The 72089-nt window shown below is 39.6% G+C and overlaps 1 protein-coding gene and 1 long non-coding RNA gene across 2 annotated transcripts; one reads left to right on the top strand and one right to left on the bottom strand.

Annotated features, from left to right (window-relative positions):
- Positions 1-37406: 37406 nt before the first annotated feature.
- LOC148217207 (uncharacterized) lies at positions 37407-44812 on the bottom strand. Its single transcript, XR_015795787.1, has 3 exons — positions 44688-44812; positions 41049-44622; positions 37407-40629 (listed from the first exon to the last, which is right to left on the bottom strand). It is a non-coding gene; the product is annotated as an uncharacterized LOC148217207 (long non-coding RNA).
- Positions 44407-55144, top strand: LOC103066672 (proepiregulin). The gene is made up of 5 exons (XM_007427608.4): positions 44407-45163; positions 51192-51278; positions 52481-52598; positions 53589-53738; positions 54543-55144. Exons 1-5 carry the CDS (start codon positions 45115-45117, stop codon positions 54634-54636), a joined length of 498 nt encoding a protein of 165 aa, XP_007427670.1. The 5' UTR covers positions 44407-45114; the 3' UTR covers positions 54637-55144.
- Positions 55145-72089: the final 16945 nt, after the last annotated feature.

Raw genomic sequence — 72089 nt, forward strand, 5'->3', positions numbered from 1 at the left:
AAGGAGACAGGGTTCTTGTAGCTATTAGTTTGGCTACTTCTGTGTTAGGTCTGTGCCCTTCCTGGCTGGTCAAGGCTGCCTGAGAGAGGACATGTGATTGGGTCTGGGCAGTGATTAATTCTTCCTTGAGGGAGGGGGTGGTCCCGCTGGCTCCTAAGGAGGTGGTTGTATGCCCTCTCCTCAAGAGGCCATCACTTGACCCAACTAGTCTGGACAGTTTTGGTCCAGTCTCCAACCTCCCCTTTTTCAGGAAGCTTGTGGAGAAAGTGGTTCACGGCAGCTTCAAAGGACCTGGATGAAGTGGATTATCTGGACCCCTTTCAGTCAGGGTTCAGGCTGGGTTATGGGACTGAGAGTAATGGAAGGCTTGAGTGAGGAAGATACTGGGATGGAGGATCAAGGTGATCAGGAGGGAGGGGGAACATTCCAGAGCAAGCGCTTTCTCAGTCTGTAGCAAGAGCATGGGAAGAGAGAGAGGATGAGGCTAGCTCCTCCCAAGAGTCTCATGGGGTATATCCACTAGTTGCTTTAGCATAGGTTTAGTTTGGTGAGATTCTGTCTATTAGGTGCAAGCTAATAAAGGAACAGTACTGGACTGGATTGCCTTGTTGTTGTTCTTGGGCTGAACCTGACACTGAGACAGCATTGACTGCACTCTTGAATGACCTCTGGCAGGAGCAGGAAGGGGGTAGTGCATCCAACCCTGCTTTTCTTGACCTCTCAGCAGCCTTCGATACCATCAATCATGGCATCCTTCTGGACCAGCTTCAGGAGTTCGGGGTGGGTGGCACTGTGTTGCACTGGTTCTCCTTCCTCTGGGGTCAGTTCCAGTCAGCGTTGATGGAGGGGGGAAGAGGTCCAGCCTGCATCCCCTACTTTATGGGGTGCCTCAGAGCTTGGTCTTCTCTCCCCTCTTATTTAACAACTACATGAGGCCACTGTGTGAGGTGATCCGACAGTTTGGGGTGAGGTATCATCATGCTGATGATACCCAGCTTTATATCTCTACCCTGGGCTGAGTGATGTTGTAGATGTCCTGTCCCAGTGCCTGGAGGCTAGGGGCCTGGATGGGACTCAGTGGGCTTTGGCTCAACCCAAGCAAGACTGAGGGGATTTAGGTATTTGGGCCTTCTGGTGATAAGGTTTTTCCACCTTTGGTCCTGGATGGGGTAGCACTGCCCCAGACAGACCTGGTGTGCAATCTAGGGGTTTTCTTGGACTCACAGCTCCTGTTAAAAGAGCAGGTGGTAGCTGTGGCTAGGAGGGCCTTCGGGCTATGCGCCAGTTGTACCCATTCCTGGACTGGGAGGCTTTGCTCATAGTCACTTATACCCTCATGACCTCCCTTCTGGATTACTGCAATGTGCTCTACATGGGGCTGCCCTTGAAGAGCATTCGGAAGCCTTTCATGGCTTGGGACTGGATTAACTTAGAGACCAGCTTCTCCCAATTGTTTCTACCTGTCCAATTCGGTCCGGCAGGTTGGGGATGCTATGGGTCCCATCAGCCAAGGAACGTCAGCTGGCAGGGACTAGGAGGCATACCTTCTCTGCTGTAGCCCTTGCCCACTGGAACGTTCTCCCTCCAGAGATTAGGATGGCCCTGACCCTGTTGGGCTTTCGTAAGGCCTTGAAGTTGAGTTATGTGCCCAAATAAGTTAAGGGCCCTGTTTCCTGGCTATATTAACATCTATGGTTATACTCTTTCTCAGCTGCTATATTTATTTATTGTATTATGTTTGTACTTGGTTTTAATTGATTTTATGATTGTTCGCCATCCAGAGTCACTTGTTTGAGATGGGTGGCCATAGAAATTGAATAAATAAATAAATAGATATCAGAATTTATCCTGACATTCTGCCTTGACTAATGTGTGACCATCTGAGCATGTGCGTTAACATGCACAAATACATTTGAGATTAGAGGGCTAATTAGTTTCAACATAAAGTAATAAACCATTTATAACTCAGTTTATATCAGTAGATTCAGGGTGGGATTATAATAAAGCAATAATCAAGCTGCTTCTATTGTTTTATTTTATTGTTGACATAGAAATGAAAGCAAGCTTACTTTCAGGGAAGAGCATTCCATAACCAGTAGACCACAGCTGAGTATGATTCTTTTACTCAGAAGAGGCTGCTCCCAGTGTGGAAAATAGCGGAGGGCTCCTTCAGCAGGCTTCAAGGTTTAGGCAGAGGTATATGGCAAATGCACTTCCTTGACTATCTAAGTATCAAATTGTTTTGGACTTAGAGTCTGGGGCCATTGCCCCATTGGTGCTTTAAAGCATCTTTATAGTGTCACCCAGACATTAGGCTGTATGTCATTTCAATATTTTCATTGCTGTTATTTTGGTGCAACAAAGGTTGCATGATTCTAGAAGACTCAATATGTGCTAGTTGGGAAATCACATGGGTTCAAAATCATATTTCTTCCATTAGAGTTTTCTTGTATTTTCAGAAAATATTTCTTCCATTTTCTTGTGATTACAGAGGCTGAAATCAATGTTATATTCTTGCCAGTATCTTATATATTCAGAATGATTTCTGTTGGCTAGAATGTCATTCCATTCACACTGTATTGACTTCTGCAGGTGTAGAAAGACCAAATCTTCCCACAAAGACTGCTATGAAGAAACAACACCATGAAGCTCTTCTGATTAATTAGCTGATGACTAAGACAAAGAAACAGATGAATACTTGTTGACAGCAGTGTTTTACAGATGAGTGGCTCATTGAATTCTTCTTATCCACCTTAAATTACTTCTGTGGAGTATGCTGCAGAAAGATCTTATTATATGCTGAGTGAGACCTTTGGTCTTATAGTTGAATATTTTCTACTCGGACTGCCAGATGCTCCAATAGAGCACAAGTGTGGCATGCAGAAGGTCCAGTGTTTAAGCACCCCTATGTGCACACACTAAGTACTTTCTCAACTCAAGACTTCAAAATAATTCAAACTAGTATAAATGATAGCAGGGAAGGAAAAATGGATCAACCAAACAGCTCCACATCTCATCTACAATACGAGGAGGCATGCATTTGTTATATATATATAGGTTCTTCAAAGCAAAGCTCTGGCAGAAATCAAGACATTTCAGAGCAGCTTTTTGCCTGGTAGAAGACAGGAGGAATGAAGACAAGTCATAAGGTGAAGTCATAATTTTGCTCCAGGAAAAAAAAAAGTTGAATTATTAAGAAAAGCAGTTGAGTGGAAAATAGATTTGTCTCTCATCAGCTAAGATGCATGCCCACTCATCAGCATCCTCTAAGCTGAAGGAACAAAAGTGGGAATAGACATGACTGAACATCCACACAGCAGAGCAGCTTCCTAATCACACAGCTAGCAGACCAAACACAAAGGGCACACTCCATGGATTTTTTATCCTCCACCGTTACCTAGCCTTAAGCCTCAGGACATAGGTTCTGGACATCTAAAGTCCCAAGTGTGCAGCCTCATGACATGAAGAGAACAAAAACTTACGGGTTGTAGATTTAGTAGTTACTTGGCTAACAGTCAGCCTCTTGCAGGATGTTGAATGTTCCATTCAAGCCCACTTCCCTTGGTTCATTCAACATTCCCTTTCCACTTATCAATGGCCTGTTTGGAACTGGACAGGAGAAAGTATATTATGTCAACCCTATTTTTTTTTACCAGCACTGGGAAAAATAGCACTGTTAAGAAAAAGCATCCAAGTCCCACTGCCATGTGTTGAATCCTTTGCATTTTCCACTGCAAATGTTATCTTAAACACTGCAGGAGCTACTGGTAAGGGAGAATGTACTGGTAACAGTGAGAGCCAGAGCCCATGCAGTAGCTTCCTGTCCCTTGAAGCATATTTCCATTATTTTAAGATATAAATGTGGCAGAGACCCTTGGAGGCAGGTGGGGAGCTGACTAGCAAGTAACAGAAAGCAAACACTGGGCTCTCCAAAATAGGGAATCGGCTGAAGTTCATCCTCTCCAGTCTCTTGAGCATTCAGGGACAGGGGTGGACAACAAAAACACTCCTGAAGCCTCAGCAATTCAAACTAAGAACTCAAAGTAACATTCAGAATAAAATGTCTAACCTGAGAAGTAAAGTGATCTGGGAGCAGCAACCTGAGACTTGTCCTCCTGCTCTCTCACACACACAGCCTCAATAAGCCTTCCAGCCTTGGCCATGAGTACGTATATAAGCAACTCCTTGCTTGAGAAATCTCTGGTCCTTCCTTCCCTCTGAGAAAGGCTTTCCAGCAGGAGGAACCAGCTCCCTTCTCTGCTTGGACAATGTGCTGAGTCCTGGCCAGACAATATACAAAGGTGGGGAGTTGGTTTATACAGGCCTGATAAGGGTAAACCAGCAGCTGCTTTCTCTGCAGGCTTCTCTTGGTTGTCTTCTGGCATCTGCCATCTCCCTCAATCTTCTTCTCCAATTCCCCACACCTGCCCTTTCTTCAGAACAGCCTTTGTGCTCTGCAGACATTCATGTTCTGCAACTGTGGCTTACTCCAAAGGAGGCTGGTGTTTTCCCTTCACCACAATGTACATGGGGGTCTTCTGGGCAGGGTCAAAAAAGTCAAAATGGTAGCCACACTTATGTGATAGAAACATTGCAACTTTTTATGAGTGTGATGTGTCCTTCTCAGTGGGAAGTGATGGTGGGAAAAGGATGACCTATTCTAAGACGTACAAAGGCATAGGATTTTGATCACATGGTTGTGGCTACCATGTTACTTTTTTGACCCCAACTCAAATGTCCCTGGCTTTGTAGAAGCTAATTTTCAGTCTAAAACATCCCAATAAAATTGATTTATATATAATAACTATAGAGCATATTTATCATCTTTAAATATAGACCATATGTTACATACACAATAAGCTCCATTAATAACCATGTGCCAAGTGTTGAAATCATACCAAACATGATGCCAACAGAGTAGAAACAGTAACTTTTTTGTCAAATCTGCTAGCTCTTCCTTCAGAAAATCAAAATAAAGTAGGAAAACATGCAGAACGTGGTTTCTGGTTTTTTTCCCCAAAATCTTAATAATAGTGCTGTCCTGGGTCATGTGATTGGGAAAGAAGAGGGAAGGGTGCTTAGAGTGGAGTAGTGGACAGCATTTGACCCATTGTTCCGCTGCCTCTCCCTTAGGGATGCATTGAGGATTTTTTTTTTCTGATTTTTTTTTCTCTGCAGCCCCAGCTGAACCTGGCCCATTTTTTAAAACGTGGTCTTTATTTTGCCAACTTCTCTTCCAACACCAAAATTGGTTCCATTCTGTTTTGGTAATTTATCCTGCGGATGGGCAGACAAAGTCCCAACCCTCTTCAGACCATTTACAGTGGTACCTCTACTTACGAACGCCCCTACTTACGAATTTTTTGAGATACAACCAGCTCCAGCCCCAAAAATTTACCTCTACTTATGAACTCTGCCTCTACTTACGAACCAGATCCATGGCCATTTTCCCTGCTGCCACGCGGTCGCGGCTTCCTGTGGGCGAGATCGCGGTAGCAAGAAGACGTTCGGTGAGGCTTGTGGTGTGTTTTGTGGCTTTTGGAAGGTTTTTGTGGCGTTTGGAAGGTTTTTGAGGTTTAAAAATAAAATGCATATGTTTCAGAACTGTTTAGCCGTATTTACATTGAACCTTATGGGGGAAATTTACCTCGGGGTGCGACCAAATTCGGAGGGCGGATTAGCCATATTTACATTGTACCTTATGGGGAAATTTGCCTCATGGTGCGACCAAATTCGGAGGGCGGAACAGATTAACCGTATTTACATTGAACCTTATGGGAAACTTTGCCTCGACTTGAGACCAACTCGAGTTGCAACCAGAGTCACGGAACAGATTAAGTTCGTAACTAGAGGTACCACTGTATTTCCAACATTCCATTGGGCTGGAAGAGTAAAAACAATCAAATGGCTTGCTCAATCAGAAGGAGCAATGTTTCTTGCTTCAGCAATTGTTGCAATACCTTTTATGGGTATAATATATCCTGCCTCACCTTTTTTGTACCCTGCCAGCAGAATTGGAGCCCTTCTTGCATCACTGAAATCCCTTACCAATCGCTCTTGCTGGACCTACCTAGGAGTAGCAGGAACTGAGGGCCAAACTAGACTTGATGCAATTTGCCTGACATATCCAGGTTTGAGGAGTCTATTCTTTTCATTTAAAGGAGCATCCTGGAGAACAGAGCATCCTCTTCCCACTGAGAAGAGCAGAGAGGTAGACGGAATGTATAATGCTGTGTAGAGAGTAAGGCAATTGAAGAACTCTCACCAGTAGTATAGCATAAAAAATTCTCTCTCAGAATTCAGAATTACAAAAATAGGGGGTATTATAAATTTTATTATGTTAAAAAAAAAAGTTAAAATACAGAAAAATCAAGAAAAAGGAAGGGGAAAAAAGAAAAAAATTGGGGGAAGGAGGGGGGCATAAGAAAGAAAGAGTAGCTTCCAACTTTCCTTGGTACAGGTATACTGTAGATACAGAGTATATTCACCTCTTACTCTAATATCTAAAAGTTTACATGATAAAAAATAGTTTTTAATGTAATATTCAAGAAGATTCCTAAAATCAATTTATTTGGAAAGTACATATAATTTGTACAAGATATTTCTATAAGCATAACATCAATCAGCAAATCCCCAAATAAAAGTTGGATTTTTAGAATTCAGAATTATAAAAATAGTTGACCAGCATCAGCATCTCACAATATCCCAGGATCAGTCTGCAAATTAAATTTGATAATACAGTAAAGGATAGGTGCCATTCCTGCTTCACCTTTTGCTGTTCATTTTGGGAAGATCCCCTTTTTTACTCTTCTCTAACCCTTCCTTGGCTCAGTCTGTCCTTTGTGAGCCCCTGATCGCTTGCATCAGAATGTTCTTGGGTGTAGTTTACTAAGAACCCTTGAAAGATATGGAAGTTTGCTTCCTCGAATTAGATGACTAATAGGAAAGACTGAACAAGTTGGGAAGAGGATATATTTAGACCAAAAGATAAGAAACAGAGAGCACTAAACTTGTAACTGTGGTGATAGCAGTGGTCATAAATTTCAGTTTATTGCACTGTAAACTGACAGACTAAGCCAAGTACTTGAACAGTCATTAGTGTAATTTTGGAAACCCTGCTAAATCACGCGAATTGCTGCTTCAGTTGGTTAGACAACCAAAATATATTAAGGAGACACATGGAGTGATAGTAATTACAGTACTGGATTGGATATAAGACCCAGGAAACAAACATGTAAAAGGTAGGCTTTCTAAATTATGTTAAGCCTCTGGTTGACAATGAAAGCATCTCTACATGAATCCAACTGAATAACACAGTCAGCAAAATTTCAGTTCAGAAAGCATAGAACTCCACTCACTCTTTTCAGTCAAGCAATTTCTGCATAGCTCCCAACAAATAACTAGTCAAATCTAGTTAATCTACCCCCATTCTGCTCACTCTCCTAAACAATAAATTTAGATGTGTGACAAATTCCTAATTGGTTTTTTGGTTTGGCTTGGAAGGCTGAAGTTGGGTGGTTAGTGAACTTTTCGTAGGCAGGTGTTATTTCTTTTCCATGAATGCAGCTTTACCTGATCCTATGGACAGATGAGCCAACTGTGACTTAGTTCAACTTCAGCTCAGGAAAAAACTGAACTACTTTCCTCCAAACTGAGAAGTAGTTCAGCTTCTTTTCAAGCCAAAACCGAATAGCTCCCATTTCCTGAAAAGCCCCAAATCCCTTCCCTCCCACTGATTAAGCTTTCTTGTCCTTCAACTTATGACTTCCTCCTTAAAGGAAGTCTCACTGGCTAAGTTAGTGGGTATTCAGTGATGGCTTGGAGCCTGCTAGACAAAACTAGCAGAAGAACATGAACATTTCTTCATTTCATATGCCATTTAGAAAAACACATTTTTTTCCTAAAGTCAATTATTATCATCTTGCTAACATGGCATAACCTAACAAAATAGCCTTTTATTAAATGGAGCAAATAATTCTAGGAAGTATCTCTTGTTGAAATGAGTAGCACTTATCTCAGATTACAAATGTTTGGCAAATAATTTATTTCTAAACTTTCAAGAATTGACTTTATGTTGATATTGGCCCAACTCATCCCAGCGTGTTCCTGATTCTCAAGCTCTGTTTGGGAAACCTGGTCTCCACCCCCCACCCCCATTATCTAGCATGGGGCATGGGAGGGGGAATAAATAAGAGGCTGTAACTTTCATGGCTTCATCAGAATGGGATGAAAATTGAAAAGATGTTAGAGCATTATATGTGGAGGAAGCATGCCAACCTTAATAGGAGTTAATATAGTGGCTTTTGAGGAACACATTTTCTTGTCTTTCTATATTAGCAGAATACAAATAAAGGTTTAACTGATCAAAACAAGTTATTTTTGGTCATATTTAGATTTTTAAAATGGAACCTCTAAAAATAAGAACTTTCAATATCCATGAAATATATGATTCATCCCTAGTAAAGCTTATTTGAAAACTTCATCCCATTCTGCTGAAAATAATCTTAAGATATCCAGCTATTTGGCTTTTTTTCCTTCCATATTAGTTTATATAAAAATCATATCCATCCATATGTATGAAAAAAAGTACTACCTTGTTTATTCAGTGGCCATGTTTGGATATTATACCCGATAAATATATGCTACCATATATTAGGCCAAAATAACTGAGAAAAAGCTTCATGGATTGTGTTGCTTGAGCCATGATAATCTGCACTTAAACTGTTGGTTTTTCTTCTGAGCCAAAAACTACAACGCAAAATTCAGAATATATATAAACCAAGCAATATTTGGGCTCAAAGCTATTAAGCTGATTCACCACAGACCAGATGAAGTTCTTCGACATCTCTATTTCCAACAATGAAACTTTTGTTTTTCAATCAGCGAAGATCTAAAAAATAGCCATTTTTATATAATTCCATGTGATATAAAAATACAACCTTATCTGCTTTAAGTACTACTTTGCTATGTGCATAATTTAAAATTAACATTAACAATAACATTAAACTAATAGCTAATGATAGCCTATGGTTATTTGAAATACCATATTCTCCTTTATAGCCAGTATACTACTGGGAGAGACCCTTTTCTTTTTCATGGGACCATGTTCAATGGGACTGCAAGAGTACACTTTGTTGGTGGCTGATTCCAAGATTCCAGCTGAACTCTACCTTCGGTCAATAGGAGAAATATTTTATTCAGGTAGGCTTTTGGCAAGTGTGTTGAGTTTGCTGCCAAGTTTTGGTTGGGTGGGTGCTGCTTTAGTCATTGGTTTCTAATGGTGCTTTAAAACTATTTTTAATCATTTATTTTCTATTTCATTTTTTATCATTAGCAACCTTGAATGCCATTCTTTAGTAGAGAGGTAGAATATAGGTGTAATAATTCATGATAATAATAGCAATAATAATCAGGCTTTGAAAGTACTCTTCTCTTCAGTTACACTTTGACCCTCTGGCATGGCCTTAGTAAGATTGTAGTCTTACTTGCTTCATGCTTTCCAGGCACTATTTCAACAGAATGGTATATGTTTGTATCTTTCTTTGATTTGTGACAGAAAGGTAGGCAACCTTTGTACCCTCAATACTTTACATTCCTTCCTGAGGGCATTTGAGTTTCTCATTCCTTTACAGTTGACATACTATATAATGATCATAGTTTCCTCTTGATAGTTGCCCATGAAACTCATAAAATTGCCTTGAGATTATTTTGCACAATGCTGGAGAGGTTTAAGAAACAACTTGCCAGTGGAAAATATATTTGTTTTTAAAAGCCAATCAAATATACAGGGAACTGATCATGCTATCTGTACAATTATACTATTTTTAGTTTAATAATTCAATGCATTCTATTTAAATAATGTTGATTAACTTGTAGATCCATTTTTTGTTTTATGATCCAAAGCTTGAGCAAAATTCACTCAGCAACATTCCAACAGAGTTTCAGTACATCTAGAAACCATATCCTGTCCTGATTAGAATGTGAAAGTGCTGATCTTCTATATTTAGACAATTCAGTACACAAATGAAAGGTACACTTCTCTTTGCCTCCTTTCACACAAATATATAGAATCCTTTTTCTATGTCCCTTGTATCAAATCCATAGAAACAAAATAAACAAAGCCTAAGCAAATGTCCAAATAGTGCTAACATTAAATACAGCATCTTACTATAGCATCTGACAAAAACCTGAATACATGGACAATAACTTAAGAGACTGTTCAAGTCCCAGAAGTTATCATGAACAGATATATAATCTGGTAACATTATGATACTGTCCAAAATATTTTACTCTCTACTTTCTCTAAGTCCTGCTTAAGCCTTTCACGCCATCGGTTGGATCTAGACCACTGATGGCCAGTTTTTATTTTTGGTTTTTTGGTAAGAATCCTAAAAATCAGGTAAAATGTACATATACAATTTCACTCACTCCTATACTGTACATACACAGTTCCATGCCAACCCATCTTCTAGTGCTTTAGCGTGCTTATATCGCAAGCTATTCTGTTGAATAGCAACATTTGCCAAGATAAGTAGGCAGGTTTGTAGGTCTGACTTTGGCCCAGCCCAACCCTGCAGGTTCCCAGTAAAACAAACAAATTCAAAGTAAATATGTTTCTCCCATTGATGACCAAGAGGTGTTCCTGGCCCAGAATGATACACAGCCAAATGGAATGTGCTCAGATTTCTATTATTATAATGAAAAATGCCCTGGCAGTGAATTTGTAGTTACAGGTTAATAATTCATTCCATTCAGCAAGTGAGAGCCTTGATAATATAACTTTTTAAAAAATGTAACTAAAAAGTTATTTACCCCCAGTCAGAAGTGACTAGTTACCAGTAAACTTTCAGAGGTATTTGTGTGGGTGAGTGTATTCGTTAAAGTCCCCCTAGTATGTCTCTTTTCCCTGCCTAAAGTAAGTAAATCCTACTTTAGCCCCAGTTAACTTGCCGGCTCGAGTATCTGTTTTGAACATCCAACAGATTTGTTTCTTCCTGTAGTCTAATTGGTGACTGGTATTTTCAGCTCACGTACTGGCTTCTCCTGCACTGTGAGGTACAGATTCAAAATTTCCTGGCATACAAGCAGAATGCAGAGCATATTACTGGAGTAAAAAATGCCATATTTGCTAAATAGGCATTTTATGTAAATTTAGCGTATCCCCAGAGCCTGTCAGATCACTAGATTTCCTTCATTTAAATGTGTGGTGGACACTGAAAGTCAGTTGTTGTGTTTACTATGTATTTACTGCCTTTGGCATTTGTTTGTTTGTTTGGGGTGCCTGTTCAGCAGGTCTGAAATTCTGCTTTCAGAATGTGACCTTCAGCAAAAGGGTTTGAAGAAGTTCGTAGGCTTACACTTTTTTTGATTGCTTTTAAAATAATGACCAAAAAAGAAAAAAAGAAAAAGAACAAAACACAAAAATAATTATAAGAGAAATACATGCTTTGTCAAAGAAAAGAAAAAACACATAGAAAGTGCTTTTTTTTAAAAAAAATGGAAAAATACAACAAAGGAAAAAAAATCATTTTGACAGTAAATAGTTGCAATTCTATTTATACCTATCTAATGCTAATAATATTCAAATGCATATATATTTCTAATACACTTATATAACTATCGTGTTTTCCTAACCTACTGTATTTTGTATAAATGAGTCCCATTATACTTGTCCAGACAAAGTCTATGTCTATAGGCAATCAGCTCATAGGTGGCAAGTGCCACCTATGTTTGTTTGTTTGGGGTGCCTGTTCAGCAGGTCTTCAATCCATTAAGTGAAAGGGGCCATGCTTTTATCTTTCCAGTGATGCAATATCAGTCTTTTGGCCATAGCAAGGGCATGGAGAATCCATTTATGTTGTCTGGTTGTCAAATTCCATGTACTAGGTATGTAGTTCAAGAGAATATTATCCTCTGAAAATTTTAGCTTGTTACACAATTGTATGTATATAATCCACTACTTTCTCCCAAAACTTAGTAATTGTAGGACATCATAAAAACATGTGTTTTAAAAAAGCATTATCCTTATTACATCTCCAACAAAATGCTGTTTTTGACAGTCCTTTTCTATGCAAACGTAATGGAATCCAATAAATTCTAAATATTATTTTCTGTTGTATAAGTCATAATTTGAGGTCCATTGACACTTCTGCTATAGAGGTTAAGACACTCTTCCATTGTCTAGGCAATATAGGAACCTCTAATTCTTTATTCCACCCATTTCTTAGCATCTGCATATCAAATTGATTTATTGATAACAAATATTTATAAAAACTAATAGGTTTTTTTAGTTTTAAAGGATTTAACAAGTTGTTCTAGTATCTCAGGTATCTCAGTCGCTGAAAATGCTGCTGGTCCAAACAATGTTGTTAACAGATGTTGTAGCTGTAAATACTGCCATTGGGTTACATCTGGTAGATGATATTTATCTCTTAACAGAGCATATGTTAAAAATTCATCTTCATCATCTATCAGTTGGTCCAAAGTGAATATGCCCACTTCCATCCAGTTTTTCCATATCACCATCTCTTTCCTAATTTCTAAAGCTGGGTTTCCCCATAAAGTCAGTTTAGCATGGGAAAAAGGGTCAAATATTTTTTTTTATTAGATATTACATTCCATAACTTTCTAACTGATGTAGTTGTTTACAGAGATATAGAGTTTTAATATATTTAGATCCTAATACTGATCATCCAACCAAAGGTACTATATATGTATATTCCAACATTGCCCAAATTGGAAAATTAACACCAATTATTGGCTTCCAATATTTAATACTTGACAATAAGTAAGCATGATGAAATAACTCCAGGTTCAGAAAACTGGATCCTCCTTCATTAACTGGTAATTGCATTTTCTGTAAAGATATTCTTGGAATCGAAGAACCCCATAACATTTTTCTAAACAAGGAATTTATCTTCTGAAAATATTTTCCAGATATACAGTATGAGTTGGAATTCCTCTCAGAATATAAATTAATCTGGGAATAATGTTCATTCTGAGAGTGTTCACCTTTCCCCAGAGGGTGAGGTTTAATGACTCCCATCTTTTGCTATCTGAAGAAACCTCTCTATATATTTTATTTATATTACATACTGCTAACATCTATCGGTTTAAACCGAGGCAATATGACAAGAGGCAATATGAATTCATCTAAAAAAACTGTCAGTTGAAGGAAGAAAATTTTGAAAATGGGAAGCATAATCAACCAATAGAATAATAATGTTCTCAGGCCTACAACATGGGCATCCAGCTGTTCTTAAGACCAGGGTTCCTCAACCTTGGCGACTTGAAGATGTGTGGACTTCAACTCCACACATCTTCAAGACGCCAAGGTTGAGGAACCCTGCTTAAGACCACTTGAGAGAATAGACATGGGGGAGGAAACTGTTCCCATTCATAAAATGGTTATGAGGATAGATGTGATCTTTTACCAAAGTTTGTAGCTTTATCTCTTGTCACCTTTATTGGCTTCAGTTCTTCAGATTTTCTGCATAAAAAAGTCTGTTCAGGAATATGTATGTGCTCTGTGATTGCAGCAGTAAAGGCAAATGCCTTTCCCATTCTGCAACCTTCATCTTCTTGTCCCCCGCATGTAAACCAGCTACAAGTGTAGCCTGTTTAAGAAATCCCTGTCTGGACTTCAACTCCTTCCTTCACTTGGGCTACAGCAATTGATTGATCTTCTGGTTGAACCAGAAAGTCCCCGATTGGTATTTTCTGCTCCTTCTTTAACCTTCCTGGACTAGTGGACGGAAGGGAGGGAGGGAGGAAGGAAGGAAGGAAGGAATTACATTTTTCTTGTCACTTGGGCTAGAAGGGGAAACTGGCAGAAGTCTTGTCGATTTCACCTAGTTAAAAACAAAATACACAAAGTCAGGTCCATGATTGCAATGACCATAAATGAATTTGTAAGAAAACACAAAAAGTCTAATTTTTCACTGTTCCAGTGATTAACTACTTAAAAAAAATAGGCAATTGATTCCAATGAATTTCCCACTACAGGGCACAATAACCAACCAGAGTGGAGGAATTTACTTACAGGCAATTAAGGCACAACATACCAACTGGAAATCATGGCTTTGAATCAGCACAAAATGGAAAAACCAAATTTTGACACGAAGCCAGGAAAGATGGGTGGAGATTGCTGGCTGCTGTTGGATTGAAGATGCTGTCATGTACAGTCAGGTCCAGAAATATTGGGACATCGACACAATTCTAACATCTTTGGCTCTATACACCACCACAATGGATTTGGAATGAAACAAACACAATGTGTGTTAACTGCAGACTGTCAGCTTTAATTTGAGGGTATGTACATCCAACTCAGGTGAACGGTGTAGGAATTACAACAGTTTGCATATGTGCCTCCCACTTGTTAAGGGACCAAAAGTAATGGGACAGAATAATAATCATAAATCAAACTTTCCCTTTTTAATACTTGGTTGCAAATCTGTTGCAGTCAATCACAGCCTGAAGTCTGGAACGCATAGACATCACCAGACGCTGGGTTTCATCCCTGGTGATGCTCTGCCAGGCCTCTACTGCAACTGTCTTCAGTTCCTGCTTGTTCTTGGGGCATTTTCCCTTCACTTTTGTCTTTAGCAAGTGAAATGCATGCTCAATGGGATTCAGGTCAGGTGATTGACTTGCCCATTGCATAACATTCCACTTCTGTCCCTTCAAAAACTCTTTGGTTGCTTTTGCAGTATGCTTTGGGTCATTGTCCATCTGTACTGTGAAGCGCCGTCCAATGAGTTCTGCAGCATTTGGCTGAATGTGAGCAGATAATATTGCCCGAAACACTGCAGAATTCATCCTGCTGCTTTTGTCAGCAGTCACATCATCAATAAATACAAGAGGACCAGTTCCATTGGCAGCCATACATGCCCACGCCATGACACTACCACCACCATGCTTCACTGATGAGGTGGTATGCTTAGGATCATGAGCAGTTCCTTTCCTTCTCCATACTCTTCTCTTCCCATCACTCTGGTACAAGTTGATCTTGGTCTCATCTGTTCATAGGATGTTGTTCCAGAACTGTGAAGGCTTTTAGATGTCGTTTGGCAAACTCTAATCTGGCCTTCCTGTTTTTGAGGCTCACCAATGGTTTACATCTTGTGGTGAACCCTCTGTATTCACTCTGGTGAAGTCTTCTTTTGATTGTTGACTTTGACACACATACACCTACCTCCTGGAGAGTGTTCTTGATCTGACCAACTGTTGTGAAGGGTGTTTTCTTCACCAGGGAACGAATTCTTCGGTCATCCACCACAGTTGTTTTCTGTTGTCTCCCGGGTCTTTTGGTGTTGCTGAGCTCACCGGTGCGTTCCTTCTTTTTGAGAATGTTCCAAACAGTTATTTTGGCCATGCCTAATGTTCTTGCTATCTCTCTGATGGGTTTGTTTTGTTTCTTCAGCCTAATGATGGCTTGCTTCACTGATAGTGACAGCTCTTTGGATCTCATCTTGAGAGTTGACAGCAACAGATTCCAAATGCAAATAGCACACTTGAAATGAACTCTGGGCCTTTTATCTGCACATTGTAATTGGGGTACTGAGGGGATATCACACACCTGGCCATGGAACAGCTGAGAAGCCAATTGTCCCATTACTTTTGGTCCCTTAACAAGTGGGAGGCACATATGCAAACTGTTGTAATTCCTACACCGTTCACCTGAGTTGGATGTACATACCCTCAAATTAAAGCTGACAGTCTGCAGTTAACGCACATTGTGTTTGTTTCATTCCAAATCCATTGTGGTGGTGTATAGAGCCAAAGATGTTAGAATTGTGTCGATGTCCCAATATTTCTGGACCTGACTGTATATGTCATGCACGCCTGCCCTCCACAAAAGTTGGGTGGCTCATAGAGTAAAAGGGAAAGCAGATCTGCCCAAAAGCAAAGTATTCGCCAATCTTCTCTGCTGTTGAGATCACTTTAATGGTTCTGTTGTCTAACAGCTCAACTGTCTTCCTGGCTGATTCTCCACTCTGAATATATTTTAAATTGGTTTATGATTGGTCTCAAAACAAAATGTTGAGGTCCTTTAGCTCCAGAGAAACCTTTCTATGCATTCTTTATTTAATAAAATAAACTGTGTTTCCATTACCTTTTGCCAAAGTTTGTGTTCCTTGATTTGGACAAGAATTCTATTTTTGTTAAAGATCATATTCATTTTTATTTGATTCTGTTGATTTACCACTTGGACTTGGTGGCACCTTTCCTGACCTGAGGTATAATTTTAATTAAACTTCATTATCTTTGTTTTGAATAATCTTCAAGTATTTTGAAGATATATTCTTTAAAACTTTGCAAGGTTCTATGAATCCTTATATGTGGAAAATGTGTTTAAAGTTACCAAATCATTCCTGAATAAAGCTATTGCTTTAGTTTGCCATTTTTAATGACTCTTCACCACTACTACCCTTTAGTTCTTTGCTTGTTTCCTGCTGAAAAATTGTTTATTAGGAAGCTGCAAACTCAGGGATGATGCCATTCTCTATACATGTAGAGAAAAACCAAAGTCAAGCAAACAAATGAATTTCTATTTTAAAGAATCCAAGATATTGTGGCCACTAAAATCCAATGATGTTATTCATATCTTTCTTGGTAACAAAGTAGTGACTGGAAACAGAGTGGGTTAATGCAATAAGAAACTTTTGTCTCCATGAAAGTTAATAAACAGGAGAGAGTAAACCATCTGCTTTGCATATACAGTCAGGACCAGAAATATTGGAACAAGGATAACTGTTTTGGCATTTGGCCTCTGTACAGCACCACACTGAAGTTGAAAGGAAACACACCCAGATGGGAGCAAAGTCAGGACTTTCAGCTGTAATTCAAGGAGTTTGACAAAAGTGGGGCACTAACCATTCAGGAAGTACAGCCAGTGGCATACACACACACACCCATCGTTGGTGGCTCATAAGTAATGGAACGAATGGCTGACAAGCAGCTGCATGGCCAGGTGTGGCCTGTTTCCTGGGTACCCCATGACCAGTCAAGCAGATCAAAGGCCTGGAGGTGGTTCTGAGTGTTACATTTGCATTTGGTAGCTGTTCACTGGAACTCTCAACATGAGGTCCAAATAGGTGTCCATGCGAGCAAAGGAGGCCATCATTAGGCTGAGAAAACAAAATAAACCCATCAGAGAGATAGCAAGAATATTGGGAATAGCCAGTACAACAATTTGGAACATCCTGAAAAAGAAGGAATTAACTGGCAAGCTCAGCCACAGCAAAAGGCCTGGAAGACCACGGAAGACAGCTAAAGTGGATGACCACAAAATTCTGCTCATGGTGAAGAGGAACCCTTTCACAACATCTAGCCAGGTCAAGAATGCTCTTGAGGAGGTAGGCATGTCATTGTCAACATCTACAGTCAAGAGACGGCTTTATGAATGTAAATACAGAGGCTTCACAACAAGGTGCAAACCACTGGTAATGCTCAAAAACAGAAAGGTCAGATTAGACTTTGCCAGCAAACACCTAAAAAAGCCTGTCCAGTTCTGGAATAAGATTCTTTGGACTGATGAAACCAAGATTAACTTGCACCAGAATGATGGGAAGAGAAAAGTATGGAGAAGGGAAGGAACAGCTCATGATCCAAAGCATACCACATCATCTGTCAAACATGGTGGAGGCAGTGTTATGGCATGGGCGTGTATAGCTGCCAATGGAACTGGGCCACTGGTGTTGATTGATGACCTGACTGCTGATAAAAGCAGCAGGATGAATTCGGAAGTGTATGGGGGTATACTTTCTGCTCAGATTCAGCCAAATGTTGCCCAACTGATAGGACGCCACTTCATATTGCAGATGGAGAATGACCAAAACATACAGCAAAAGCTACCCAAGAGTTTCTCTAGGCAAAGAAGTGGGATGTTCTTCAATGGTCAAGTCAGTCACCTGATCTCAACTCAATAGAGCATGCTTTTCATTTTCTGAAGACAAGCCTGAAAGCAGAAAGGCCCACAAATGAGCAGCAGCTGAAGGCAGCTGCAGTAAAAGCCTGGCAAAGCATCTCTAGGGAGGAAACTCAGCATTTGGTCATGTCCATGGGTACCAGACTTCAGGCAGTCATTGACTGCAAAGGATTTTCATCCAGGTATTAAAGGTGATCCTTATGCTTGTCATGATGTTGGTTTGTTCCATTACTTATGAACCACCAACGATGGGTGTGTGTGTATGCCACTGGCTGTACTTCCTGAATGGTTAGTGCCCCACTTTTCTCAAACCCTTTGAATTACAGCTGAAAGTCCTGACTTCGCTCCCATCTGGGTGTGTTTCCTTTCAACTTCAATGTGGTGGTGTACAGAGGCCAAATGCCAAAATGGTTATCCTTGTTCCAATATTTCTGGTCCTGACTGTAGAAGGCCAGACTCAATCCCTGGTATCTTCAGGTGGGATTACAAAAATTCTGTCAGAAACTCTGTAAAGCCACTGCTGAACTAGATGGAAAAACAACCTGATTCCTATACTGAGTATATGCTGTTGATATGAAAAGAAATGAAATAGGTTATACAAGGGTGGGTAATCCAAGGGCAAAATATAACCCCAAGTGCCTTTTCTGTAGCTTCTATGGTCCTCCAAAAATACAGTGCCAAAATTTGACAGTAAATTGTCAAATTGCAGCACTGCAATTTCCTGCCAACATTTGATAAGAAACTAAAATCCGTAAGACCACAAAAGCCCCTCCCAGATGAAAAAATCCTGAACATTCTAGCCCTGCTCCCTCCAGTGATGTCATCCCATCATTGTCATTTTCTGTGCAGCCAAACAAATAATAATAATAGCAACAACAATCATAATTTCAAAGGGTGCCCCCTGCCAGGCCAGCCCTTTCATTATGCAGAGTAAAAAGCAAATTCATCTTCAAACTGATCATTACTTTTGGTGACTCACAGGGAGACAGGCATGTCACTTTCTTGGCAACCTTATGGGAGCGGCTTGCCATTGTCTGGGGGGGGGGGGGGGTTCCAATTTCCCAGCCTAGCCTGCCATCCTTTCTTTCTAAGGTGGTCACTTATTCAAGGGCTGCCCAGGCCAACCCTGCTTACCGCCTCAGTCTAGACAAGGCCCATTGGGTGCTACCACAGAGTGCAATACCAGTCCCATATATTTTGCTCCCTGCAGCGGAATAGCAAATGGCACTTCTAAAGCCAACCATTTTGCCATGAGAAATTAAAAAATAGAAATCCACAGGTCCCTCTCCCTGGCAGTAAGATTACAGTAAAACCATTGAAAATAACTTATAACTGCTGCACTTTCATCACACCCCAAACAACTGCCTGAGGTAGCCATTCTACTTAATGCTAGAACTGGCCCTGAGTAAATAAATAAAAATGTTACAAACTAATAAATACATTTGGTTCTTTAAAAATTAGAAGTCTTTTATCTTACTTCAGGAAAACTATAACTGATATCATACCAGTGATTCCATAAGTGGAATGCACAAAAAAAAAGGGAAAAAGAATAAAGGCATAAAAAAATTTTTTTAATAAAAAATCTTGCTTTTTCACAGCGATAAGTAAAAACTGTTTTGTTTGATCAGATCTGAAATCTGTTGTTAAGGATCTGATGTTAAACTTTTATTTATGCCATTGACTTTTTAAAGCTTTATCTGTTGTTTATTTGGTTTATATTTTTCCAAAACAGTTATTTTTTAAAAGAATTGAACTGTTTTATTTGTGTAAATAAAAGCTGGGATATACACATATAAATACATAAAACCATTATCTAAGCCAGTGTTTCTCAACCTTGGCAACTTGAAGTTCACACATCTTCAAGTTGCCAAGGTTAAGAAACACTGATCTAAGCTATTTCAAACACTGGTACCAAGTTCTACAATCACTAAAGGAGATAATGGTTATTTCAAGATGAATTTATCCGCAGACTTTGTCCCTGGATTGACTTGATGCTTATATTTGAATTGTGGCTAGAGCGGGTCCCATGGGAGCGTGTCCTTGCCCCTTGCCTAACACTCTTTCCCCAGTTCTGAATTAGAGTGCTCCGCACCCATTCCCAAATTGGCAGAGCATATGTGAGCACAACCGTGGCCAATCCCTTTTGTGCCTCCAATTGCCTCTGTCACCTGACTTCCCTCCAAAGGAATGTGTGGCAAAGGCTAACAGATTTTACACACCTTGAGCTGGCCTTGGATGGTGTCAGAATAAGAGGAAAAATACTCCTCTAACATTTGTACAGCTAAGGAGGAATTGTGCCTGTCTCACTGGGGCTGGGAATGAGAGGAAGGCAATGTCACAGGGGGGTGGCAGAAAACAGTGTTGCTATGGCATGGCCGGTGGGTGGTTAAGTATAAGCGGGAACATGGCCTAAGAAACATCAGGAAGTCGGATATTAATCCAGCCATAAGCTTTGCCTGTCCCCTCAGCCTTCGCATGGGCCATCTGCTTTTACCTGTATTGTTATTGCTATAACCATCATGGATGAGTCTAGAAATACATCTGCTGATTACCAAAGTGCAAACACTACTTGAATAATGGACGGTACATTTAATTCCAATTTATATCCCAAAATTTATTTTCTGTTTCCCTCTGCTAGTGTGATGTACTGATGTGTGCCATTGGTCTGGGGGAATCTCACCCATGGAAATTCTCTGGATGCCTTGGGGTAGTCGCTCTCTCTCAGCCCAACTTACCTCACAAGGTTGCTGTCTGGGGGATAAAATGAAGCCATCTTGAGCTCTTGGAGAAAAGGTGATATATAGACCTAAATAATAACAACTGTAGTAGGACCAGTGATGTTCTGATACTGGCCAATAGATACCTTTCACAGCTGGCTTTCTCCCAGTTCCAATAGAGTTGTACTGAAAACCTGCCAGAATTGTTTTTCAGAGCTTGAGCTCTGGGACAGGAAAAAAGCCTTTTTGCAGTGCACGTTTTAATTCACTTTTGAACAACCCTCGTTGCTCCTAAATAGCAATTCTATACTGACCACTCAGTAGGGAGACCCCCTGCCTATAATGGGACCTACTGTATATCCTGTAAGTGGATATAGAATTGCCCACGGCCTTATAATCCACAGTGTCTCAGTGCAGAATGCTAGAAAAGACAGGGTTCTGTCCGAGATGATTTTCTGGCTTCCTGCCCCACCCTAAACCCTCTATTTCCATCCCAGTCCTCTAGCCTCAAGACCTAGGTGGGTGTGCTTCTCCCTTTTTGAGCCTTCCTTACTGTAGGAAGCAGAGAGGTTTAGCACAACTGCTCTTGGGTGAGCGGGGCATGTAAGAAGGAATGCCAGTCAAGGAATCAGTTCTTCAGCTCCATTGAGATGAAAGGTAGACTTGATCTTTATCACTGAAACAAAAATCTGACCTACCATGCTTAAGGAATGCTCAAGTGATTCAGCAACAATGGAATATATTATTAAGTGAGAAAAAGGGAGATTTAAACTCCTACTGTATTGCTGACATGCAAATTAACCTTTGAAATGTTGGAAATGATTTAAAGATGGACTTTTTTCTGAGCAATTTTAAGCTACTTTACAAAAATATTTACAAAAAGCTTGTTTTGATTCTGCAAATTCTCTCTGGAAAAAGGTTCTAACAGGATATTTATACTTCTCTAACATCCTGTTTATCTATTAGTTCCAACTCACACATGTCCTTTCTATTTAAGGTTTCATGAAGTGCATATAAATTTCTGATATTTGTAATAGTGATGTAAGTAGTAATAAAGGAAAGAAATAATTTCCACTCAGTTGCCTAATGACAGTACGTAAGACAAATGTAATTCAATTCACGTTGAAGGAAACAACAACTCTATGGTTAATAAAATAAAACTTAGGGGGGAAGAAAAAACTTTAACAAACTTCAGAAGCTTTCATCAGTACATGATTTTCCCTAGAGAATTAGTAAACATTGGTGATGGAAGGAAGTTTTGCCAATTGGACTGAAATTAAATTAATAATAAATAATACTGAGTCAGTAATTATGCTAGATTTTTTATCTTTATTTGTTATTTTATCATTTTATTTAATTTTTAAAAATATTTTACTATGGTATTTTAAATATCTGGGCATTATTTTTACTTTGATCTATATACTGTTTTCAATTTAAAAACAGTTTAAGGTGTTTCATATTTATTATTTTATTTAATAGCACTTACAGACCACCCTAATATGAACATCTCTGGACAGCATACATGAGCAATCCAAACAATGAATATTTCCGTCTATTAAAAATGACTCACCGGAAAAAAAACTCTATCACAAAGAACAGAAAACAGAAGTAAAATCATTCTGAAGGCCTTTCTGGAATGCAAGGAGGATCAAAGCTGATCACCTTTAGGGGGGAGTGTGTTGCATAAAGCAGAGACGGCTACTGAGAAGGCCTTTCTTCTGGGCCAAGTCCTCTTAACCTTCCCTGGTGAGAGGAGGGTAGACCAAGAGTAGCCTTCTATGTTTGAGCCAGATGGTTCTCTTTTCAGTTCCCTTCCTGATGGTCCTAACCATGTAGTTTGACTTTTTTTACAGCAGCTGCACCCTGGATTGACAATGTCATTGTTCTGTGACCCATCAAACCAAGATCCATTTCCTGGTCAGTCACCGCCAATAAAGATCCCATTAAAGCTGGGCAAACTTTGGATCCCCCTCCCCTTTTATTCCAACATTCATCACTTTAACTTGCTTACACAGAATAGTATTTCCCATTTTGAAACCTATTTACCCAATGTAGAAAGATCCTCCCCCTCACAACCTTTTTTATTTTCCCACCCTTATTAATGGAGACTCCCTCTCGTGTATCTTGTTTGTGTGATAGCTGCATACTTATTCCGACTCAGTTTCCTGTTTTTTAAAAATCAGCTGACAATCCACAAGAGCAACTGTCCTCATATCCCGTGACAGCTATGTTTGCTGAGAAGCTTTTGGTGAGAGACTTTGCCAAAAGCTTTTGAAAGTCCAGTATATACTATCTTTGAGTCATTCTTGTTTATATGCTTGTTGACACCATCAAACAAAGCAGAAGGTTAGTGGGACAAGAGTTACCTTTGGCTCCTTTTCAACAAGGCTTATTCTTATATATTTTCTCTTTAATAACATTTTCAATCATTTCCCCCAGAACAGATATTAAGGTAACTGGTTTATAATTTCCTTTATTGCCCCTGATCCCCTTTAATGGGGTTACACAGGCTGTTTTCTGGTCCTTGGGAAAGGACACCAATGTTAAAAAGCATTTGCCTACTTTTCGTAAAAACAATTAACCATTTCATATTTTAGTTTTTTAAAAGCTCTGGGTAACATCACCTGGATATGGGGATTTATTTATTTATAGTTTGTCAACCTGGCTTTTAACTACATCTGTCATAACCTTGACTTGTCTCACTTCACCTGAGCCTCCTTCTGACAAAGCCAGGTCAAGCACACACATCTGTCCTATTTCTTCAACACTGAAGGCAGAAGCAAAGAATTCACTCAGTTTTTCCACTGTTTTCTTATTCCCCTTTAAACACACTTTTAATTACTCCACCATCCAATGGCCCAACAATCCCCTTACTAGCTTCTTATTCAAAATATATTAAAAGATTTTGTAGTTTGCCTGACTTTTTGCCATGTGCTCCTCCAGATCATTTTTGCATCTTTTGTCAACTACTTATGTTTTTTGCCAGTGTTTGTTACTTTTTGTTCCCTGCCTTTGAGCAAACCTTTCATTTTTTGAAGGAAGGTTTCTTGCCTGTGACCCTGCCTCTTCCCGTCTGGACCACAACCTGAACTGAACCAAATCGATGGTTCCTTTCTTGACCTGAGGTCTACATCCTAGCTAAAATTCTATTATTATAGTTTTGAATACTCTCCTAGATAGCGGAGAGAACCACTTTACTTTATTTCAACTTTCTCTGAACCTGTCCCTTCACTTTTTGGAGATTTGCTCTTCTGAAATTGAATGTGACCATTTTGGACTTACATGCAAGCTGAAGGTTATAACATTATGATCATTATTGCCCATTGGTTCCTTGGATAAGATTCTGGGTACCACTAAATCTACTAAGATTTAGTCCAGTATTGCCTTGATGGTTCCATGACTTGCTGTTCCAGATTGCTATCATTTAGAGTGCCTAGAAATTTGGTCTCTTTCTCATGTCCAAATATGTATTTTCCCACTCTGTGAGTATGATTGTATTCACCCATTTCTATTGTATTTTCTCATATATATCTCTAATCTCGTTTTGCATCTGTAGGTCATCTTTAACTATTTGGGCAGGAGAACAACAACCAATCCCTAGGACTAATATGCTGTTATCAATTGTTATGGACATCCCATAGCGATTCAGTGGAATTGTTTGTCCATTTGTAAGATCTCTCTGATATACAGGGCAACGCCAGTTTATCTACTGCACACTTTGACAATGCTGCCTGCGAATATTCAGGATTGACATTCAAAGTAGCTAGAAAACACTCTAAGTGGGAAATGCATTTCCATACTCATGACTCACATAATCCAAATTGTAATCAGACTGGGAGTGCAGGGGCTAGAGGAGAACAAAGGGCAAAACCACACGGCCTCCTTGTGTGGATACAGCCCAATTTGAGCACCAAGTCAAGAAATGCAGTTTCCCAGCTGGAGCTTGCTTTCTGTTTTTCATTCTCAGTGGACCTTATAATTGTTGGACAAGATTTGAATCAAACTTTGCATGCTTTTTTGGGTTGTATCACCTCACTACCTAAATTATACTCTCAGACACAAAATAGTTTGCTAGATGATCAATCTTGGGGAAACAATGAACTCTGTTCCCCAGATTAATGGACATTTCTCCTTCCCTCCCGAGAAGCCCCACCTTCTTCTTAATAGGAGAGTGTGCCTGATAAAACTGACAAGAAATCCAGTGGGTGCAGGTATGTGGTGAAGAAGGAGTTAAGCTAGGAAGACTGCAGAAAAAGACATGGGGAAAAGCATCCAAACCAAGGTCATAGGCAAACAAACTCAGCAGTAGTCCCAGGACAACACAAAGGAATTTTAAGTCAATCAGAGTAATCCAGATCTAAACAAAAAACAAAAAAAACAAGCAAAAACAGTTTTACGGAAGATCTGTATGGATGTGAGATTTTTACATTAGATCAACTAGTGATGATAACAATGAGTTTTCATCATTTTTTATGTGACAAGATAAATACCATTTGTCAGTTGCCACCCACTGGCAGTATTTACAGTTACAACATGCATTTGGATCAATGGCATTTCCTGCCTCAGAAACATCTAAGTTATTGGATGGGATCATTAAATCCTATAAGACCAAAAAACCCACAATTAGTCTTTATGAACATATGTTATCAATAAATTGATACGCAAACTTTAGAGATTGAATGGAATAAGGAACTGGAGACCCCCATTTTGCCTAAACAGTAGGAAAATGCCTAAACCTCAATTATAAAAACCTAATTAGATCTTAGATTATGACTTACACAACAAAAAATATTTTAGACTTATTGGACCTCATTGCATTTGTATAGAAAACAAATGAATATATCACTGTATTTTTGGATATACAACCAGAATAACACTTCATTAAAACATGTTTTTGCAATATCCTAAAATTATTACATTCTGGGAAGATGAAATTACATACATTAATTTGATTTTGAAACAATGTTTAATATTTTCAGATGTACCCATTCTTTTGAACTACACGGAAATTGACAGATGGACAAAAGATATGGATTATCTGTGCCCTTATTATTGCCAAGAGATTTGTTCTTCAACATTGGAAAGGCAACTCAATGGCCCCAATTACCCAGTGGCTTGAAGAACTGATGTTACTTGCATTCTACAACTGAGTTGCCTATAGACATAGATTATGCCGGGATGATTACAATGAAGTATGTTTATCTTTTATTGAAATTTAGGTTAAAAAATCATATATAGGGTGTACCAAAAATCAGGTCCCATAGACAGTTTATTATATAAATTACATTAAATGTTCAAATTGTTTGCCATTTTTTTCTAAACCCTTCCTTACTCATTTGATGCATGACTTTTCAACATTCTAAGTGCAGTAACATTTTCTCTGAAAAAAAATTAATAAAAATATTATGAGTGGCCTATGGGGCCTGACTTTTGATCCACCATTTATATTTATATTTCTATGAGAAACCCTTATATTTTGCTGTACTTGCATTTTCTCCCTCCTTCTCCCTCCCTCCCTCCCTCCCTCCCTCCCACTTAGGTTTCATGATATGATCTTGATCATATATCCACCATTTTCAAGGAGAGTTGCTTTAAACTCTTGAACTTCATTGACAGGGAACCATAGGAATTGTAGAATGAAATTAAAGAAGTTGTTAAGGAGAAATGTGAAAAGAGACTGCCAAAGACCAAGAAACAGAAAAAAATCAAACTGGATGTCAGAACAAATGATGAAACTTGTCAAAAAGAGAAAAGAAACCAGTCAGAGAAAGACAAAGATCTCAAGAAGGAACTGAACAAAGAGTTTTAGAGAGCTGCTACAATGGACAAGAAGCAATATTACAATGATGTCTGTAAAGACATTGAAGATGGAAACAGAGAAAACAAAGGACAATCTTTCAAAAGATCTCTCAACTCAAAAGGAGGTTACAACTTCTAACTGATGTGCTAAAGGATGCCAATGGGTATATAGTAACAGATTCAAGGAAGATCAAAAACAGATGGAAAGAATATACTGAAATTCTGTACAGTAGAGATGTTGACATCCAAGATACTTTCAAAGATTACAAGAATGCATTGAAGCAGAAGATAACATTAGATCAGCACTCTAGGCATTACCAAGTCATGGGAATTGATGGAATAGCTACAGAAATATGGTAAACAACAAAGGAAAAATCAGCCAAAGCTCCAACCAAGCTATGCCAGCAAATCTGGAGAACACCACAGTGGCCAACAGATTGGAAGAGGTCAGTCTACATAAAGAAAGGAGACTTACTATAGCAGAGTGTGCTAACTATTGCATGATAGCTTGAATTTCATATAGTAACAAAATAATGCTTAGGATCATCCAATGCAGATTAGAGCTCTACATGGAAAGGGGGGGCCAGATGTTCAAGCTTATTTTTAAAAAGGCTGAGGAATAAGAGACATTATTGCTGGATAATTGAGAAAGCCAAAGAATACTAAAAAGAAGTCACTATGTTCTACATTGACTGTAGAAAGGTCTTTGATTATGTTGACTATGTCAAGTTGTGGAATGTCCTTGGGAAAATGAAATCCCAGAACATCTCGTTGTCCTCATGGGAAACCCATACTCAGGGCAGGAAATAGTAAAGAGACTGCCATACAAAATATGGTGAAACAGACTGACTCCATGTCAGCAAGCGAGTGGAACAAGGCTGTATGCTCTCTCCATATTTATGCAACCTACGTACCGTATTTTTCCGACTATAAGACAATACTTTTTTCTAAAATCCTTCCGCTAAAAATTGAAGGGCATCTTATTCAAGTAAGCAAGCTGAGGAGAGAACCGCGCCTGCAAACAGGCTTCCTCCTATTGCTAACCTCCAATCACGAGTGAAATAGCTTGTCTCTGCAAACAGACTTCCTCCAATCACGATCCTTAAGTAATTGACGTCAGCTGATGCTGAACAAACCAATTGGAGGAAGTCTGTTTGCAGAGACAAGCTATCAGCAGTTTCACTCGTGATTGAATGTAATCAGTTTTGCAAAACAGCATGGAAATAGAGCTGCAGAGAGACGGTTTGGACCTCCTCCCACCGAGTGTATCAGGTAAATGTTACCTAATTACTAAATAAAAATGTGTTCTGCACTATCTTTAAAATATTGATTTCTTAATTTTGGGTTGGAAAAGTGGAGGTCGTCTTGTACATGGGGGAGTCTTATTGATGGAAAAATATGGTATATGCTGAATACATATTGAGGGAAGCTATCAATCAATTAATCTTTATTACAATCATACACCAGCCTAGGAGGGTTGGATGAGGTCATTAAAAGAAACATGAAAGTAAAAAGTTGCATAAAGAAAAAAGCTGAATATAGTCCACATATAGCTATTCATTATATGAAACTACTCACTCTCTATACGCACACCCACACACATATACATACACACAAGACATAAGAAGTATAAAATATATAAAAAGTCAAAAAGGTGGGGTGGGTGCATTAGAAGAGTGTTGGGGAGCATATAGTATTTATCAATAAGTACTGTATCTATTAGGTTATAGAGTACCCAAATATAGCAAAGTAGGTGCACGCTGAATCTGATCTACAATGTTGCACTCAAAATACAAGCCAGAAATATCATCCAACAAAATTTGAGTGCTGCCACACAGAATGTGGCAAAGTTGTATATTGTAGCAGAGTTAGAATCTGAAAGCAACAGGGTGGTGTAAATTTGTCCTGTGCACCCTGGGTATTTATGTAGTAGTGGTAAGATTAGACTAGTGCAAATGTTGCTATAGTACGAGCACTGGAGAAGCACATGCTCTGCAAGATTGGGAAGTGACTGCTGTCAAATTTGAGAGTAACTGCTACAATCTTAACACATGGGAGTAAGTCCCTGGAGATAATTATATAGTCAAAAACATTCTGGGGCCAGATAAGTACTGTAGGTGAATTCAGCTGGCTGGTCAGTTTCAAGGGCACCATTTAGAATGTGAAAGTTCAGTCTGAAGGTTGCTTAGGCCAAGCAGAAGCCCACAAAGTTTGATTTCTCATCTTCTGAAATATGGGTGAGGAGGAATCCATCAGCCTCAGGTTTGGGAGGCAGCATCTGTGCTGTGTATATGAAGTGTGGTTATTGGGGCTCAGTCTAGCACTGAAGTCCTCTCCCAGGACTTCAAGTGCATTTGGATTCAATAGTTTCCAATTCAATCCACAAGGCTGTGATCTGGGGTTTCTGCCTCATTGGAGGTAGGTAAGCATTAATTACCAACAGGGCACAGTGGCTGAATCGGATTAACACTGCCATGGCATATGGTTTGAGTGCAGGGATAGACCTTGATGTGACACATAAGGTGTTGGAAACCAGGACACTCAGGCCACCTTTGGCTCTTCCATGCTTTGTCCCTAGTTCAGCCCCAATTGAAAATGATTGAAAAACTTTGAGTGGCAATTCACTGGCAGTCCGTGTGTCCTTTATCACTATGACATCATGGTTAGAGAGGAATTCAGTGAGGCAAGGATTTCTGGTGATGCAAACTATCCAGCCACATTCCAGGTTAGAAGGATGACCATAATTATGCTGGTCACTTGGATGTCAAGCAGTTGTGCTGCGAACCCAGGGTTGGGCAGGTAATCTTTGCAGAGGCAGTAGCTTCACCTTAACCAATGAGTGAGGTGGCTGTATGTAACTCCTGCTGTGGGGGAAAGGGAAAATACCGTCAAATTCCTGCTTTCCCCATCAGATTTTTCTTTTCCTCAGAAGACATCAGAGGAGCTTGTAGTTCAGGCCAGGAAGTTGTCAGGCCCAGCCTATGAACAACAAAGAAACAGTCCAGTTGAGTTAAGTTCCTTTATTTGCTGAAACCAGATAGACAGAATCTTGCCAGACTAAATCTATACTACTGCAATGGATATACTCTGGGAGGTTCTAGGGAGTGGCTATCCTGAACCTCTTTCACTTCCCACACTCCCCCTGCAGACTTTGTTGTCTTTTGTCTCCTTTCCCTTCCTGGAATGCACCCCCTCCTTCCCGATAGCCTTGCTCTCTGTTGCTATCCACCACATCACCCTCCTCTTTGTAGATACATCCCATCACAGAAGTTGGAAGAAACAGTGCAGAATGAGCAGTAAAATGGGAATCACTGGCAAGCAGAGATCCCATCTCTTTAGCAGAGGGATCCTCCTTTGGTTTGTTCAATGGAAGAAGAAATAAGGGGGACCATTCCTCCTGTGAGGCAAGCTGGGATGGGGAACCAGATGTATCTCCAAGTTGGGTTGCTGTGAGGATAGAGCTTGTCTGGGATTTATTTTGCTTGCAGGTCAGTTTCTTTTGGGCATCTGCTATTTGGGATTGTATAGATTTCTTACATATTGCTGGTCTGGAACTCAGAGCTGTCAGTATCAGTTTCACTGTCTATCTCTGTATTGGTGAGGAAGTCAGAGTAATGTGTTAACAGCTTTCTGTGCATCCAGGTTAAGGGAAATGTGAAGTTGTTTGGGAGGTGAGCAGCTCAATGAGGTAGGTACATTAAATGAGCGCTGGGCTTCCACATCACTGTCACCACTGGGAGGGTCTGGGTCTAAGTAAGATGTCGAAATTGTCACTGGGCCCAGAATCATTATTGGGAGTGGGCTGGATTCTTTTCTTGCCTCTGGATGGCATGTTTAGGCTATAAGGACTGAGCCAGAGGAGCAGCTAGTTTGTCATCATCTTGGCTTTTTCTTGAGGGAGGCTAGTTTGGAAGAAGATGAGCAGAGTTTTAAAACTGGAGAAAGAGACTTCAGTAATCTGCACTACTCTGACAGCTGAAAATGCAAATGATCTGCAAGCTCTACTAATGAAAGTCAAGGAGCATAGTGAACAATTGGAATTAAGATTAAATATAAAGAAGACCAAACTAATGACAACAGGTCCAGCAATCAACCTTAGAATTGACAATGAAGATACCAAAGTGGTGAACTGCTTCTGCCTTCTAGGATTCCCTTTCAACAATAAAGGAACCAGCAGTCAAGAAATATGCCACAAGCTAGCACTTGGTAGAAGGTATGAAGGCTTTGGAAAAGATATTTAGATGTTGGGGTGTGTCTATACCTATAAAGATCAGAATCATGGAAGCAATGGTTTTCCCTGTAACACTCTATGAAAGGAAAAGTTTGACTTTGACAAAGCAGGTTAGAAAGAGTATTGTCTTTGAGCTCTGGTGTTAGAGAAGACTCCTGAAAATACCATGGATAGCCAAGAAAACAAACAATGGATCATCAAACAAATCAACCAAGGCATGAATGACTAGGTTCACATTATCATATTTTGGACACATTATTTGAAGTTCAAGCTCCCTTGAGAAGTCCATAATGCTGGGGAAGGTGGAAGGAAAGAAAAGAAAAGAGGATGACCATCACTAGTGTGGATTGACTCGGTTACTGTTCTGTTTCAAGGTAGCAGTCACAGTTGCCAAGGAGTAGAAGCAGATAACAGTAGACAAGTTGCAAAAAAAGACTTATCAAAGTACCGTTTGTAGTCCGAGAAGCAAAAGAGTAGTCTAGTTACAATTCCAAAAGTCACAAAGACAAATCGAGTAGTCAGCCAGTCCAGAAGTCAGGAATTCAAGAACAGGATACACACAAGGCATGAGCAAGGTTTTCAAACAGTTGTTTTCCAATGGAGAGTGAAGGCAAAGCAAGCTACATAAAATCTTTCTGTTGGCAGCTGGCTGCAATTATTCAGGCCTCACCCTTTGCCTTACGAGGAGTCTCCTTGATTGACACTGCTCTGCTTGCCTCTGCGTGCATCTGGATCTGGGGCTTGGGGGTCATGCCTTGTCATCTGACTGCTCCAGCTGATCAGGAGATGCCTGTGGCTGATCAGCCTCAGGTGCATCATGGCTTAATGATTCCTGAGGCTGACATTCCACAGGCTCAGCTGGAGCAACATTGTCAGAATCAGATTCAAAGTCAGACTCTGAATTGTGGCTCATGAATTACAGTGGTAATGGATGCACCAATCAAAGATCTGAAGGGCCAGGTTGGGAACTCAACATCCAGGATAAAATCTATCTATATGATCATTAGACATTGACATCAACTTGATGGCACATAATCAATCAAGCAATCAATCAATCATCAATCTATGAAATCCCACTTTCAGTTCTCATCTACAACCTAGATGACACCAATTCACGCTGACATCCATTTTAGTCCTTTCATTCATAATTAAACCTGCATATATTAATCAATTAAAGAAGATAGTGCCACTTTCATTCAGATGTTACATCTTTCCCCTTCTTAATTTCTCAAACATGCAACATAACTGATTTTCTTTCATTCAGTTCAGTCATTAACATTCATTAACTGTTTAACATTTACCCCTCTTATATTCCAAGTCATAATATTCCATATGCCATTATCATTACCACATGGATTATAGATACTCATCTGAACTTCCCATCATGGGAAAGAAGAAGAAGACTGGGAAGAATGGGTAGCTATTGTTCATTCCCTTTGTGCTTGCCATGATTGTTAAATCATAGAATTGATTTAATGGAAGATCATCGAGTCCAGCTTTCTGCTCAGTTCACAAACAGCTGCAGAATGCTTAGAGGTTCCAAATAGTCTTAGAAAGAAAGGAGATAGTTAGGTCCCAAGAGCTGTCACATTTCAATTGTCTTAAATGAAATCAAACATATAGCTACAAGTTTCTTCCATGCCATTCTATAAATCTAGTGGCCCACGATGTAAATCAGGGACCAAATATATTTCCTTCCCTAATTTTTTATTTGGTTTGGTTTAGCATTCCATGCAGAAAGCTGTCAATGTACAACTTCATTGTAATGCTTGACTTCACTCTAGGAATGTGAAGGTGCAAATGGCAATCATGTGACCACAGGACACTGCAACTCTCATAAATGCACACTGGTTGCCAAGCACCTGAATCATGATCACATGACCGTGGGGACCTGCAACAGCTGCAACTTTGTGGACCAGTCATGTCTCATTTTTCAATGTTGTCATAACTTGCCATGGTTGCTGAATGAGTGGTCGGTAAGTGAGGACTACCTGTATTTTAGATGCTCAGAGTTCAGTTTCAGAAATCCCTGCTCTACATTGTGAAAAAGTCAAACATAAGAATTCAGAAAATATGGTGAGAAATGACAGCTAGACAGTTCTCACAGGCATGGTGAAAGCCAAACTGGTGAAACCAGTTCCCAAGGAAAATTACCTCTTAAGTCATTCAGAATTCCTGGTATTTCATTTCACCAGTGCTGTCATCACTCTTCCACTAGCTCTCTTATATAATACCTATGGTTGTTGCTATTTTAAAATTTTAGTTGTGAGGCTGATCACATTAACAATCTACATATCAAAGTCCTGACTAAATACTTCAATTAATCTGCAGGAGGGCATTCTTCACAGTTGTGCTCATCACATCTTGATGGTAAAGTCCCTAACCCTCATTCCATTGCAGGGATCTTCTTCAGAATCTCAGGAGCTGCAAACAGTACAAATATGCACCATAACACATGTAGTACGTGAAAACTGAATGATTATGGGCTGGCCTTGGCTATGTTCTCCTTATCTGTGTTGTTTTTTAATTTGTTTTTGCTGTTCTGGTTTCTCATCCTATATTAGCCGCCCAGAGTTGCAATCTACCAGTTGGTAAACATCCATTAAATAAACAAAGGAACAAACATCAAAGAGTAGCATAGAAAATACAAATTTTGGCATGCTGGTGTCTTTTTAGGGGGATCAGGGAGGAGAGTTGTGAGTGTAACTGTCTCCAAGAGAATTTGAGTCTTTTTTCAAGTGGCATTTAAGAATAGGTTCCTTGTCTATGTTTTTTTTTAAAAATCTTGATGCCCTCAAAATAATTACTTTAATCTCAATTTAAATTATTGCAGCTACATATCTGAATAATCTACTAGATATTAATGTTCCATTTCCTATGACTAGAGATGGCCAACACAATGCCAGTGCACTGTTGCGTATCTACACCCCATTTTCTAAACAGTGAGAAATTTCAGGATTACAGTGTTTGTCCAGGCTTCAGTTTTCTTTACAGTAGTCACTGTTGATCAGTTCACATTTATAAATGTTTCCATTTATCTCCTAACATACAACAAGATGCAGGCTCACATCATTAGCTCCAATTCCAATGTTTCTCCATTAAGTCTAAGCAGGTATTATTTAGATCAGATACTCGTTTGCTTTAGTCAGATCCCAGCTGAAGTACTGTGTCTAGATCTAGGCAACACATTTCAAAAACAACAGTGACAAACTGAAGCAAATTCAGGCTATCAAGAAGGTTAAGGTTTTGGAAACTAATCCCTTGGTTGGTTTCCATAACCAAACATGATGGCAGTCTTCAAATATCTGAAAGGCTGTCATACAGAAGTGGGAATGGACTTCCCTCTATTGCCTCAGAGGGCAGGACTAGAACAAGTGGATTAAAATTATAAGGAAGGAACTTCAGACAAGACATCAGGGGAACTTCTTGACTGTATAATCTGCTAGCCAGTGGAAATGGTTGCCTCATGAATGGTGAGTTCTTCTTTAAACTAGAGATGCTGTAGTGGATCCTGCATTGAGCATGGGGTTGGATTAAACCAGTGTTTCTCAACCTTGGCAACTTTAAGACCTGTGGACTTTCCAGTGCCGGCTGGAGAATTCTGGGAGATGAAGTCCATAGGTCTTAAAGCTGCCAAGGTTGAGAAACACTGGACTAGACAACCTCTAGTTGTCCCCCAATTCTACAGTTTTATTATTCCTGAATGTATTATATCAAGATGATGGGAACATCAATCCTATTTGAAATATTAGTCATTCATGGCCAAGGGCATCCTCAGCCATGGTCACTGCATTCAAAATGCAGGCTCAACCAGGCAATCAAAGCCTGCCTCTTTTTAACATGCATCACACCCACTGCATGCATGTGAAAAGGGGTTGGGTTTCACTTGCCCAGTTGTGTCTGCCATTTTGAACAGTGACTATGTTGCAGATGCTTCTCTTCATGGCACTCCAATGATTGTGTGTGTGGTTTTGTTGTTGTTGTTGTTGTTGAAATAATTAAGCTTTTAAAAAGATATGCTGGTATGTTCTGATTATTAACTGCTTTGATATTTTTAATTCGAAAGGCTCACACAGTGAATAATGGTCAGATCTGGTTGTTGCCTACTTTAGATAACACCCTGGAGACTAAGTAACACCAGCATTCCCCTCCCTGCAAGATGCAAATTCTACAGGTTCACCCACATGGCCACAGCAACCTGTTTTCTTCCCACCCTGAAATGGAAGGAAGATATCTCAGTATAAACAGCACTGCCCCCTTGGCCTACTTTTCACTGTGTCTCAGCAAGAGGCTACCCAGAAAATGGTGCAGGTTACTCTCAAGGCAGGGATGGGTTCTCTCCAGGACTGGCAGCCATGCCAACATGCTTACCCCCTTGGAATGGAAGGAAAGTAGGTTGGTTCAAAAGCGCTGTTCCCACAGTCTCTCCTTGCCATACAGCCAGGTGGTGCTGCTTCCTGGACACGGTGATGCCCTTCCCATTTCAGGTTGCTCAGTTTCATCCCCTCCTCCCTGCTTGATTTGTTCCATGTAATAAAAGAAGTGCTTTCTGTTGCACCCTGTTCTCCCCTCACTCCCACGTTTTCTGCTAGGTAGTCATGTTTTTGTTGCTTGTGGCTCTTTGTGAGCTGATGGACATCATTTTGCCAGGACCGCTTCATTGTGTTCATTCATAAGTCTCATGTTTGCCATCAGTGATAGTATCTAGCCACCTTGTGATGGTGATGTACATCAGTGATAGTATCTAGCCTGACTCTTGTTTTGCATTACATGCCCAAAGTATTTAAGCTTTAGCTTCATTCTTAGTGCTTCTAGTAAGTATGATTTTACTTAATCTAGTATGGAATGATTTCTTCTTGCCATCCAAGATATTCTCAACAATTTTCTCCAGCAGGATTCAGACTGTTTTTTTTTCCTTTGGCTGGTGTGGGTCTTCCGGGCTGTGTGGCCGTGGTCTTGAAGTCTTGTTTCCTAACGTTTCGCCAGCACCTGTGATCGGCATCTTCAGAGTGCAGGAGCACAGACAGGAGCAGTTCTCTCTGTGCCCAGGGTGAAGTGACCCTTCTGTGGGTATTTATAGAGATCTGGGGGGGGTGTGGTGTGGTGTGGGGGGGGTGGGGTTTTTTTTTCTTTGTTCAGCCTTTCTGATGATCTGACTTTCTCAACCATATGCTACAACTGGAAAACCCATAGCCTTGAGAATATATAATTTGGTTGTCAGTTTTATGTTTCTGCACTTTAATATTTTTTCTAGATTTGTTACAGTCTTTCTCCCAAATAGCAAACATCTCTTTATTTCATGGCTATAGTCATCATCCTCATGAACTTTTGCTTCAACCTCTTCTCTTTCTATTTGCACTGAGTTGGCATTGCCTGTTAATATAGGCTTTTTTGGAGGCCTTTTTTAAAATACTGAGCAGCGATAGTAGCAATAAATGGTCAATCACTCATGTTCTTTCTTCATTCTCATTGCCAATGCTGACATGACTAAACTATTCATATTTGCTCTGCACCTGTTATTTGAATAAGGAGGTGTGAATTTTGTCCTAAATATCAGTATTGTTAGTCTGTTTGCTCCTGCATTCCTTCTGCACATTCCAATATTAGTTCTATGCAAAAGTCCTTTTCTTATAACCAGCAAACATTTGTATTTTCAGGGGCTTATCTTTTAAAGCTCTATATAATGGTACTTCTTCTCTCTTAATTTCAAATTAGATCATATGACCATGGAGGAATCAAGGAGCTAACTGAAAAGGGAAAAATATATCCTTCTGCAGTATATTTTACATAGTTTCATGCTTTTATTTTTGTTACTTTTGTTTTCTCCTAAATGAGTAAATGTAACCATATTACAAGGAGGAAAGCTGTCATGTCCTTCAAGAGAGAAATCTCTCCTCGCAATTTGTGTAGACAAAAAGATAAACAGTTGGAAGACTATTTGCAATTTTTAAAAAGCTGTATTAGAAACAGCAGTCAAGACTGAAGAAAATGGCAAGATGACGGAACTCAGTGTTTATGTAGAACGACGCTTACCATTCATTATATTAAAAATAAGAAAGAGGAAATTCCAATGAATTGCTTCAGTTGTGTTAGTGTTAAGTAAATGCCAGTTCAGGGCAATAATCAAGTGTTTCCCTAGCAATAATAAACACGAGTCTGGGAAAGAACTTAATTATAGAGTAAGAGGTCAGTGAATGTGTTTGGTTGATCCTGCCCTACAAGTAGGATGGGAAAATTCCCTTATGAATAACTGGTTTTGTAATAATTTCACATCTCTTTGTTTTGCACAATGGAATATTTACAAAACACAAAACCCTTTTGCAATTAGCATATAGCAAAAGAGATCCACCCTTCAGAATAAGCTCAAAGACTGGAGTCAGAAAGCTGGAAACGGATACCCTTTAATGGCAGTAAAGCAAAAATCTACTCCAGAAATTACCTCAACATTGCTTGAAGGCTAACATCTCTCTGAGAATGTATGGGCCATATAATATCCTGCAAACATGAACTGGCAAGTGGTGTATTACTCACCCAAACCCATCAACTAGAACTCTTGACGCTACAGTAATGTGTTGCATTTCCTAAAATTCAGACAACATCCTCCCTTGAATAATATGCAGTGATATCACAAAAGCATGTAGGAACACACTACATTCTGCCCAGTGTCTTATCTCTTGTCCTTCTTTAGACTGCAAAGAAGCTGCATGAATCATCAATGAGAAAACTCCACTTTATTGTTCTGTGTCATTTTGTGGTTTTGCAGCTAGGAAACAATGGTTGCAAGCGACTCATAAGCATTTTGCACAGAAGAAAGTCCTGCTGAATTTAACAGGACTCAAATTCCTGAAAGTCCAATACAATTAAAAAGTACCATGCTGTTCAATGGGGCTTTCTTCCACAAGATTAGATGTACAATGTTGCAGTCACACTCAAGTAAAGCTGAAATGTTGCATTTCATTAGGGAATGTCCCTGAAATCATTCTGTGATTGCTTGGAGGGCTTTCCCAAGAGGTTGAGATCAGTTCCCACTCATCCCCTCCAGACACTATGCAGAGACTTCCAGAGCAAAATTTTAGGCCAACGCTGGAGTGCTACCACTAGATATGGTGCCTGGATGAATTAGGGGAGGCCTCTGGTTTGCTGGATACCCAGCCGTCCCAGGCTCAAGTCCCCAATACAAGGCTTCCAAATAAGGCATTAATCATGCAATCACCATGCTTCAACCGTGGGATTTCTCAGGGAGCCAGACAGGGTCATCTTCCATTACCACGGTCTATTTTCTTAAAACTAGTCCTACATTTTTGTTTGCACAAAAATACATTCATGCACACGCACACACATCCATCCATTACGAAAGAAAAGACATCTGAGTACAGCAATTGGAAGCTATCTGACTGTAAACTTCACTTCATATTAAAAAAAAAAAAAGATGAAAATGAAATTGAAGGCTGAGGAAGGGAAGCCCAGGGCAAATACTACTCCTGCCTCCCTTTCTCTCTGCCGGTGTAACTTGGCAGGTATTTGGATTCTTAAGGCCCTTTGATCTTGGAGCTCTCAGCCACAGCCAACAGGAGTGTTTTCTTAATTTGTTAGGGATGGCAACCAGCTCTTTTACATTACCCAGCTCCAGCTTCTGATATTGCAAGAGGGGGATATTGCAAGAAACCCTGCCCCCAAATTAAGTAAATATAAAGTTTTCTTTCAGCTGAGTTATTTCATCCATATGTCCATGCAGGGTTTTTTTTTTTTCTTGGTAGCAATACAGAGGTGGATTATTTGTCTCTGTAATAAGACACTTCCATCCTGTCTTTCCTTTAAGAATCTTTCAAGGTGGCTTACAAATTGAGCTAAGAGGTTAAGACATCTGCAGACCAGCAGATTTCACAGCAGGTAAAAGATGCAGTCCAGAGGATCCATTGGCAGTATCTAAACTTGGCATTTAGAAAGCCTGGCTAAATAAAGACTAGGTTCCCACAATACACTAGACCAGGCTAAAATAGAGTTGAATAGTTAGTGATTCAGTGTGTTGTGAGAACCCACCTATTGTTTTGGCACATTGTGTGAACCAGGCCATTAGGCCAAGCCATAATATGGCTTATTTGTTCAAACACAGCATAGCATGTTAAGTGAATATAGCAATTGTGTTTTCTTAACCCAGATTGAGGTTTAGCCTGTCATGTAAACCCAGTCAGAAAAAGCTGAGAGAGAACTATAAAGTACTATAAGTTAAACATGTTCTTTCTTCCACTGTTTGCAAGGGTGGAAACACCCAGCAAAGAGCCTCAGATTATGATGTGAATAATCTACTTTGTTGCTTAGGTTCAAGTGGAAGAGATGGCCAATCTCCCTAGGATAAAGCCCACAATTTGAACTCAATTCAAATTGAGTTCTCAATTCAGAAAAGAGCCTGAATCCAGTGCAGCTTTTCTGTTTTTGTGGTAAATTTGATCATCCTAGCCAATAATGGTTTTTTGTTTTGTTTTGTTTTTTGTGCCTTGGAATCAGTGTTGACTCCTGGCAACTGCCTGGACTAATCCCTGCAGTTTCCTTGGCAAGATTTCAGAAATGGCTTGCCATTGCCAGCTTCCTGGGGCTGAGAGTGAGTGACTGGCCCAAGGTCACCCAGCTGGCTTTGTGCTAAAAGCGGGACTAGAACTCACAGTCTCCCACCTGGTGCCTTAACCACACTACACCAAACTGGCTTTCTGTAAACCAGTAAGTAGCAGTTGTATTTCAAACTAAGTCTTCTGAAGCCACTCCATATATAATGCATTGAAATAGTCTTACCTGGATATCACTCAGGCGTATTTACCAGTGACCAGCTAAATGGGCCCAGAATGAGGGATGGCAATTCCTACACAGCATCGTAAGATTAAAGGTGCTTAATAGTACAAATGCCACCAACTGGACATCAGGAAAGAGCTGGCTCTGACTTCATTATGTCACACCCACTAACACCTATCTACATGAATGTAATGTTTTAAAGCACCCAGATGGCTACAGAATAGTTTGAACACTCATCTCCCATGTTAAATGAACTGCCTTCACATCAGGAGCAACTCTGGGGTGAGGTCAAAAAAGTCAAGATGCTATCCATAACTGCATGATTAAAGCCCCATCTCCTTTTAATGTGCATCGCATGTACAAATTTTCATCACACAGTTGTTTATTCTTTTGACCTTCCCAGTAGATACCCGATTCCTGTCTTCGCTAGACTAAACGTCAACTTAATGGCCCTTACGTAGGCTACTAACAAATTTAAACACTTATTCAGAATAGCCATCAGAGCTTCATAAGAATAAATTGTTTATTGTAAAATAAACAATAGGGCTGGATACTGGCATATACAGAGGGTACCTTGCATTAAATCTTCATCTGCTTTGACTCAGATATAAACATCAAGCATCCAAATAAGAGCAGAAATTCTTGATTTTGGTATCCCTGATCTTTTCTGTAGATGCCTAGGAAGTTTTAAGTTAATGTAAAGGGCTGCATTCTTCTTATCTTCTTCCCAATACAGAGTAACCATCAAGTGATCAATTATGTGCCAACAAGTCGTTTTTGACTCCTAGCAACCACATAGATAAATTTTCTCCATGATCATCTATCCCTAACCTGTTCTTTCAAGTCTCCCAACAGTGCACTCATTGCTACTGTAACTGAATCCATCCACCTTGCTGCTGGTTGTCCTCTTCCTCTGTTTCCTTCCACCCTTCCCAGCGTTAGAGCCTTTTCCAGAGAGCTGGATCTTTGCATAATGTGTCTGAAGTAGGATAATTTGAGCCTGGTCATTTGTGCCTCAAGTGAGAACTCTGGATTGATTTATTCAATAATCCATTTTGTTTGTTTTCCTGGCTGTCCACGGTATTCTCAGGAGTCTTCTCCAACACCAAAATTCACAGGCGTCAATGCCCTTCTTATTCTGTGCCTGGAAACTCCTTATGGACTTCTTGCTAAAAAAAAGAAAAAAATGAACTTATGATTTATGGGTTTGATGATTAGAAAGGGCAGACTATGGAAGGAAGGAAACTATGTTGTAAACTTAGAAAGAAGAGGGTAAAATATAGAAGTACAGTACTTGTAACTGCTGTTAAGAAGATCGGAAGCTGCTTCTTTATAATTTTTCCTTTCCTTTCTTTTCTCTATTTCTTTCTTTGCACTTTTTTCCCACTTACTCATTACTTTTCTTTACTTTCCCCTTTTCTTTCATAATTTGTATGGTTTTTAATTCTTTCAAAAATTTCTTTCATAAAAACTATATATTAAAAAAAATACTTTTCCTATCCTGCTTCTTTAAACCATCAAGTAACCACTTTTCAGTACCAAATCTAGGCTAGAGCCAGAAAAACAAATATTTACAAGTAGCTCCTACCTGAAACAGTATGTTGAGCCCAGGACAGGATTTTAATGGTGGTCTTCAGATAGATAGCCAGAACCATCCTCCCCTCTGAATGTTTCCAGGTGGAGAGCTACTGCTGCTACCAATTAAAAACCATAAAGCAGATACAGTATTCCATCTTTCCCTGCTTAACAACTTTTTTATGGAAAGAAAAAAAAAATGATGGAAAGAGTAAGTTACCAGTAAAAAGCATTAATATTTAGTCCTCCCCCAAAAGCTGTGAGCAATGCAGGATGGTTGTACAATAGAAGTTCTATCTGGCAGAACCTATAAACCAGAGACACTTCTGCGGGGATATGAACCCAGAATTTCTTTCCCATCAGACACAAGAGTTATGGCTACAAGCCAATGCCTATCTCTGAATTTCCCGACAATGCCCTTTATTTGGCTTTTTACGCATAGCTTATGCTGGGGTTTGTGTGTGTGTGTGTGTGTGTGTTTTACTATTTATAGTAAAATAGTTTCTTATTCCATACATTATTTATATTCCTTTCAGGTTCTTTGCAAGCAACAAGGAGGGAAGTATGCTCAATAAATAACAAAACAAAGATGCTATCAACTGGTTTTGTAGTCTTTCATTCCTAAGGTGGGGAGGTGAGAGAGAGGTTTTCCTGTCTGTTTCTATAATTCTGTCTATTGCTTCCTAGGCAATGCCAATGTTGGTTTTTAATTCTCTCCAAGGTTTGCTCTCTCAAAGGCCAATGCATGGGGTGGGTGCAATTTAAGCATACCTGTCACTTTGGAATGCATTTCCTTCTGTTTTGAGTAGGGATGCTTCATTGATACAAATAGAAGAAATGTTCTTCTGATCATACTACAATGTCTTAGTGTAAGCAATCAGTACATTCTTTTCAAGGTATGCTAGATGCGACAAAAGGTTATTGGCAAGGTTACTAGCGAATTGGATCTCCCTTCACATGACAAACATAGAACATTCCACAAATGGCTCTTTTCAGACCATTGATTTCTCAAGTCGATTTAGCACGCACATTAAAGAAATCCTTTCCACCATCTTAATGTAAGAGCTGGAGTCAAACCTGGTGATATCATTCCTTGAAATGGTTGACTGGTTTTTATGATTGATAACAATGCTTAAATTAAAATTATTCTTTCTATTGAAACATCAGGCTTTTGGTCACAGGCCAACTAAAGGCAGCTATAAAGTCTATTGAGATATCTGAGCTTTACAGTTCATTGCCAAGATTAAGACCCTCATGGAAAAGATAGCTGGATCAGGCAGTTTCTTCAACAGATTCTACACATTTTTAACTTGTCATCTTCAGAGAGAATTCTAAACCTCTTCCTTGAGCAATCCAAGCCTAGACTAGTGCTTCTCAACCTTGGCAACTTGAAGACATGTGGACCAACTCCCAGAATTCCCCAGCCAGCATGGGAGTTGAAGTCCACACATGTTCAAGTTGCCAAGGTTGAGAAACACTGGCCTAGACACTAAGCCTGAGTTTAGCTATAAGAATTGCTAGTATTAATTCCCTGGAAGGACCAATGAACAGGTCATTTTGGAAAGTTTATTAAGACTGTAAGAAATTTTCCACATAGACGCAGAGTCACACACTCTTCAGATCACAGAAGTCCCTGGAGAGAGGGACTGATTGCCGAACCACTTACAGTTATGGGACAGATCAGATTTCCTCAGCTTGCAACATCCAAATATGATGTTGACTTTAGGGATGAGGCCAGTCATCCACTGCAATCCTACCTCATGAGCCTGTATGTACAAGTTTAAATCTCTTAGGTCTCTGTTCTGCATTAAATACCACTAAAATCTAAAACTGGATAGTGCAGCTACACAGGACCTGACAAAAAAGCATTCCATGGAGGCTTATATTTTAAAGGTGAGGAATTACAGCTTGAAATGATTAGTAGAGCTCAGCTATGAGAAACATTCAAAGATAGGTTGTAAATCACCCCCAAATTCAACCACAAATCCTATATAAGTCCTATATAAGTCATTTTTGTTATACAGTATATAGTGTGTGTGTATATATATATATATATATATGTATATATGTATATATGTATATATGTATATATGTATATATGTATATAGTATATAGTATAGTATATAGTATAAGCAGCGGCTTAATGACGCTGAAAGTTGCCGGCCAGAAATGGTCGACACTTCAGCGGTTCGAGTCCAGCCTTCGCGTTAACAGGGTGAGCTCCTGTTTCCTCCCCAGTTCCTGTAAACCCAACAGTTCAAAAACTCACGTGAGTAGATAAATGGGTACTCTCACTCCGGTGGGAGGAAAAATGCTGGCAGCGCCTTGCAAAAAAGGAGTCGGGAGCAGTTGCCGGTAAGCGCAAAAAACCGCGCGTGCCCGAAAAGGGCACGAAGCAACGGAAACCCCGCCTCCTGCGCTCACCAGCTGGCCTCTGCTCTAGGAAGGAGGCTCTGGCAAACCACTTCCGAAACACCTTGCCTTGAAAACTGCAAAAGGACTCGTCCAAAAGCAGTCACTGCAGAGTTGGTAACGACTGAGCGCAGATAAAAAAAACATATATGTATATATAGTTTTTGTCTTCTTCCCCCATTTTCCCACTATTGGTTTTCCCCCTCTTTATTAAACAAATAAAGCAAAAAAAGTCATTTTCATGAGGGTAATATGAAAATGAAGATACTTTATTTAGGTGAATGACCTCATTTTAGTTAAACTAGCACTCAAGAATTGGGCTCAGCAGGCCTGAAAGAACAGCGCTGAACTAATATAAAGTTTAAGTAGCAAGTTATTTATTGAACAAGGCAGTTCTTCTCTGAAGAAGTGAGGGAGAATTACCTCATACCACAGTATTGAGAGACTTCTGTTTTTCCCAATCCTAAGCAACTGCCATAAATAATATCTCTAGGTATAGTGGTCTGTAATGTTAAACTGTAACATGAGTTGCTTCTTTCTGGCTTAGTGTGAAGTTTGAGTTCATCCACTAAAGCTTAATGTCCAAATGTAGACCACCATGAAACCTGGCCAAGCATTATATGCAGCACCAGCCTCAGACTGAAATCAGTGGGACACATCTACTTTAAACATGTCTAAACCTGGATCCAACGCAGGGGCACTGAGTTGATCGGGTATCTTGGATTCGACCACCCAATGGCCTTTTCTGCTATTTCTATTGCACTGCCAACATTCAGATGTTTCAACTGAGAGCTGAAAGGTCATTTTCATGGCCACTTGGGAGCTCACGTCACTCGTGATTTTTAGCCGCTCACATTATCTAATCTGGGTGCCATTTCTTTATTTGCCAACCTCATCACAACAGGCATAGATAGCAAGCCAGCCCTTAAATGGAAGCCAGCCCTTCCGCTTCCTCCCTCTTCCTTCTCCCGCCTGTGGGTCCGCAGCTGGGATCGCGGCGGGGGGGTCCGTGTGAGAAAAACCACACCTCGCAGGCTCAAAGGCAGCCTCGCACCTGCCCTTCGCTAGTCCAGCGCTACATGTCACGACTGCGTCCGCGGACATCCTGGAGCCAAGTCATGCCTCCTCTGGAGCTCTTGGGCCGTGGAAAGAAAGCTTCCTTGAGAGGAATCCAGCTGAACAGGAAAGCAGGATCAGGCCCAGATCCACCTATTTCCCAGCTATGTCCCTCCCTCCCTACCTCGGCGGAGCCTCGCTCTTCTCCCTCTAAAGACGCTTCAGCGGTCCTCCGCGGCCGCCTCTTCGCTCGGGCAGGAATTTGGGCGGGGCCGTGCGAGGCTCTCCCTCCTTTCTGCCACTGCGGCGGGCAGGTGAAGGGAGCAGCCCCCGCCTTCGCCCCGCCGGTGGAAAGACACCTCTAGCCGCGATTTCGTCAGCGGGGAAATTCAAGCGCTTTGCATATCCACGCTCGCCGTCTCACTGCCCCTGCCGTTTGCCTGGGCCTGGCCTCCACCCGCCCCCGGATCGGGAGGCTATAAAATGGGAAGACGCGCCGGTCGGAGCGGAAAGGCAGCCTTTGACGGCCAGCAGGAACCGGGCGTCCGTCCTCTGCTCCGCGTGAAAAACCGCCCGGCTTCGAAGACCGCCTGCTCCGCGACGGTGGACAAATGGCCGGTTGCAGCTCTCAGAGCCTCGGAGGCTCCCTGCTCTTCGTGGGTAAGCCGCCCTTCCTCCTTTTCGCCCCAGCCGCTGCCCAGCGACGCGAACGCCCCCGCCCGGCGCAGGCGAAAGGCACGAGAGCCCGCATCTGCTTCCGATCCTGTCCTGCCTCTGTTGCCTCCGTTCCCAGTCCCTTAACTCCCCTTCCAAGGAACGGAGCTAACTTCTCCAAAGGCAGACACTGATACGTCTCAGTCACACACTGGGGACAACACGAAGTTAATGCCATGGGGATATGGCAGGCAGAGATGTTGCTGGGGCACAGTTATGCTGAGGTTAGGTGCTGGGGTGCCAGGTGCTAAGTGTGCTTATGGATCCTGCCACTACCAGAATTTCTTGCTAGGTATGCCCAGAAGTTCTGTCACAGAGGTAGAAAAGATGCTGGCTGTGCGGCCAGCGCCGGTGTTTTCAGGGTGATGAGATAGATACTTCTGGCTGGGCCCAAGGGAGAGAAACATGTGCCTGAGGATCCAGGGGCTGCACTTTGCAGACCTGGCCCAGAAGAGGATTCTTGCAGTTCATGGCCAGCTTCAACCAAATTCACTTTTTAAAAAATGCTAACTTTTGAGAGAGTGCAATAATAAATAAAACTATAAGATCATACCATTTCATGGCAAGCCATTTTGGCATGGTCTTAAAACATTAACAAGGCTTGGATATATATATAGAAGATTCATGCAACTGGCCTAGCAAAAATAGATTTTCTACCTTTTCTTTCTGCAACTCCCCAAAAGATGAATTGATGGTTTATATTGCTGGGGAAGGAGACAGGAAGGGATCACCAAAATTGGACAGCAGACATCTTCTATGAGGGGAACTGAATTCATGAACTTAATTAACAGCTTAATTAACCCAGCCATCTACTCTCCTGAGGATGTCTTGGAAGGTTGAAAATATCTTGAGAAACCCTGCTTTCCCAGTTCTCTTTTAGGACTTCATCTTGATCATGGAATTAAAAGTGTAGGTTAGTCTTCTGACAAGTAGCTGACTGGAGAGGCAGATTAGCTACAAACAAGATTAGGTTTGGCTGGGATTAAAGCTAACCCTCTTTTGGTTAATTGGGTTAAATATAGCTTCTCTTTCAAAAGGGCTACCAGGTCTAGAATGCAGAATTCCATATAACCTCTAGATGGCAGCAGATGGTGAGTCCTTGTTGCCATCTAGTGGTCATCCAGATCTTGGCAGCCCAAATCTGATTGACCTTTCTTTCAAGCCCCACATTGCTCTGCAAAGCATTTTCACTGGCCTGATGAGGAGGTTGAGATGAGAAAGTTAGAATAATTAAGCCTCTAATCACTCTTTTGGAGTAACACCTGGCTAAGAAAAAATGTGGAGGTATAAGAATCATAGGTCCTGAAGGTAAGAATTAGACCCCCACCAAAGACCCCGTATCTCATACTTGTTGACCTCTATCCTTCCTGGCAGTCACTCATGCAGGATCTCCATGGTTGCTTGGGAAATTAAAACAAGTTCATATGCTTTTGGTCATAGTTTAAGTAATTTGGCCTTAACCATTAAGGATTCTAAAAGTCTATGACATCACTTTGAATAGGACCCTGAAAGCAACTGGTAGCCATTGCAGTTAATGTATAATTAGTCTAATAAGATCAGAACAGTCAGCTCTCCTCATCATGCTGACTATACATCCTAATCTCTGTATCAGTGAAAGTTTCCGAGCAATCTCCAGTTATGTGTATTAATAGTATGTTCTATATATCAGCAAATCATTGGTGAGAGAGTCAAGGTCTGTGACGTTTCCTTAGGATCACAGTTGGTGATACTCCTAGCCAGCAGTATGTCTGTGCTTCAACTCATATTTAAGATTTGCTGAATATGGTTTTTGTGTTAAAAAATGAATTTATTCAGGCCATAAACATTCATAGCTAGGGTTCGCATATCATACTAAGCCAGGAGTGTACAACCTAGAGAACCCAGCATCTCATGTAGTCTCCAGTAGTTCAGAGTACAGCTTCCAGAAACCCTCCAAGAGTTTTTCATTTCTAACCTTAAAATTGATAATGAATGAAATTATTAAATACAGAAGGACCAAGGCAATTAACTTTGTTTCATTAATTAATTTTTAATTAAAATTGAATGAAAAATCTCAGGGCAATTTACTAGCCTAACCCATCAGTCATAGAAACTGAATTTCAGCAATTCTGTGATCCTTTGCTATAGACATTCAACTCCAATTTTAAAATGTGTTCCTTAGTATAATATAAATTAAGGAAGTAATGGACTTACCAAGAACTGCAATCATGTGTTGGAAGTACAGATTGCCTAAGTCAACTCCTCTACTCTTTTGGTAAGAGATTTGTTAACTGAGTTGTTCGGTGGCCCAAGAATTGTTTTGAGTTGCTTTAATTGTCACATTCTGCCTAGTGATTCTGGGCTTTTCTCAAAGAAATGCAGTCAGTAATTTCATCTCCTAATTATAGGGCAGGTCTTTCTTCATCTGCCAAACCCGTCTCAACAGGAGGTGCTCAGTTTCTGTTTTTTTACTCCAGTACAAGTAGTTTCTCCACCATTTTAATTCTAGCCATTATACAATATTCTGAGCCAACATATGAAATGTAGGCAGGAGGAAAAGGGATTCTTGATGATATAAGAGTGCTGCTAAGCATGTTATACAACTACTGGGAATAGTTTTGGGGCATCTTATAGCAACATATAACTTAAAGGAATGTGGGTCATCATCCTGGCATAAGTTGCAGAACTTTGTTCTGCACAGTCTGCTCATGAAAGACACTGTTTGGGCAAGAGAATTCCTGTTAGAGCCTGCCTTCTGGCTACAGTTCCCAAACTAGTTTGGAATTGCTGACGCCAAGGACATGAATGCATTCAAAATTTAAGTGCGTGGTTGGTTGGATCAGTGCCTTTTTCTCTCAATGTTCAAGAATGTGGTGTTCTCCTTGCTTGCACCACCACCTCTATTGTCCTCTACAAATCTTCACAAATTTGATTGTAATGAGTCTAGAAATGGGTGATTTAACTTTTCTTTAGTCTGGGGTTCTCCTGTAAATTGGGACTACAATGCCAGTGGTGGCTGGGAATTTTGGAAGTTGCAAACTGAACACATATGAAAAGTTAGATTGGGAAAGTTGTTGCATGGAAAGATCTATTCCCAGAATGTAGTGCAAAGAGTTCCAGCAGCACAGTACTGTCTCTCCCAAGTCTTTTTTTTTTTTTAAATATAGTAACCACCCTTCTCCCATGGCCAATCAAAAAGACATTTCCAAAGCAGGCTGCAACAGACAATGGAATTGGGATCATAAGCTGTTCAAAGAGGAAAAAATGTTAGACCCCTTTATGAAAGATTGCACAGGTCTTTGGGACCCAACCACAATCTACTGAGTTAATAAGTATGGCCAGGTTGGTGCCTTCCAAATGTGTTGGAATCCGTCCATAAGCACAAGAATGTACAGTATATGGTAGTGGGCGTATGACATTAAAACTGAGTAGTGATGAGTCAAGTTGGTATATTGACTACAAACATCCCAACTTTCAAGGAATAAACATTTAGGCTGCATAATAAATATTTGGTTGCAAGTAGAAGGAAAAGTTGGCTGAAATTAAACCCTCATCTAGGCCTTACTGAAGAAAGCAGGTGAAGGGTTGGAAATCTGATTAGTGAATTGGAACCCCAGAACTTTAGCTACCCAAAGCATAGAAGACCCAGAGATAGGAAGATGGAAGGGAAGAGGTAAAATTATGCAGTGGAATAAGATGCAGAAATGAGGAAAGAACAGGTAAAGGAGGCAGAGGCCTGAGGAAGAGTTTTGGTGGCTGTGAGCAAAATCCTTGAGCTTGAGAGAGCAAACATTCCTTTAAGAGGTGGCTATAAGATGAAGATAAAGCATTGTGCTCAGGCAGTGGCAAGGCTTTCAGAGGCTCCATCTGGAATCCAGGTGAATCTTGAACTGGAATCTTGGCTGAATTGGAGAAAGTATTTCTTGAACACTATCCCTAAACTCACTGTGCTTTTTAGCAAAGTTTTTTTTTTTTACCTTAATAATTGCAGAAATAAGTAGTGCCTTATTCTGGTACAATCTGTTTTCAAGACAGAGCAATGTTAGCCTTCCAAAAAAGCAAGAAAGTGTGTTGCATTCATATTCTACCAGCATGATAGTAAAAATAACCATTATAGTCTAATAAGTTAGTATTAAGTTGCTGCCATCTCTCTTACAAAGAAGATAACAATATTTGCGTAATGACCCAGGCAGTCGTATTAATGTGAATAAACCCCACCTTCTCCTCAACTAATACCCTGAATGCACTTGAGAGCTATGAGAGCAATATTGCCTGGGGTTTTTTTGCTGGGTAATGATTAAAGGAGTGACAGTTCCTTCTGCTCCGCAGTGCAAATACCTTACCCGCATACGGAATCTCCTTTGCCCTCTTATTGACGTCACTAGAAAAATAGGGAGCAAAATGGCTTAGGAAAATAGCTCTGAGATACAGATGCAAAACAGATAAGAGATTATGGGAAAATGTTGAACCACAGCATTTACTGCTTCCTCGGCAGCAACCGCTACATCTATTTTTGCAGGACTATGAGTTTCAAAACCAGTGGTTTTTTTCCTTTCACTGCCCCCACCCACCCACATTGCCCTCTAATCCTAAATATTTTCCCCATCTACCTATCATATTAACTGGCAGCATCCCCTAAATTCTAACATGTCCCATTTTTGAGAAGATAAAAGCCCAATCCTTAGATAAACGTGTCCATTTTTCACCAGATTTCTGCAGTATATTGGACTGTCCTTTTAGCCCACCAATGGAATTTCCATAAATAAGTTTGTTCACAAAATGTGCTTAACATCCCCCGTGGACCCAGGCATATTTCCATACCAGTGGTTCTGGTAACACCTAATCATGCTTACTGGGTCGAGAGCCAATATTGTGGAGAGTACAGAAATCCTGCCCACTTCCTTCAAATTTGTCTGATATTCCTCAAGCCTTTGTGTCTGGAGAATACAGAAAAGGCATCATGACATCAGTGGCCCCTTCCCCATTGGTTGGGCAGGTAATAGGAGGTGTATTTGGACAGTGTAGTTGAACAGAGTTTAGGAGGTGCCTTCTGGGTGGCTAGCGCATAGTAACAAGTTTTGTAACGGAAAGGCTCGCTTGTCTTTTTTCTGCTGTTGCTGCTGCTCTATTTCTCCAACTCTTTTTCTTGAATGACTGATTAAGTGGGCTTCAGTCTGGCTGTGGATGACGGGTGTTTTACACCAACAAATTGGGGAAAAGTAGTTTGAGGGAAATTGCCCTGTAACTTTAAAGGAACTGATAATGACATAAATTTCTTCTTGGGTGTAGCTTGAAATCAAAACTTTTAGAACAGATCCGAGGTAACTTTGAAAATGTGCTAGAGTTCTCAAAAAGTATGTCTTTTTCCATTGAATGTCTTACCTATATGTATCTCTAAGAATCAAGACCCAGATTTTTAAAAGTGTATTCCAACTGACATACTGAGTTTTAGATTTATATCTGCTCGCATCTCTGAGGTACTGAAGGATGGTGCTCAATACATTCTACTACCATAATATTTGAGAAATCTAATCAGTTGTAATTATGTCCATACTGACATAAATTATGTGGGTTTCTCAAAGATGAGTAATGATTCATTTTTGACAGAGCTTCTTTTTTACTATTTCAAGTGGTTCTATATATGCAATAAGAAAATATGAAGTGAAAATACATATTTGTAAATCTGTTGAAAAAGGCAATGGAGATCTATCAGGAAATCATGACAGATCATGGTTCCCAAAGGCATGCCCACGTGTGTGCACTTTCACTACAGAGAGACAGCATCAGAGAGAGTGCAAATGACCTAAAAGTGAATCAACTCTAGTTCAGGATGAAGTGCATAGTTGGTGTTAATAATTACTGGCAGGGCTAGCTTGGCATAGATGACACATCCTGTTGTGCCAGCCTTTGAGCTGAAATAAGGTGGCATGAACACTGATGAAATGGAAACTGTTCTGGAAGTGTCTACTTCTCTTAAGACTTTTTTTTTTTTTAGGATGGCACCTAGTTCAAACTGCTCTTAGTACAACAGTGATCCCGTTATGTGGAGTAAATAAGACTGAAAACTGTACAACTACTGTAGGTAAGTCAGATGATTCTCTAGTATTCGGTAAAATATCAGAACATTAGCCACAGATAATGAATAAAATAAATGAGTACTATCAGCATTCTTAACTGCATTTGCATTTTTTCTGCTTCTTGACACTCTTGCACCCATCATAACACCATCTCCCTTCTGTCAAAAGTAAACTGCATTTCCTTGGGGTTGAGATTTGTTTCTGAGTCTTGTTTCTGTAACATCTTCCAATGTAAAGTGCCAGGTAAATGGATGGCACTAAATACATAATTTTTGACTGTAGAGTATTTGACTACTTAAAGGTATCCATGGAAACTGTGGGTTTTGTATTTGGGATTTTTATTCCTGTAAGCCATTCGGAGTCACCATGGGTAAATTGGGCAGCCATATGAATTGCTTAAACAAACAAACAAACTTTTGTGAATTCTTAGACAGCTTCCACTCCACTTTCCAGCAGACTTTTTGCAGGAAATACTTCAGGTGCATTGTGCTCTAAATGGCCAATAGTATGAAATGGCCATATTAAATCTGGAATCCTTGCAGTATCCAGACGTTGAAATAAAAGGTTTTGTGTTTTTTATGTATCCAGAACAAATTCTTAATAAGCTAATATCTGTCTGTCTTTCTACCTATTCTGTTTATCTCTCACTGACAAGTACTTATGTATGGTTTTTCCAATGAAAAATATCATTTGGATTTTGAGGGTTTTTCTTTAAAAACTGGACATCTTGAAATGGAAGGATATCATTATATAAAATATTTTATATTGCTTTTTTTTATGCCTACCATTCTATCCCCATCATAATCCTGTGAAGTAGGTTAGACTGAGAAGAAGCATCAATCTGGGCTGTATATATTCCTAGCCGAGCCTGGATTTTCCCAGACCTAATTCAAAAGATCTTTCCCACTATGCCATCTGGCCTTGGCCTTCTGCCATTCCACAATAAGGAACAAAAAGTTTTATCCTTAACATTAAAATAAATTGACTCTAGAGATGAGGAAGGTCAAAGTAAACACAGAGAAAGATGCATTACACCAAATTAAAGTAAGGATCCATTTTGCCCAGGATGGTTGACACCATAGCTTTCTAGAGTCTCGTAGGGTCACCCTACCTGGCATGTGCTTGATCACTGAAGGAAGCCATGTCCTCACAGATAATAATGCAGGTTAGCTTTTATTCATGCATCTATTTATTGTCATTCAAACAGAAACTGTTCTACCTGTAACTCAGACGGGAAAACAGACAGAATGCAAGCCTGAATGGCAAAGCTTCTGTTTCAATGGAGAATGCAAATACTCGGAGACTTTGGAACGATATTACTGCAGGTAAAAGAGATCCTGTGAAGTAAAGGGTGGAAGTGATAGTGACGGTGGTGGTGACAACAATATAATTGATGATGGTGATGGTGATGATGATGATGATGATGATGATGATGATGATGATGATGATGATGCTTTCTGAGTAAGCACACTTTTTTTTTTAAGTTGCTGCTCTGTTCCTCTGCCTTGAAGACATAGAAATTCAGAAGCTTTTATGCTCACCTCCCTACCAAGAAAGGCTTTCTCTAATTTCTGCCTAGAAACTTGCTGTTAGAGGCCCTGGAACAGAACAGAACTTATGGAATATTTTGTTCACATTCTCTCTTGCTATTGGTCTTTCTCCTCACTGCTTGTACAAATTACTGCATAAAAAGTGTAGAAACACTTGAAAGATTAACTGTTGATCATCTTGATTGATTATTATGTGCCTTTGAATTGGCACTGACTCTTAGTGACCACATCGATCGATTTTTCTCTAGGAAGGCTTCTCCCCAATCTGGTCTTTCAACATTTTTTAAATGTTAAAGTGCAACAAAACAGAGAACTATAGCTGGCTCTGAACTCTTCTAGGGTCCCTGTTGATGGTAATTCGATGGCACATAATCATCAATCAAGGCTATTAACGGCTCCTCATTCATTTATTTGTTCATAACAGATACATATTTAAAAACAGCCTTCCACAACCTGGTGACTTTTAGATTAATTAGATTAAAATTCCTATCATCTAGGGGTGCTATGAACTGAGAAAGTTTGGGAGCCTATGTCTTAAAAGATTTTTGGGAATCGTAGTTTGTTGAGGACACCAATAAATCTGTTCCCTTTCTCAGAAGTTCAGTCATCACGATTCTCTACCAAAATGGAGTGACTATAATCCAGTGCTTTGGTAGGTACTCTGGGGTAGTGCTTCATCTTTGACTGTAGTCTCAGCTTGCAATTTATTTGATACTAGAAAATAGGCAGTATGTCTAATGTTGACTTCTTTCCTGTCTCCCTTAGGTGTAACGAGGGATTTATTGGTGAAAGATGTAGCCACTCGAATCTGGATCTCGTCAAACAGCCCTTGAGCAACGAATACTTGGCATTTACTATTCTTATGTGTCTATTTTTCTTCATTGCAATTTTATTATCAATATACTTCTACAGAAGGTAAGCAACACTTTTACTGATGGGATTCTAAGGATTCCACAGTTTTTATTCAAATAACAGGACAAAGCTGTTGCATTTCTTCTTGTATTTTCAGGTGTACACACCCCAAACCCTTCAAAGTGAATTTAGCAAACACATATCATATAGGCACATATATAAGGAACTGAGATTGGCAATAAAGAACATTTTACCTGAAAAACCTCTGCATATCAAGATGCTGTGAAAGGGACAGAAGCAAATCAGTTTTTTTTTTTTTAATGGATTTTAAGAGTCTGAATGATCTGATCTTGTTTGCAGAAAGTCATTGTGATGTTAATAGTGGACTTCCATAATTTTGGTTCCATTTCTGGAGTTTATTCCAATCACTACATATGTATAATTTCCTACAGTTTTTAAGTCTGTCCTTCTTTAAAATTCATGCAAAGGCATCTCTGTATGATGTGAAAACAGATTTTGATATCATTGTCTGTTACTGATCACAGTGATAATTTTTTAATTATCATACAGTTAATGCCTTGAAGTGCTAAAATGTAACTTTGAAATCCTCCAGTTAGAAAATAATAAAATCAGAGAAATGGAATTCTGGATAAAGTAAATACCATAGAACAGTGACAGATGAGGAAATCTCACTGACACATCAACACCATTGCCTTTCTCCGTGCTTTTTTAATTTAGTACCTTTTTAACTTAGTACCTAAGTTAGTACCTTGAAGAAATAAAAGAAGATAATGCAGTGACCTGCAATAGATCCAACTGTCTGTAACTTATTTTATGTTCTTCTAAAGATGTCCTTTCCCCTCACAGGTATCTAAACAAGAAACAAAGGCTTGCTACAAGCAAAAACTATAAAGAGGTTGCTACAGATACTGAAAAAGACCACAAACTTCTTCATGTGTGAAATGAGGATTCATATAGAAGCCATTTATTTAATAATTTTAACACATATTTTATTAATATTTATGTTTTAAGTGAAAGAATTTCAAAATCTTGATCAGAGAATATATGTGCAGGTCAAAAACACTATTTTTATAAATGTCATTTATATTTGTATTTTATTTTTTATTCAATGTTTTTATCTGTGGAATGTTTTCATAATGTAATGCAATGATATCTTGCATTCACACCTGTGAACTGTTACATGTAAATGCATGTAAAATTTATCTTCTACATATTTAATGCACTACAAAATACAAAATGTTGCTGTTTTCTTCACTGGAAGAAAGGTTTTACTTGCAAAAGATTAGAAGGGATCTTTATTTGTTATAAAGATGAAATCTTCCTAATCATTCTAATTAACTGTTTTCCTTAGAAATAAGAACAGAAAGTGTTGTATCATAAACTTGTGCACTTATTTATTTCTTTATTAAAGCATTGTTTGCTCACCAGGCCTTTGAAAGAATTGTATATCTTTAAAAGGATAGTCACAGCACAACTAAAGTAAATGTAAAAAATAAAGCGTTCTTTAAAAAGTGCAATAGAATATTCCACCCAAGTTTCCCAAAATAGAAAATCAGCATCTTAAATTATGCTTAAAAATAGGCAATGTTCTAAATATGGAGAATACAAGAAAGACATGGAAATACATCATTTTCAGTGGGCTAGACAGTGATGCTGCAATTAAACATTGAGAAAAAGGTAGTTTGGAAGGAAATATAGGAGGTTCAGTCTTGGATAGGCAGAGTATGAAGCAATAACAGAGATTCAAAAAGCAGTTGGAATGGAATGGAATGTGGAAATGTTGCTAAGTGTTACCAGCACAGAGGTGGCCGTGAAATCTATGTGATTTAATCATGTCACTCTATAACAGTGTATAGTGAAGAAGTAAAAGCCAGCTCTGGAACTCTGAAGGATACAAAGATAGAGAGGGAAGCTCAAAAGAACATGGGCTGGGGAATTCTGGGAGCTGAAGTCCACACAACTTAGAGTTGCTAAGGTTGAGAAATACTGCTCTGTGGAAATACTGGAAGCACAATCAGTTAGATAGGAAGAGAACTATTCAAAGTCAGAACTGTGGAGTTCCGAACATAAAGAGGGTAAACCAAGGAAGGGGCTTTCATATAGTTTTGGGCTAACTGAAATCAATGAGACATATTTCTGTATGTGTGTACGCGTGTGTGTTTGGCTAAGATCAAATGGAACAGACATCCACACGTACTCAAGTAAAAGTGAGCAACAGGCAGGGTACTTTTAGACTTGCAAGATTGATGTTAGCTTTGCAAGGTGGTCCAGACAAGAAGCACTACCAGGACTACTAGCTCTATCTTTATTGTAAGTTTACATTAACAAAATCTTGCAAGTCTGAAAGTACCCCTCCCTCACTTTCACTCTCCTGAAAACTAGGGAGGGTCCCTTCTGAGACGCTTTCACCATCCCTCCTCTTCCTGATTTTGTTTACCACACCGTTGTCTAGAGTGCAGCTCTTCCTCCTGCCTCCCAAAGTCATTCCCACATACCATTACAATAATTTGTAGGAGTAAAAGATATAAAAACTTACAAGTAAATGCTAAACAAATACAGTATAACTTTCCCATGATACAATAAACGTCAATCATATAATCACATCAATCAGTAACAGGATAGCAAAAGTAGATTGTAATCAATTAAGTAATGTTCCATATTGCTTTTTTGCCTAATCTTACAGGCTGCAGCATGGAATCTAGCCACCTGGTAATACAGAAACCTGTTTTCACAAGGAGCCACGTAAGACCTGAGAGGTGGTATGGAAAGCACCAGGGCAAGCATTATGTAGGCTGGTTTTTCAGTGGATACCAGTTGTCTAGCCTCTCCTATAGTCCAAACCGAAGAGGCCATGGACAGCTTTGCCCAATGACTGGAGGGGAAGGAATGTGCCCACAACTTCCTAAAATGGAAGTCAGAACTACACAGATCCCAACTCTTGACTGTGCCAATAACGGTATGGCCAATGAAGTGTAGCAAATTATATCCATCGCGAAATATTAGTTATCCGATAAAGGAAAATAAAACTCAAACTGCTATGGACAACTTTAAGCTGTCTCAACTATGGGCAGGAGATGGGAGGAAGGCGTGATGGAATGGAATTATGAAGGCCAGGCTCAGGGAGAAAAACATTTTCTTTCATCTCCTGAGGAGCGTGGGAAATACATGAGACTGGCACCTCCCTGAGGAATTCACAATGTTGTGGCTGGCATTACTTGGGAGCTGGGGTTTCAGTCTGGGAAGATTCTTGCTAGAGGTTGTAGCTAATAAACATAGCTGGACTGAATTTACATGGTCTCTTGGAGTTCCTTGGGTTAGGCCTGACATTAATCAATCCAGCGGAGAGAAATGATTGATGTCAGGCCTAGCCCAAGGAACTCCAAGAGACCATGTAAATTCAGTCCAGCTATGTATTAGCTACAACCTCTAGCAAGAATCTTCCCAGACTGAAACCCCAGCTCCCAAGTAATGCCAGCCACAACATTGTGAATTCCTCAGGAGGTGCCAGTCTCATCCTCTTGTATTTCCCACGCTCCTCAGGAGATGAAAGAAAATGTTTTTCTCCCTGAGCCTGGCCTTCATAATTCCATTCCATCACAGAAGGCCACATCATGAGGACATGGCATAAAAAGTGGTTCTGGTGAGGGCCACATGGTAGAATATTGTTAGAGTGCATATTTACTACAGTACGCTATAAGACACTTGTGGTTGAGTTTCAAGAGGATGTGGTTTGTGCAGTAGACATTTGACAGCAGGTAGAACAGTCTTTGAAAAGGGGAAGGGGAATGGTTTTGAGGTATTCAGAAGCTACCAAGTGACCTTGTTAAGAGACCACCTACGACCCTAGTGTAACCAAAACCTAATTAACATAGTAAAACGCACACCCCTAAGGTAGAGATTTTAGAAAACATAGAACATGCTAAGCTTATTTTGGAATGTTAGCATGTAACATGGAATCAGGTGCATCTGTGCAACAGTGTAACCAGTCATGTTTTTTTACATGCCTACTTCCCTATTTTTGAAAAGTATAAAGATTGATGTAAAACTTTAGTCAAGGTTCCTCTCCTTGGGGAGAGGGGACCCTTTTTGCTGAAGCGCTTCAATAAAAAGAATAAAGGATTCCCCAACTCGGTGTGTTGATTGGACCTTGTATGCCAGGTAGATGAGCCTGCCACTCTTTTGTGGCCAACACTGGGTGCATAGTCATGCCATGGTTAGGGGAAAGTGAGGAAGACCCCCATTACAACCATTTAACAGTACATCCTCAGCTTCAGTGTATTCACATGGGTGCAGAGGAAAGCAGAGATAAAGTTGGAAAGAGTTGTTAGCAGTTAAAAGAGGCCATAAACAACATTTTAGTCCTGAGAAAGGAAGGAGTGTCAGAAATAGATTCAAGATAACCCACCTTGATGCTGTATGGTATACAAGGGGCAGAAGGAAACTCTGGCGGCCTTTCAAGTGGAGTTTCAGAAGTCCTCACGGTGCCTCTTTCCTCATCTGGCCTACCTCAATGGGCTGAACAATGTATGTGTACATGCAAGCTTCTACATGCAACAGCCAATATATACATACAGTTCAACATTAACCACTCTTCCTGACGAGCATGTACAGTATGGCTGAATGTGCGCACTGCATCACAAATTCCAGGGTCCAATTAAACAATGTAATGTAGAGAAAGTCTCTGACTCATTCATAAACCATACAGGGAACCATGATCCGGAAAAATCTGTGTTTTTCTAAACTTTCTTTTCCCTGATGAGTGTAGGACTGATTGGCAGTAAGGGACTCAGAAAATGAGATAGGGAATCTGTTTTACAGGCTTTTCAGTTTAGTTTATTGTTAATTTTAATCTGCAATTTTAATTTATGGTGGCATATTTTTTGTTTTTAAATTTTGTTAGCTGCCCTGATTGCTTACTAGAGTAGAAAAGCAGGGTAGAAATCAAATTAATCAATCGCAGAATTCAGCTATTTCGGGGTAGGGGTGCAAGGATAAGAAGGCTTCATATAATTCAAGGGATACTTGTTCCTCAGAGTGTCACTATCTGAGATGTCTTACACTTGGACCATCTTTCCTTTCTCTAGAAGGGGTATGAACTGCATTGCCGAAGGAACTCATCTATCGCCAGAAACGCTACTGCACTATGTGAATAACATATAGATGTTCATATTGTACTGAAGTGCACAAACTGCAGCCCACAGGACACACGCAGCCTCCCATTCTCCCCCCGCCCCCAAATGGTAGGATCCTGTCTTCTTTATTCTGTCTCCTCCTCTGTATAAGAGATTTGGGGTGGGGCGGGGATATCTTCGAAAGTTTTTTTTCTTGTCACACATAATTTATATGTGATCATCAACTGACACAGAGGTATGGGGATCAGCATAAGAAAGCAGGCATTAGCATTTACCTGTTCAATAGTTCATTACAAGCAATCATATTAATATTCATTTCATTTCATTTCATTTTAGTTTCCCATCTACTTTTTAATTTTATGTGGCTCCCATCTCCTTTTGCTAGTTTGGCCCTCGATCCAATGAAAACTCACACTGTAACGCATGCTTTGCAAAATGCTTATTCCTGCCTGCTCCTATATTTCACACATTACAGTATATGATAGGCTCTATTGCCCTTTCAACTCAGAAGATCATCTTTTTACAGTTCTGTATCATAGTGACCGATAGATCAAACTAGATCTCATTTTGCAGCCCATTATTCTTTTAAGGACTTCGGTTTACAGTAAATGGAGACTTTCCTCTTTTTTCCTCACAGCACTGTAAAGCAGAATAGGTTTTATTTGTTAATGTTTTTGTTCTTTTTCACATTTGTTCTTAATGGAAGGCCACTATCGGTTCGCATCAGAAGAACAGAGATGGGAAAGAAAAGCTGTCATTCCACCTTCCACTAGAGGCTGCTACAGCATCAGAGCAAGGGCAACGAAAATGAACAATTATTCGAACCAGAATCATTTAATATCCCTTGAATGAAAGAATTCAAATATTCCCTACAACTAGTTAAAATAGGTCATTTGGTTTGAAGCCTAATCAGTCCACACAAGTTTTATCTTGTTGTACGGCTTCCATTCACATTTGGGGAACCAGCATGTTTAGTAGACCTCTCTAACAGCTTTGCTTTGTTTGTATCTATTCAGCACAAAAAATTATCTGAAATCAGCTGGCCATCACTGTACGTTCAAGGACTGCCAGCTGTCTAAAAATGATCAGTCCAATGTTTGTCTGAACTGTCCAGGATCAGGTTCAACAATATCACGGTTCCTGATTTGGCTCCCTTTCAGTTAGTGATGCTTTTGTACTGCTTGTAAGCCCTAAGTCACACAGGATGCATTTTATTAAACAGGAGGTTAGATATTTCAGATTAAATCAGTTATCTGGCTTTATTTGGAGCAGAAACTCTCCTGGATTCAGGACCTCCCCTTGTGGAAAATGTCACAGTGCTGTGGCAAAAGTATTTCAAAGCTGCTGACATCACGAAAGTAACAGCAATATCAAGTGTTCCTGGCAAACAATATAATTTCCAAGGAGGCTTAAACAAACATACCAGCAACAAAACAAAAAATCCCTGAAATGACTTTCTTTACTTATTCAATTCTTGCAGGGGGGTGGAGCGGGGGAACCTCCTCTAAGATGTGTGGAATCATTATGTTTTGTTCTAGGCTTTGTCCTAGTGAGTCTACATATTTGAAGAACCAGTATCCAAAATTAGTTCTGGCAAACAGCACGGAGAAGAATTTTTATCTGCTCTAAACCTCTTTGAGTAAATAGGTTCGGTATGTTAAAATTAAGTCTGATCAATGAATCCTGTGAAGGCTGTTTCAACCAATTAAAAAACCCAACAGTTAGCAATTGCCAACTGCAGGAATGTTCGAAGCAGTGCTGAATCATAATTTTCTAGAGAATATTGATTTGCAACTATTTGCATTCTAAGTCAAGACATTCCTCCAACGTTCACATGCATCATCCAGATGGTGACAAGGTGGCTCTTAGCTACACCATCTAAACCAGAAATCGTTTCACTGAAGTCAAAGGACAAACTGTCCTTTCAGGACTAGCCTGTGCAGGGACAGTTTCTCGCTGCACAGAGGTGCTTTGATCTCTTCCTCGGTGGTTCCACTACATTATTTTTTCACTGGTTAGTTAAATTAGCTATGCAAAAGAAGTTGGAAAAATTAACAGCAAATTATTGTTTTGGTAATTTCTGTGTCCAAATATTCCTCTATAATTATTTGTTTTACAATTTCTGTCAAGATGCCCTTCCTACATTTGGGAACCAGTTCCTATTGACTAAAGTGACCAAGAAGGAATGACCTGCATTCAGTTACATTTACTGCAGGCACTATCTCCCTTTTCCTGTACAGCAGCTCTGACTCACAGGATATGGGAGGAGGAATGGCGAGATAGTACAGGCCTCCTGAAGGAAGAATGTGGCCAAAAAGGATGGCTACGTGCCATGTTAATTTGCTCTCTTTCCATTCTGGTGTGCAGGGATGTCTGCAAGGTATAGTAAAAAAAAGCCACGACAGTGCAATGGAAGTTCTGCCGGTTTTTTATGTGCAGTGCACATAAAGATGGGTGGAGCTTCAGTTCCAGTGATGCGGCTGCCAATGTGACCTTTTGGACCACACCCTGTGGACACTCCCATGCACCTGAATGGCTACATACACATCTATTCTTTTTGCTATAACTCATTTCTCTATACATAAATCAGTACAAATGCTTGCTTATTTATTTATTATTAAACTTGCAGCCCACTGCAATCTGGCGACTCTCAGCAGCTTTTACAGCATATATAGCATAACAACTATTAAAACATCCACAGTAGGATTTAAACAAATTCAGGTAGACCTCGCTTAAGGACTGCTCTGTTTAGCGACTGTTCAAAGTTATGACAGCACTGAAAAAGTAACTTTACAACTGGTCTTCACATTTATGACCATTGCAACATCCCACGGCCATGCAATAGCCATTTGTGCACTTCACAACTGGCTTCCCCAAGCAGAGTCAATGGGGAAGCCAGCAGTAAAATCATAAGCCATGGTTACGTGATGTCTTGCTTAATGGCCACAGTGGAAGTGAGGTCGTAAGCCCATTGCCAGTCCCAATTGTGGTCACTAAATGAGGACTACCTGTAATGACATCATAAAACCCCAGTGAAGACTGAAAAACAACAAACAAGAGCTGAAAATAAAAGGTGGCTCAATGTACAAGTTAAGAGAACATTCTCTGGAATAATTCCATTTTCAGTCATTTTTTGAAAGCCAGCAAGGAAGAGGCAAGCCTGCCTTCCATAGGGAGGCAATTCCTGAGCATTAGCCACAGAAAAGCAGCACCTTCCAGCCTCGGTCTTCCTCACCTCCTAGAAGTGTGAGACTACAGTTAGACATGATTTATCTTAGCCTCGACAGGTCACTACTTTTCAGCACTGGAGCCTTGGGCAACCTCTCTGTGGTGTACAAGCAACACTTAGCACCATTACATCATTGCACTTCATCAGTGGTCATATGGACACCCTAGCATGGCAATGCATCCACCTTTGGCAATGCTCTCCCCTCCATCAGTTAGCTGCTATGCAGAAAGAGCTTTATACTTAACACTCAGTTAAGAAAGTACAAGGAGTACAACCTACTCCATGACTCTTTGATCCTTCTCCCTTGCACTACTGTGGTTGCGTTATGCTATGCAGACCAGGTGAGGATGGAGAATTGCATACAATGAGGAAGTTACATTCCATATGGCAACTGGCAAAGGCAACCCTGTGCCTGAAGCAGAGAGCAAATTGTCCCCACTGTACTGGGACCACCACATCAACTTCCCACCATCTGTCAGAACCTGCAGCAATCAAAATATATATCAACTAGAGGACTGTTTTATTAGTATAGTAAATGCTATTTGTATACTTTGATTTTAGTGAATGTTTTCTTAGCTTGCTTTGATTCTGCCATTCTCATCGGTGAGGGAGGGAAGTGAAAGAAGACAGAGCTGGAGGAAGATTGAAGGCCAGGAAGAAGACGTGTTATCAGGGTTAGGAATGCACAAGGTGACACCTCTGTGAGAACCAAAAGTGGTGCCTAGACTGGGGGGGGGGACTACGGGGGTAAAAGTAGAGGGAAAATTACGCGGGCTTTAGTTTTAGCAATGCTTGGCTTAGAGCTGCATGTATCCTCCAATAAATGAAATCTTTTCTGAATCTACTTTGGATCTCAAGAGATTTGTCTGTATTGGAGTTTGAACATCATAGACCTGACACCATCACCATCATGGTATTACCATCACCAGCTGGAATTCTTGATGTATGACTGAACTGCCTCTAGATATTATGAGGAGGGAGAAAAAGAGATATGGGTGGAATGGTAACCCAAGCGAAGAGAAAAACAACTAGCATAAGCTTGGCTTTTGAAGAATGCATGACATTTCATTTCATGCAAACTACACCAAACATAATGCAATAAAAAATGTTGTTTTGAGATTTTGCATAAACCGAACAGAGAATTAGGTTAGGAATATCTTTCAAGTAATCCTATAGTACTTTAAGCGGTACATGGCTGAGGAAACATAATTAACTTGCAACCCTACCAGCATCCGTACCATCAGAGGTAGCTTTCATAATATGCAAATCAATGCAGGCAACCCAAAAGATTACAAAGCTAATGAAGCAGCACAAATCCAAAGGATGCATCATTGCTGATAACTCTCACGAATCCTCTGTAAATAAACTGGGATCAAATGGATTGGGGTGGGGGTGGGATGTGTATGCACTGATAAACAACAGCGAATGCATCACCAAAAATGAGGTCAAACGTGGATACGGATTTACACAGGCCAACATATATGCATAGATGCACATAAATACATGATTGCTATAATTTATCAGAAATACAAAACAGTGACAAGGTACCCACGCTGCCAACTTTTGTGGTTCTTTATCTTTCAGCTGCACAACGCTTCAAGTCCAGGCTGCCAACCAATGCATGGCAAGGTGCCTGGCCACCGTTATCACCCAGGGTGACTGCTTGGGCAGGCAGGAAAGTGTCTTGAGATCAGTGCTTCTTGTTAGTCTGGTTACACTCCACAAACATTCATTTTGTCACATAAAAAGAATCCTTTCTGCCACCATAGGAAGTTTGCATGTGTGCATGGAGTGACTATGCAAACAACAAGCTGTCTGTAGAAATTTGCTGAGTTTGATTCTGAAATGGATTTCTTCAAGCATGGCAGGCAGCTCTAATGAAGGAGAATGGATTTCATCTTTGTCCTTTGTTCTAACCCTTACAATCCAAATATATGAGCCGAATGAAGGTAAGACTAGGCAAACCACATGGATGAGTACATAGATTAGAGAAGTGGAAAAGTAACATTCTCCATCTTCTAGGTCATCTGGACATTCCTGGGTGTGTACTACAATATCAACCCACAAACACAGAACACCCCAGCCCCTTCTTTTCAGAATTAAAAGTACATTCAGTTGATATTAATAATTAATGTGACCTTTGGAATAATAAGTTTAAATGTTTAAAATGCCTTTGAAATCATTACAGTGGTATAATTTTTTGGAAGGCTATCTTGATCTCAAAATGCATTTAAATCAATAACAATGTTTTATTTTTTTATAGACCGTATCAAAAAAAGAGTAGCAAAAACTGGTTGCAATTATCTTGCTGTTGGAAATGTAATTTGGTAGTTGAAAAATAACTCATATGATTCGGGCCTGTCCTACTACTGCTATGAATTGATCTGAAACTCATAGGACTGTTAACAGTACAGTATTTACTCTACAGTGTTCATACATATTTTTGGTTACATCCTGAATATATGAAATCTACTGAAGTCAGTTATTATTCTGAAATTATAAATCTACAGTTGGCCTGCAGCAGTTAGCTGTTGATATGCACTCTTTGTTAATGTTTCAAATGGCATTTTTTTTTGACAGAGTGGATAGGAAGAGTATTTTCAAGGAATTGGGTCAAATTTCCATAAGTTATTTGGGGGAGATGCTGTGTCTATGATTTCTGTGCAAATGCTGTTTTCATGGTATGATAATATTTGAAATATTCAGAAAATGATACTTTATTTTATTTATTTACAGTCCAAGACCAAGTAACAAAAATTTTAAAATGCAGCACACCATTAATACATGTATAAGTAACTATATACAGAACATACCTACATAAAAGGAAGAAACCCTATAAAGTTAACATTCCATAAAAAGGAGCAAAAGGTTTCTATAAGCTGAGGCTATGAATAAAAATTTTGCTCCTGCTTTTGAGACACCTGGGTATTAGTCGTTTAATAAGAATAACCTCACCCTCATCATGAGCAGAGTTTGTTAGACTAAAGAGCGAGTATATTAGCTCTCAACACCAATGCACATAGAATGGGCACTTTAGAAGAATGTGTGAAACAGACTCAAGATGATACTTGATTCCTCCTCCTCTTCTGCTTTCCTATACAAGCTTCACTGAGAGGAATAAGTGGAGCTGTGCAGACCTCAGCCATGCACAGAATTTAAAATGATAATCAGAATGAACTGATTTTTCAAAGTTTAAAAAAATCCCTCCACTAAAGGGCCTCCTGCTTTGATTTTACATGTCTAAGGTCACTGTCCATTAATTCTAGAATAGTCATGTTAAACAATTATATAGTGTGTGCCATTACCCCACCCTCATTTCCAAACTCAAATCATCTCAGGATGTATCATTACTCTGACAGCTATAAAGCAATTTATACATGTTATATGTATCTTAGATGCCATTGAAGAACTCAATGGACTAAAGTTCACACAACTGTGTACTCCTCAACTGATAATCACAGTTTAGATATCCAGAAAAAATCATTAGCACTTCTCCAATATATAAAAAAGATAATAATCCATTGTTTAAAGGGGATTTCTGTTCTGAAAAATTACAGGAAAGTAAATCAATGCCTTCTTTTTAATATTACTGTGCACAAGATAAGTATGACCTGAGCAGCTTCATCAAAAGAGAGAGAGAGGGAGAGAGTATCAAGTTCAACTCCCGAAGACTACATGGGTATATCTGTGTTGTTTTCTGGGTAACAAGAAATACAACTAAGGTGTAATTCTCACAAATGAGCTAATATATCTGTACCACAGTTTCCTAAATATTGGAAATGAATATGCTAAGAAGGCAGATTAGTATCTTACAACAAAGTATCTAATTCTTTATGCTGAATGTATATGAAAGAACGCTCAGTTTTGTCCAACCAACAATTCAAAGTGCACTGTAAATCAACACGTCTGCCATGTCATCTGCAATAGTACAGAAGTATTACACAGAAGTATCTTAACTTTCTCATGTAATAGCTAATAAATGGCATGCATCAAATTCAGACCCATAAAAAGACAAGTAGGCTAATCTTTGGGGAAACCAGAGTAATTTACCTTTGATGTTGATTTGGACCTTCATTAAGCTCTTGTCCTAATGTGAATGTCTAAAGTAGCAGTGGGCAATGTTTGAGGGTGTGGGGACCACACATCAACCTCCTGATCTTCTATATGCATTCACGGTCCATGAAGCCATCTTGTGATGTGATGATCTTACTAGAAGCGCACCATTGAAACGTTTTGACCTATTGTTCAATTTGGGGCAGGCTCTTTTTCCTGTTGCAATAGGAGTGGGAGACCTCAGATACATCAACTGTTCCCTTTCCCATCCTTAAAATCACCCAAGAATTTGCAGATGATTCCTTTCATTTGCTCCATGTAGCTCAACTCATCCATATAAACTAATTTTCAGAAGTGCTTTCTTCTACCTATGTCATTCAGCAAACTGAATGTCAGAACAAATGGTAGAAATTGCCAAGAAGAGCAGAGAAGTCAAAGCCAAGAAAGACAATGATGTCAGGAAGAAAATTAATAGAGAATTTCAGAGAGCTGTTAGAAAAGTGGTATTAAAAGCAGTCTTAAAACAATATCTATAAAGGAATTGAAGATGGAAACAGGCATGGAAAAGCAAGGAAAATCTTCCAAAAGGTCTCTGAAATCAGAAGGAAGTTCCATTCTCAAAGTGTTATGTTAAAGGATGCCAATGGACAGATAGTAACTGATTCAAAGAAGATCAAGCAAAGATGGAAGGAATAGACAGTATTGAATACTGTCAATAGAGATGTCAACATCCAAGGCACATTTGAAGATACTCCATACTTACAAGACCTCTAGTACTAGAAGATGAAGTTAGTACAGCACTCTGGTCATCACCAAGTCAGAAGGCTACAATAATTGATAGAATCTGAATGTCATATCTATAGAAATATGGCAAGTAACAGAAGAAGAATCAGTAAAGGTTTTAACCAAGCTATGCCAGCAAATCTGGAAAATGACATAGTGGCCAACAGATTGGAAGAGGTTAATCTACTATCTAATACTAAAGAAAAAAAGTTTTAACAGTGTGCAACTATCATACAATATCTTTAATTTCACATGCTATCAAAATAATGCTTGGGATCATCCAACACAGATTAGAGCCCTACATTGAAAGGGAGAGGCTAGACATTGAAACTGCCTTTAGAAAAGGCCAAGGAACACAAGACATTATTGTTGAGGCATGCTGAATAATTGAGAAAGTTGAAGAATACCAAAAAGAAATCGGTATGTGCTTCTTTGATTGTATCAATCATGTCAAGCTATAGAATGTGTTTAGAAATCCCAGAACATCATCCTCATGCAAAACCTATACACAGGTCAGGAAGCCACTGCAGATAAAACATGGCAAAACAAACTGGCTCCAGATTGGCAAAGTAGTGACACAAGGTGGTATACTCCATCATTTATTTAGTCGATAGCAAAATATACATTGAGGGAAGCTGGACTGGAAGATTTTAAAATTGGGGGGGGGGGGAATCAATAACCTGTGTTACCCCACTAACACTACTCTAATAGCTGAAAATGCAAATGATCTGCAAGCTCTAGTAACGCTCTGTCAGTTGTCTCTAGCCACATAGGGGCTTGATCCTTGTCCTCATGGTTCCTTAGGGAATCTGGAGGAGCTGTGACAGACTGGATCCAGGAAGCTGTCAATACTTCATTGTGGAAGGAGATTGTGCCAGCAGCCTTTCCTCTGTGGAGTGCATAGGGCTCAGTCTTCTCTCCCCTGTTTTTTGACATCTACATGAAACCACAGGGGAGGTCATCCATTGATTTGGTATCATCAACATGATGGTGATACTCAGTTGTACACTGCTACCCCAGGGCACACAGGAGATGCTATCAATGTCTTGACCCAGTGTCTGGAATCTGGGGGTCTGGATGGGACATAACAGCTGAAGTCAAACCAAGCAAGAAGGAATTACTGTGGATTTATGACATCTCAATGGTGTGGCAGTGCCCTGAAGGGGCAGTTCCCAAGTTTGGAATTCTTCTGCATTCACCAGCTTGATTGGCTGGTGGAGTCCATGGCCAATGGGCCTTTGCATAGCTCCATCTGGTGTACCAGTTTCAGCCTTACCTCGAAAGTAGAGACCTTGCAACAGTGACTCATGCCCTCATCATCACTCACCTGGATTATTGCAATGTGGTCCACATGATGTACCTTTGAAACCACCCAAGAAACTTCAACTGTCCCGAATGCAGCAGCCCAAAATGAGTGCATTACACCTATGCTCCAGGCCCTGCACAGGCTTCCTATTTGTCCCTGAGTGCAATTCAAAGTGCTGATGTTGACGTTTAAGCTCTACATGGTTTGGCTGCAATGTATCCCTAAGATTATCTTTTCAACCAGTCTCCACCCAGCTGACATAGATGTCCTGGGAGAATCTGCTAGTGATCCCCCAATTTATTCATTTATACAGACCATTTGAGTTGTGATTGTGGTCACCGTTTTTAATTGGCTTTTGTATTTTAACTTTTGTATTTTTAATGTGTTTTGTTATATGTATATTTTTCAAGTTTTACTTTTACTTATTAAAATTATACCAGGGTTGTTTTAATATAGTGGATGATATTATAAGCCACTAAAAGTAATTTGATTGAGGCAAATCTAATGAATAAATAAATAATTGCTTGTGTCTGGAAATACTTTATCTTATACACACAATGGAAACTTACAAACATTTAAAACGATCTATTTCAACTATATCAGATTCTTCCAATCAGCAAGATAAATTTCTAGATCAATTAATCTTTTGAATGCAACTGGTACAGCTGTGTACCAGCTCCACTATGGGGGATACATTGATCTCACAGAATTTTTTCAACATACTTTTAGATCATGGGAATATAAATTTTGATCCAGACCCATGAATAGAAATGTTTAAAAAGTAATTATCAATTTAGCTAATTTATATTAGATATTAAATTGCTGACTATCCCTGAAATGCAGAATATGAGTTTTGTTTTTTCTTTATTTGAAAATTATTTTGGAGAAAGAACTTGACACAGAGATGACAAAGTAGAAGAATTTTAATACTTCATTTCAGATGTTGATTGATCCATGAAACAGGCCCACCATTATATGTAGTAGTCATTAAAAATCATGCACATGTTGAGATTTTTGTAACAGTAGTTCACACTCAAGAAAGTTTTCAACGTATTTCTCAGTATCATGGACTCAGGCTGGACAGCAGGTTAGTATTCAACCAACATGTAGGCTGGCTGAAAGCCAGAAGTTTGATATTCAGAAGCAGAATTTCAAGACAGCAATCCAGATTAAGAAAAGCACCTTTATATGAGCTCAGGACTGGGTCACTAATATAACCTGACTTCCTAAACTAGGAGACATATAGGTTAGGTTGGCTGAAAAATCAGAATCAATATTTTTATGTGTTGTGCCTCTATCTATATCCATCCATCCATCCATCCATCCATCCATCCATCCATCCATCCATCCATCCATCCATCCATCCATCTATCTATCTATCTATCTATCTATCTATCTATCTATCTATCTATCTATCTATCTATCTATCTATCTATCTCTCACCTGCCTCTCTCCCTCTCCCTCTATCATCTATCTACCATTTATCTAGTTACATTTTCAGAACATTCTGCTGGTTTGTAACAGCACCATCCTAAATTACTGTTCCAAAAGATCATGAGTATATATTGAGGTTCATCATGGATTTGTAGCACATGGATACAAATTTAAGTAAGAAATGCCTTCTTGCATACCCCTGCCCCCCCTTCTTAAGAGCTCCTGTAATTCTATGGCACCAAATCTTCTTTATACTATACATGAGAGAAGACAAATTATAATTCAAGGTGGGCAACCTCTTTGTGGCTGGACGATTGATCACAGCAATGATATTTAGCAGTGGTGCTATGTTACATATATAAGCAGATCTGGGATTTCTGGTTGGTTAATCTGTTCTTCAAGTTTTTAGAGGGACAGGATGGGAGTGGTTCTGAGTTTTAAAACTGTACTAAACCAATTTAAGAGTTTACACTACAATTTCCACATTTCTGCTACCTCAGTATGGCAAATACACTTCTGGAACATGAGTCGGCAGTCAAAGGGGCTCCAGGGGATACAACAAAAGAGGTTTGAAAGTCACATGTGGCCCTGACTATCACAGGGTTTCCCAATCTTTCCTTTTTCTTTTTTTAAAAAAGCAGGTCTTAGGCCCAAACTGGATAAAGCACATGGCACTGGGTAGGCTGTCCATGGAGGGGTGCTCAAAAACATCATGGTGGCAGCTACTTGCAGCCTATGAACGTGTTGCTTATAGATGTGAATTATGTTTGGGCTATTACAATCTTCCTTTACTGAAGCAGTTATGTTAAAAATATTTATATGCATGTGGGTAGTGCTGTTGCACTACTGTTTTCTTATATTTTTTCTCTTTGTTCTGTTTTATTAAATAAATAACCACTAAAATAAAATTTATTTCTATTTAATAAATAAGCACTAAAATTAAAAAATGAAAGATGGTAGTTGTGATTGGACAACCAAGGTTTCATCCCTTTTTTATGTGTGTTATATGTGCTATGCATCTAACAAAGGGGCAGGACTTCATTCCCAGGGCTAGGCCCACCGTCTTGACTTCATTTCTCCATGGACTCTCCAGGTACTAGGGAGTTTGTTTATTTAAAAAACAACCCCCTCCCCACTTTTTTTCTAAACTAAACACACAAACATTACTACATGGTTTGTTCGGGGAGACAATAGTAATTACTGTACTATTGTAACAATAGTAATATATTGTCAGCATTGTTAATAGTAATATATTGTCAGCATTGTTAATAGTAATCACTTCTTCATAGAGCACTGTGAACATTTCATAAATACAGTAAGATAAAATAATGTTTCACATGCTTTGTGGTTACCATGAAAACTGGGCAGAACTTACAAGACTTCTATGCAGTTTCTGAACTAGCCAGCATTTCCTAGAAAACTGGGGAAAGGCACAACATGCCTTGTCCTAAATGTGAACAGCATATGCAGACAATGTATATATGCCAGGTCCTGATTTCAATTATTTGGTGGAATCATTGCAGGAAATTGCCAATAAAAAAGCACTTATCCTGTGGTTCCTTTTAAGAAACTGTGACCAGCAAACTGCCTTTCAACTTCATTCATAAAAGTAAGTGTTCTGTTAGAATACATTAAAAAATATAGAGAAAGAAAGTTTTTCTTTTACTCTGAACACAAAAACCAGGATTATTTTCTGAGTCAGCTTGTTTGGGCTGGGCCAAAAATATGAGTTAAAACTGGATCGTTTTAAAAACAGATTTATTTTAAAATAAAGACCTTCCTGTTCTACCAAAAAAAGACTATATTTAGTTGAGAATAATTAATACAGTAAAAGGAACATGCTGGTGTGTTGCTTTCTGTTGTTTATGGTGCTTCCTAACTGCCATTATTTTCCAGTAAAGTTTTCAAATAACAAATATGTTATCTAATATTTTCTAAAGATAAACACCAATATTTTAGGGGAAAGAAACAGCCTGGCATAGTAGTGGCTGTTTGTCCAATCCAGTGCTTCAGATATTAATGCTTATATTGATAAATAGAAAGTCCTGTTCCTCAGTATCAGCACCATTCAATATTGGGCCTTGCAACAATATCCTTCAATTGAGGGCAGGATTAAGCTCCAAGGATGAGCAAGCCTTCTACCATGTGAGCTACATGAGGCAAGGAATCAGGAGTTGTGTGTACATCAAGATTAATTTCCATTGCATTAAAGACATTATTGTCATGTTGCAAGAACTGAGCATACTAGTAGGCTGAATAGAGAGAATGGCCATGGTTCAGTAATCCAAATTTTGACAGTATAGGTTGCTGATTTTGTGCATGATGTCTCCATCCTAAAATGACCCAAATCTGAAGGGCCAAAAGAGAAACCTTTCTCTGCCTGTGACCTTAGACAGCAGCTTTCCATCAGAATAGATCAAAACGGCCACACTGCAGAGCCAAGCTACCAACCTCAA

Source organism: Python bivittatus, unplaced genomic scaffold (assembly GCF_059951505.1).
Source record: "Python bivittatus isolate LINGU-HERP-01145 unplaced genomic scaffold, Pbiv_v1 ctg000000_np1212, whole genome shotgun sequence".
In the NCBI taxonomy this organism is placed as follows: Eukaryota; Metazoa; Chordata; class Lepidosauria; order Squamata; family Pythonidae; genus Python; species Python bivittatus.

Coding starts and splice junctions, on each gene's coding strand:
- LOC103066672 (XM_007427608.4), top strand. CDS start 45,115: ATGGCCGGTTGCAGCTCTCAGAGCCTCGGAGGCTCCCTGCTCTTCGTG. Junction 51,279..52,480: donor AAACTGTACAACTACTGTAG/GTAAGTCAGATG, acceptor TCATTCAAACAG/AAACTGTTCTACCTGTAACT. Junction 52,599..53,588: donor TTGGAACGATATTACTGCAG/GTAAAAGAGATC, acceptor TGTCTCCCTTAG/GTGTAACGAGGGATTTATTG.